A 72,089-nucleotide genomic window follows, 5' to 3' on the forward strand; every position below is an offset into this window, starting at 1 on the left:
TATGTCGGTAGTATTAAAGCCTTTACAAAGGTGGTATTTTGTCGAATGAAACAAACACTGCGTTTTGTTTCACGTTGTGTATTGTAGCGGCGCGCGCGAGCACACGAGAACAGTGATTGATCGACAGTCGACAACGTCCACCATTGAAATGCAATATCCCATTGTTGTAATATTTGAATAAGTACGTTCTGATTTTATTATTTCATTTGTTTGGGCAGATGTGGTTGTATTGCTGCGTGACAGTATCCACTGCGTTCAATCGCGTTGTAACTAAAAAAGAAAGCTTACAGGAATCTTTATTTTAAGGAATATTATAAAAAAGTAGATTGATTGAGATTAATTTTGAATTCGTTCTTGAGAGAAGAAACCGTTTAATGTGCGGCAGGAAGCTATACTTAAAAATGAGACTGCGTTTGATACACTAAAGTATTCATTAAACATTCATTGTCTCGCGACCGGTTAAATACGTCTTCAGGGAGAATTATATCTAACGTTGGCCTGTTTTTACTGAGGACAAGTTATTGAAAATATAGTTTTGAGTAATTTCTTGTGTTACTTATCACGCATTGCAATATACATTATGAAAAGCATTTAAGTAAATCAGAACAATATGTAGAGACGGTGAAGAGTGTGGCGTCGCGTCGCGGTGTCTCGCTGAGTGGAATATATTTTCAATCTCAGTGAAAACCTTCAGTGTTCTTACTTACTACTTGTGGTTACATTCTGATATCATGTTACAGTCATCTTGTATATACAGTTTATATAAATTTATTGACGCGCCACCAGATTTAGCAATATTGGATTTGAAAAGAATTACCTGAATATTTTTGTTAAAAAACTTGATCTCTAAAAGTTTCAGTGAAATGGTACAAAACTGAGTTAGAACTTACAAACGTATTATTTTCTCGGAGGGTTAGATACGTATCAATGGCTAGGCTCTAAAATCTATTTTTAAGTTATTGATTTAACTAAGTCTGTCATTACAAAACTGGTCTATAACTACATTATATTTCCTACGAACCGGCAGCTTCTTAAGTAGCATACCAACATCTTACATGATTGCCGCTGCGAGGAATTCAAAATCGATAAGCAATTACTTTTTTATCATATCCACACCTCTTAAACAAGTATTATTATAATGGTTCTCTTTGTGTAACACGAAGATTACGATTGGGTGAGTCAGTTTTTATATAATTTAATTTTCAAAAACGTTTTACTTACTTACAACAGACTCTGTACAGTGCGCAGTGGTGACCGCGACTAGTGCACTAATATTGCTCAAGCTCAATACTAGAACTACGCTAGTAACAACGCGAACACTCTAAGAGTTCACTTGACTGGTTTATTTCCAAAGCTTATCTATTAATAGATGCACTTTGGCTTTGAACCTTCGCCCTAGACTCAAGGAAACGAACTTAAAAATAGACGGCAATACCTGGCTTTAAATCCCACGCAAGTCATTACTATTCTTTTATTATTTTCTAAAGTCGTCGTTAGAACTACGATATTTTCCTCAGTCAAGCTGGTTCTAGTTACATAGACCAACGTCGCTTGCGTTAGTAATGGTTTTGCTTCTGTAGTACAATAGGTATTTGAAGTGAGAATCCTTCCACCACGGGTTACTTGTCTCATGATATTAGTGAAAGTTAGTGCACAGGACATGTTTATGCGTCAGTGTGATGCACATACATGCAGTAATACGTGAGACTCACGAGGTCGGGTTCAACGCTTTACAACATACAAACAGATGTTCAGGTGCTTTTGCCTTTTGTCTTCGTAATTTTCACGGCGACGTCTTTGTCGCTACATGAGCTAGCGCATTGTATGGAAAAAGTCGTTTTACTATTATTTTTGTTAGCCGTGCGACAACGCCGGCGCTCAAAGGGTTAATAATATTGTGCGTTGTATGAAAAAATATATTAAGTGTACAAATGACCGCAGCTGCTTTTTGGTTGAACCGTTTTACAAAGAGGTAATATTGTATGTACCGGTGCAGCGGTGATTTATACAACAGTCTTTTTACTTTGTGACTGTACCTTTATTAACTAGCGTTCTTCAAAATAAAATATAAATTTCCGTCGTCTATCTGTCTACCACTTTACAAAGTGATATGTTAAATATTTGTATTACTAATATGTACGTCGCAACGTTTCAAACTCAAAGCTCAAATCATGGGCGGTTTAAAAACGTTGTATTTTATTTGGTGCAGTTTATACTCGCCGGCAGCAGACTTGCCTATAGGTATCGACGAAATATTTTTGTGAGAGAGGATTTGTTTGATTCGAGCTGGCATCGGTATATGATACAAACACGATACAGACGCTAAACAAATAGAATACAACATCAGGACACAGCGAACTATGTAAATGTAAACCTGCTATGAATCTACACACTAATATAATAGAGCTGACATATTTTCTTTGTGAGGTCTGGACTTTGGTGTAAAAAGTCTTTTGTGTGTAGAAGCCACAAATTTTGTGTAAGGCTGTAGGTTGCCGATATTTGACTTTTGGAATATTTATTTCAAACGCGAATGATACAGAGGCATACAAAAAGCATTTATTGATACTGCAAACCTTGATAAATCTAAAATCGTATGTTGCGATACCTCTTTGGAAATAGTAGTTCATTGACTAGCCGTGTTTTACCTGAACACGGAAACTCTGCGCATTGAAACGTTCTGATATAGATATTAATAATCAGCCATCAATATTCTCATTCAATGAACTCCACTGCCACCCCTCCCCCCTCTCATCTTACAACTTAGACTGTCTCCAATTAATCTATATTTTGTAAACTGAGTTAATAAATTAAACTGAATAAGCCAGCTTATTGGTCCGTCTAGTTCTCTAGACAACTAGTAAATACATCGCGACAGGGCAAATCTTCTGACGCTGAACGTAATCAAACAAAGCCTTAAATCAAAGGGTAGTAGAAAGTGCTTAGACTTAGGCTTTACACACACTGTATCGTGCGTTTTTGAGTATAGGAAAATCAGAGGATTACAACTACTAATATGAATTTCGTTCATGTTGCCAGTCACATGCCGCTAGTCCTGACGCCTATAAATACGAGTGCCGAGCAAAAGTTTTTTAGTAGATGTCCTCAAAATTAAAGAGTTGACTTGTAATGTTTCATTTAATTGAACCGTCTCTCACCCACTAGCGACCGTGCCGGTTGTTGCCTTCACTCGATAAGACGATCAGTGAGTTCATCAAATGCGTTTTTATCAAAGAGTGCACTGAACTGTGAATCCTATGAAGGCAAAATCATAAGATGCATAAATGTAGAATCTAATTTAATGAGCTCTACTTGTAACCGAGCAATATAATTTTTCATTTCGTTGAATAATATGTCAATCGCTACTTGATCGACTTTAAGTTTTTCAAATATATTTTATACTACTACTCCGTATTCCTGAGATATTAACGAGAAACTTTAAGTTGAATGAATGAACTGCAAGTTAAGTCATATTTTATTATTACTTCATTATTTCTTAAAAATGTATGCTTATTTCGTGTAATTTCAATTTTCTTATAGAACTGAATTAAATTATAAAAGTTTCGATACACCAGGAGCAGAGGAGACTCTTGCGCAGTTGTTGGTCAGCGACAAAAGACAGACTTATGTTTCTAGAATACTAGAAGAGCTCTATTAAGATTATGATTACTATACAAGTACTTGAGCTACACATAAACGTTCCGCTGATAGGCATAGTTATTTCTCAATAAACGAGGCACATCCAGTCTACCTACTAACTTGGAAGCGCAACCAAAGTAATTCATAAAGACAACATTTCTCAAGCGACATAAGATAAAAGTAACAATGAAAGTAGTTTAGTCGAGCGCAAGTAGACAGTAAGCGGTCGGCGCGCAGTCTGTTGATCGGCTACAAGGTTCACTGCGGCGGCGAGTGACGGCGAGTGACGACGGAGCCACTACACTGAGTTAACAGCTGTTTCACTTTCCTCCCTGGTGTCAACGGAGGGGGAGGCTCTCTCGACCCCATTCAGTTTCACTCCGACCGACGAACACGCCGCACGTTCCTCGGTTCACTCACACTTTCACGATCGCAGGCAAAACTTGGATGTTCTCTGCAAAAAAATATGAAAAAGCGTTAATTATTGATTTGGCGTTTTTTTCTGATCACATTCTTGCCATTTTTTGCTCTATTCGTCAAATTTATCATTGTTGAACTAGTTATAATGCTGTTCAGAGCAATTTTGTATGTAAGAATGCTATGATCCTTTTTAGCGTCCAATTGGACGTAAATTTTTTGTATAATTCGTATTCCTCTTTTGATATCCAAAAATGCTTAGTCTTGTTGAAGTCTCAACACATGATGGAAAGCAAAATATCGAGAATAGCGTTTTAATTGCATATACGAGTATATCAATATATTATTATTGGCAGGTGGCAGGACTATCACACATTTTTTAAATATAAAAAGTGATGTGATGATCATACTCTCCGACCGATTTCGGTAGGAATTTCCAGTCTTGGCAGTCGGTCCATGTAAAATATTGGTATTCAACTGCATCCGGTAAGACTGGAAGCCGACTCAAACATAGCTGGAGCGCAGGTTAGGCTAGAAGGTAGAAATCTTGAAAGTCTATTCTCCCTATTTCCTTTGCTCTTCTACTCTCAAAACTCAAGTCCCTAAAGTATCTATTAAATATTGGTCTGGTTTTGTTTTTTGTAATATTTTAACGGCTGTACGGCTAACCCGATGTTCTAGAAATTTCGCATGGGGATAATAATTGAAGACCTGGAGTCACAAAGACGACTGAGTGGCTGAAGCTTTCCGGCTGGTTAATAAAACTGCCCGTACTTATAGAGGCTAAGCTCAGTTTAACGACGCATCTGCGTTAAATTGTGTACAACTCTTGTACATCATACAAACCATACACAACATATGACTCTTAAAAGTGATAAAAATTAATAGATGTAATTTTACCAGACTTGCTTAACTCCTTAAAGCACTTCCCCTATGAGCCCAGTTATTAGATTTACCTGCACTTTTAAAAACTTGAAAGCAGAATACAGTAAAATGTCAATATTAGACAATTTAATATTAAAATAAACTTGATTTAAGCACAAAAGAGAAAGATAATGTCTAAGCGAGGCTTGTCGTTCTTAAACTCAGTTTGAGATAATATTGTAAGCTGTAAGTTATGCACTAAGCGCTCCCTGGAACTAGACTGGAAATAGATATAACTGGAAAATCAGCTTGATCCTGATATTAATGCACCGCGTTAAGTTGACTGCACATTACCGACTTTACTTAACTCGTTGCTAGGCTTCTTGTTCAATACTCCGCGGAGACTTCAGTTATATTCCCGTGAGATTGCTGGAATAACACTTATCCTACGTTCTTTTTCGGGTCTCACACTATCTTAGTACAAAATTTAATTTACATCCGTTCTTTTAAGGCATAAGTCTAGTCAGACATACGGAGCTCTACTTTCGGATTTATACTATTAGTAGGAATTTGTCAAACACAAAAACTAATATAATTTTAAAACGTATATGTTTGATAAATATCGTCGGAAATGTTCCCAGCACATTCAGAGTTGTTTGTTGCGTTATTTTCGGCCGGTTTGATGAAATTTTACACAAACAACACACTGTTGTACACGATAAGGGCGTTGAAGCCCTCGCTTGACACCGGCTAAAAATAACTTTGTTTTTGTGCGAAAAGGTTCAAACAACACTAAAAAACATGTTTTTTTTAAATGCACAGGTCAAAATCACAGTCGATGTTTTCCACGACTGTGTTCACTGAGGGCTGTGTCGTGTAACTGCAATGAGATAGCTCTCTTACAGTTGCCGGTTCTCGATCGCGGCTCGTTAGCGCCGCGTGGGCGACGATCCGCGCTGTAATCTGTAGTTCGGGGAAATCGACACAAATCTAAGGTTCTAAATATGGACTCATTATGAGTGCAGGCGCCTCTCCTGACGCTGTACACCATTTTATAATAAAATACAACTTCTTGGAAGCTTGCACTTGCCCCGTGCTGAATAAAAAATAGACGTTTGACTGCAATAAATTCTGGTGAAATATCGTAGGGTCTATTTTAATGAGTTCGACGACTTGTAATGCTGACTACTAATTTCTGCATCGTTTATACTACTGATAAATTAAAGTAATTTATTATAGCATTGTCCTAAATTAACATGATATTAGCGACAAAATTAGCACATATTTTTGTTTTCTCTGCGACGTCTTGTATGCACACTGGATTATTTATAGCCGGTGTTATTCTAATGCCAGAGCGACTTCGCTGTTAAGTGCCACCCTAAACTGTGGCAAGTGTTTGCGTTACAAAGTAACAACCATTCGCGTACACTATCAAATAAAAGAGACTGTCTTACATCGTTGTATTCGTTGTCCAGCATTTGTGAGCTTGTAGCAACATAAAGTAGCATAAGTTCATAGTCAAATTATGATTTTTCTACATTATGACTATGAGAAAACTACAATATGTACCATTTACTGACATATGACTGAAACACTGACTTTGATACATTCTTTTTGTAAAGATATTTTCTACAAATTTGCTAAAATCTTGTTTGGTGATTTTATTATTGAAACACTAAGTGTGACCGTATACTAGCGGCGATATGCACCTCTGCTTAAATTTCCATTTGTTGTAGAAATTACGACAACTGGCATTTAACATTTGTCAAAATACTTACACCTAAATGGAAAATACCCAAAAGTCAAATGTAAAACGGTATCTTACTCCATTTTATCGCTGAAGTACTGTGACACACTTATTTCTTATTCACAGCTCAAAATGGAGCGCTTAAGTGAACGAACACTCTTCGTAAAAATATAAATAACTTATCTGTCATACTGTACACATTTGGAGAACGAAAATCATTAGCGTCTGTCAAATTTATATCTTTGAAAAAGTTTTTCCCTGTTACACGCTGTTATGACAATCACACATTTTAAAAATATTTAAAGTATTTTATGCACAAATCGGCATTAAATACACGTATAATATTCTGTACATGTTAAATTCGACAATCGGTATCGTACTGCACGCTAGTTTACAATTTTCTAAGAATTATGTAGTACAAGGGTCAAATTGCTTTCTAGCTACCATTTGTAGGCCTATATGTATGTATTATGTGTGGGGATCGAAGGTACTTAAAATATAATCATTTATAATATAAATCTTACTAAAGACATTAAACTAACCTCTTCTTATTTGTACCAATCACCATTTAATGTGCTCGGTTGTTTAAGAAACAAATTGCCTTGCTCTTGACGCGAATACTACTATCTTAACTTACTATGAACCCATTCCTCGAATCGCATAATACGTTCGTAGTTTAGTATTATGTACAGCCACGGTGTTAAACCTATACCGACATAAGTAATTTGTAATTGCTCCATAACTTATTTACTGGTAAGAAATTATTACACGCATTCTTACAAATATTATAAAAGCGAAGCTGCACGATAAAACTAGCAATAACGCTGTCATATTGAACTCTGATCATTTAGGCCTATTCCCAGTAGTGAAACTGATAATAAAACAGCTCTAAACACTTCGCTATAACCGTGTAACATTCAGCTTCTCGGAACAATCTGTTTTTTTCAGAGAATTCATCAAAGCTCGTATTAACACTAGCGAGAACTATTACGCGACTGAGGCTGCGTTAAGCGGAATTAATTGTGTTAGATCAAATGACGCGAGCCCTCACTATAATATATTATTAGTTTCTGATGAGTTGATAGATAACAATGAAAGCCTGTATATCGCCGTGGTTAAGGCCACGATTGCGCGTGGAAGAAATATTTTTGTTTCTAAGACTAAACATAAATGTGTGCGGCGTAGACTGCACGGTTTTAGTCCATTGTTGTAATAAGGCCTGACCGATAGAAGAGCACTGTGCGTGTGTTATCTTGTCTCAGAAGAGCGGAAAATGTCTTTATAATATTGGAAACCAAAAAACAATTGATTGTCTCGTTCTCACACAAGTTTTAGGCCTAGATATACTTCGCGTGATTCATATCTATGCAAAACTGTAGTAAACAGTAGATTTTAATTTTTTTTCCTTATAGTGTGTAAAAAATTAGCGTCGCTACTTTCAATTCAAGATTATCTATGAATGTAATATAAAGGTTTGTTATGTATTAGATATTCAGTGAGAGTAGTGGATGTGTTCGCTCAGTGGTAGCACGTGAACGTGTCGGGCACATTTGTAAGGAGGCCGCGATCGAGGACACGGGGTCACACTTAAGTCACATGAGAATTACAGCCTCCGACTACAAGCGAATCTGACCACTGAGCACAAAGTCACGGGCAGTACTTCTAACACGATAAAAATCTAATTGGATTTATACGTTTACCGTCGTAACTTTAAGTACGGTAGTGACAACTGTTTTTCTTTGCTATAATGTGCTCAAATATATAAAAGAAATTTTGATTTTATAATTAAATAGAATAAACATAAAATCACTGCAAAATATATAAGAAATTTAAGAAACCTTAATATGAACCAACAAGACTGCAGCGCGTCACGACGTAGACGACTACGCCGTAGCGCCGTAGCATATTGCTACGAATACCAAGTTTTGGTGGAAACGGAGCTGTTTAACGAACGCAGTTGAAAACTAACACAGGTTTCTAAGAAATACATACATGAATAGTAAGACATAAGTGGATTCCCAAGATCGATGTTAAGAAAACTATATTCTGAACTTAACCGACGAATTATATAAGCCATTTTATTAAACTGGGAACCGGCAACTTTTAGTGCATCGTAGGACGAATAAAGTTAAAGAGAAGCAGTTATTATAATGCTTGTAAAACGAAATTTTCACAGCACAAGTGATGAGAGGTCATTGCAAATATTACCACTGAAGTTTAGTATGACAAAGGGGTATGATGTTGGGGTAAGATATGATTAGGGATAATTAGGTGCTAATTAGGGGATAAGCAGGGATCATCATTTGAACTTGTTGGAGTTGGGGGGTGTGAAGGCGTGGGCGTGGTGGGCGGGGCCGGGGCGGGGAGTGCACGCGGTGCAAGCCCTGCCTGCGCGGGACGATATAAAGCTCGCGCCGCCGCCGCCGCCGCCAGTCGTCCCCCGAGCTCCGCCGCATTCAGTCGTCGCGATGTATCCGCAGCGCGAACCGAACCTCACCTCTCAGGAACCAGACTCTGACTCTGAGTTCGCCGCGAATGTTACGCTCGGGGAAGTGCTCACCGAACAAGTCGTTCCGTTGTTGCACTTGTACTATACGCCGCTGCTCGTCGTGCTCGGCTCGCTCGGGAACTTATTGTCGGTTTTCATATTTTATACGAGTAAATTGCGGCTGCAGTCGACGAGTTTGTACTTATCCGCGCTCGCACTTTCGGACACTTTATTCTTGACTCAGCTACTTCCGCCGTGGTTCAAAGGGATCCAGTTCACGAGTCTATTCAATCGGCCGGGTTTCTGTCAGGTCTTCGTATATATTTCGTACGTAACGAGCTGCCTGAGCACGTGGATCGTGGTCGCGTTCACGGTGGAGCGGTTCGTCGCGGTCCTGTACCCGCTGCGGCGGAGCGCGGTCTGCACCATCACCCGGGCGAAGCACATCCTCAGCGCGCTCATCGTGGGAGCTCTCATACTGAACGTCCCGGTCATCAAATTCGCGACGCCGACGACGGACGACTGCAACATTGACTTCGAGTACTACGAGCACGCGGAGAGGTTCAACCTGGTGGACACGATGGTCTCGTTCACGGTGCCGCTGACGGTCATCATCGTGCTGAACGCGTGGATAGTGATCGGCGTGTGTCGGCTGGAGCGCGCGCGCCACCAGCTCATGAAGGGCGAGGAGGAGCTGCGCTCGAGCCGCCAGGCGCCGCCGCCGTGCCCGCGCTCGCAGCACCGCATCACGCGCATGCTGCTCATCGTGTCCACGGTGTTCGTGGTGCTCAACCTGCCCGCCTACACCATGCGCATCCTCGCCTACGCTTACGGGATGGTGGGTATCTAATGCAGCTCTTTGTTTCAGGACACGGCCTCTTGTAAATTAACGGAGTTTTATCGGGTCGCGCGGTATCTTCGTACTTTATAATAATATTACATCGACGGGAGGCTGCGCTGGTCGGGACTAAGCTCAATAATTAAATGCGAGGGCACATCATTCTGCGCTCTGATAGAATATTAAATTATAGCTTCGCGGCTTCACATTTAGGAACAAAGACAAAGATGACGCTCTCTTTTTTAAACACAATTGATGGAACGTTCCGGTATTCGTTGAACATAAGGGATGATTTTATAATGAGCTCGGCCGCCATCTAATACATCTACAGTTATTTATTTTAAAGTAATAAAATATTTGAGGTATAGTAATTATTTGGATCTCCAAATAATGGCATCTGAGAAAAATAAGGACGAATAAAACGAACAAAACGGTTGCAGACAGAAATAATAAAGAATAAAATCAATATTTTGCTGATAAAACAAAGAATAATCTGACAGAAATAGCCGATATGTTTTCTATTATAGCAAATTTAATTTAGTAATTGAATTGTTAAAATAAACGAATTATACTCGTTATCGGCTCCTAAACATATCGATATAAACAAATTGACGATTTACTTGAAACGGAAAATATTAAATGGGAATTATTCCGTCGTCGGGAAATACTACAAATATATTTAATGAAAATAATTTAATTTAGAATCAATTTAATACTAAACTGCGATAATTCGAGAGCATCGTTTTAGTGGAGGATTTCAAATAGAATTCTCAATAGAAACTCATTATGAACGATTGAAAAATAGATTGAACAAAGGATAGAATAAAATAATTCCATAAAAATGCTGAATTAATAATTTTCTTTGTCAGAGTTACCATATAATTCACAATTTGCGTTGATAATACAAAATAGGAAAAAAAGTCTTGAAAAATGGTACAAAAAGTATAATACAAAATACAACAAATATATTTTTGTGAACGAGATTTGCACACAAAGGCTACGTGCGCCGTTACTGCATAATAAAAGATTTAAAAATAAAAATAAACATCCAACTTCCCTTATAATCGACACAGAAGTATAAGGGGGTTGAACAAACAAGGTAATGGATTTTTCTGATAGGAAATTTATATTTTACACTCGGGAAATAGCAAAAGACTATATTTTTACTTATTTTTAGCTCAGAATTTAGATTTCCAGTCGCACACAAAATACTTACAACAAGGTAAATTAAAATAGTAGTTTTAAAATTGATTAAAATAAAAATGTGATCTACTAGTACAATATACTTATAATAGTCGTGAATCCATCAAACAAAGAAATCGAACACAAAATCTATCTAACCGAGCTAAAACACACAGTTCGTCTCAGTTAGCTAGGTGAAATAGCTTTATACAAAGTGGTTCGCCTCTCACGGAGTGGAGAGAGTCGTGATACAATTAATAGTTGGAGGACAGCGGCTCCGGCTCGCAGCGGAAGCGGCCGGCAGCGGCGAGCGGCGGCGCTTCACGTCAGACACCGCGACGCCTACAGCCCTCAGCTCACTGTGCCTCCACTAACACTCTCTTAACGAGAGTGTCCTCGGCTTGATCGCAAGGTTCCGGGTTCAATTTCCTGGCTACGTTAGGTTTCCCTGCCTCGGTATAATTCTCCGTTAGCCTCGGTGTGCCTCTAAACTGATAGACTTGTACTCGATTACTACGCTTTGATCGGGTACAGCCTTCAGGTGCTTTTAACGCTCCTGAAATGAACTAAACGGGTTATTAGAAGGTTTTATGATAATAAAGATTATAATTCTACAAGATCGGAACTTTACCTCTTTAAATGATGTTATTTTACGTAAGCCTCCGTGCGCGAGTGCCGACGGCAAACGATCACTTCACTATAACTTAATTGTAACACTCTACTTGAGCGGAGAATTTTATGACATGAACGTTGCGATAACGTTGTTAACTGGCGTTTGATTCCTGAGTTAGTATCAGTTTCATATTAAAATATTGACTTGGACAGTTTTCTCGTCACACTCTAGAAGAAAGCTACAAGGATAGCTTTCTTAGATGTCTTTTAGCAGTGTTAAAATACAGATTCAATCTTCTTTGATGATTTTATAAGTAGTTTACACAAATCGGATTCCTTGCTATAAAAATAACTATAAATTGTGCGAGGCGGTGCGTTGAGCAGTTAGTTCGTTACACAGAATAAGAATGAGTCTTTGTAAATACTTTATACTTTCGGAACATTACATTTGTAAGGATCGAAGCCTCTGTTACAACTTCACAGAATTTATTTCACTTTTTACAAACAACTAATGAAATAGTTCAAAAACATTTTTTTTCGGGCTTCGGTTATCGATAACTTAACAATATTTTAAAAACTTCGAAATATTATTTAAATTTGTTAGTTTTTTGAAGCGCCTTTATGATTTTTGCTCCGGGCATTAAGTTTGCCTACATTTAATTGGCATATTAGTATCAAAGAAATAGTGAGGTGAAATTAGGTGAATTATCTAGTAAACTCACAGTACGAAGAAAGAAGGAATATAATTAGAGCTCTTAAGACTGTAAATAAAAGATTTTTACTTATCGTATTTTTCGGATCAAACTGTAAGTAGATTTAGTAAGTTATACCAGCAGTGGAGTAAATATTTGGATGTTAATGTGCTGACTTCGCCATCAAGTCAGACATGGCTTCAAAATGCAAGTCTCACATTTCATAGAAAACGATATTGGCATGTTGCGTGAAGGAATTCGCAGCAGCACACGTCTAGGCTCGCTGCTACTCACCTTTGCCTGGATTTACCTAGAAATGGAAATACCTTACATGTAGTACCAGCATGTAGTGTATTTCAGCGAACTGCTCTCGACTTTCTTAAAAGATTTCTGTAGTTATGAGAACAGCTCCACTGAAAGGATATAGTGTTACAAAGATGAACTGCTACAAACGTAATCACGTATTATTTAGATGTTAGTAAATGGAGCGGAAAAGTACTGCGCTAGTAATAATCTATTGTTTTATGCACTTTGATAAATTCGTACTCGATATTTAGTTGTAATTACTAAAAGTCTTTCAAATACCGAGTTTGGAGCATTTATAAGAACTTAACTTCGTAATCAAATGTCGATGGTTTTTCGTAAAGGCGTTTTCATACAATTATTTTCGGTGCGTTTTCGCTCGTAAGTTTCACTACAGATAATACAATCACGCCACACAAGTACTTGCGCCACGCGACTATGATGCAATGGCCAGAATATTTGCGCCGTAAGCCGGACCTTGATAGTGAACCAAACATAACGCACGGCTATTAATAGCTTATCATCAGACAGACACATAGGAAATCGGTTCAATATCTAATGGTTTAATAAGTTAATGCGCTGACTTTGCCTCTTATCGCTAGTAAATAGCAAACGAGAGAAAATACTTTGTTTTCCAGTTTTACTATTAGGAAGCAAAGCTTTCAGTTTTCGGGTATAAGTGCCTTTTGAGCACTCAATTTGAACTGGTCAGTTTTTCTTACCACATAATTTTTTCTGAGCATACAATTATTTCGGAATTTCATTATACTCAAGCAGATTCTACAAGAAAGCAAAGTTCTCAGACAAGGCTCTTAGTGACTTAGGTAACTTAATTGTTTATCTGTTCTTACACAACGAGTCACTTGCGCCACAGAGTGACGAACAACGAGACAAAGGGACTAGCTCTTTCATGTTTTGTTAAATAGAAAATTGTACAAAAGTTACAATCACAGACATTCAGCGCGTTACGTATAACAATACGGAGAGAAGAACAAAGTAAAGAAGGAAGACATTCTAGTGCCAGCTGTTAAGTCACCAGGACGACATGACAACAACATGATATTCTAAAGTAGTTGATGAATATTAACCCTATATATAAGCCGATGTAAATACTCATAACTGGGCTCAAGAAAAGCGACGCAATAATCGGAACAAAGGACCTAGAGATAGAAAATTAAAGCTACGTTGCAAACACAAACCCAATTTCTCACATGAAAATAAGTCTCGCGGTGTCATTACTAACAGAAATACATCCCACAGTTCAAGCCATTAAAGTACAATCAGATCTGAAAATACAACCCTCTCTCTCGTGTCAATAATGAACGGTTGAGATAATTTTGGGTCGACCTATTGATTTGCTTATAAAAGTATTGTAATCGCGTCTGTTGTTGCGGCACCTGTTGCCACTCCTTCGTCTTGGGAGGAATGTCCCCAAACTATAAGTTGAACAGTTCCACCCCCTCCCCCCGCCTCCCCCCGCCTCCCCCCGCTACCCTCTCGGCAAGTTTTGGGCGTCTTTGTAGTTATTTTGTTGCGAAGTTACGAGTAGCGGCTTACATAGCAGTAACAATATCAACACGTATTAATATTTCACATATCGGCTCATAATATAGCGGCTACGAGAATGTTACACGCCGAGTAAACGGTAGGCTTACGAGTAAGAAGTTTTGATAGGCACAGGATTTCTGAGAAACAAAACAGAGATTGCGTACGAAGTCAGTCGTACTACGTTTGAGTAGGCACAGGTTACAAGCTTTAATTTACATAAAATAAATAAATAAAATAAATTTAACCCATTACTGTCCCACTGCTGGGCAAGGGTCTCCTCCCGTAATGAGGGAGGGGTTAGGCCTTGAGTCCACCACGCTGGCCAAGTGCGGGTTGGGGACTTTGCACGCCCTCAATAAATGTATTAAGCAAATTTTTAGGCATGCAAGGTTTCCTCACGATGTTTTCCTTCACCGTTGGAGCATGTGATAATTATTTCTAATACACACATAAATTCGAAAAGTCATTGGTGTGTTGCCTCGGGTTCGAACCTGCGACCACATGCGTGGGAGGTGTCAACTTATACCACTCGGCTATCACTGCTCCAGTTTACATAGAGTATAAAAATTGAAAACGTTTAAATTAAAAAGAACGGAACTGTTTCACATGTTCAAACAAAACATGTAACGGAAAAGACGCCTTACCTTACCAGTGACAAGTTAGAATACGATCACACAATTCTAAAATAACACTTAAACACATAGGTACTCATCAAATTAAATTACCACACACAATTTTATCAGCCTTCCAAAATCCTCACACTCCGAAACTCAGTATCACGAGTAAACGTGTGTAGTTGATGTATATTTCCGCGGCGCCACAGTGAGTGCGCGGTGGCGAACAGTCTGGATCGTAGGTGAATTGCCACAAGTGCGCTAATGTGCTGCATATCCGGCGGGGAGCCGCCACATTCGTCTTACATCGCCACGACACTCTCACTACACACGCCGCGATAAACTCTACTTCACACTGCTTACATTAGGAAAACAGGTTAAACAAAAAAACAATAAGCCATAAATACAGCCCGGATCTTAAACTAATTCACACATATGTATAACCAACAAATAGACTTTATTATTTACAATACTGATTATGATAGAACAAAAAAATGATAAAAGTCATTTGCCAAGATTTAGCAGTTAATATATTTCTTAAAAGAGCAACATTATCCGACGCGTACGGCTGTACTACTTGCTCAGTATATATACATTCAAGCTGGTCAGTCGAATACTACTCGCTAGCTTGTCTTTGTTCAGTCACTCGATCAAAGTTACAAAACGGTCACACACTTTACAAAATAGCGACTCGTTCCTATTTCCAAGTCCGCTAGAATAATAAAATAAAAAATATTTTTAATTCTCACAAAAACCTGCGAGAACGCAAATATGTATATAAAAATCTAAATGGAACAACGCAATATCCATTATACGAACTGGCCAGACAAATCCCCGATCGATACATAGCAGCGATCGCCATAACATTACACGAGCCCCCACCTGTAATCTCTCTCGTACATTTTAGCTTCTCAAATCAGCACTCGACGCAATAACAATCATAATCCGAATCCATCAAAATCGTGTAAGCCTCTTGTGCACATCGACCCTTTGTACTTTTCACTATTCCATTGCACGTTTGAAGTTGCCCGCTCACTCGACTGCGCACTGCGCACTGATACAGTGTGCACAAAGCTTTAGGCGGAGTCACGTCCACGACGTGCCCGTATCAAATCACATCGCGAGCTATTTATAAACGTCTTGACCTCTTAGCTATACAACAATGGATTTATCACTTTTTTGAAGCGTCTTTTTGATGAGGTGATTGAGACTCTTAAACCTTCAGTTTTCTACCGCGAAAAGGAATTTTATTTGCAAGTAGTCTGGCGAAAAATTCGACTCGAATGGCTTATTCTACAAAGAAACTAAGCCTCTACTATCTAATGGGTCTAATAGTTTACCAATTGATGTGAAAGTGAAAGGATCCTAAGCCGCTTCACAATAGTACCGATATTAGTTAATCTTACTAATGAATGTTTAGACGATAATGGGTCACAGGATACACAGGGGTGACGGTTGATCGGTGGAGGTCCGCACCTCGGATCAACTCGCGCCGCACTCATTACTGCTCCACCGCAACAAACAATTCTCTCATCTGTGCTATTCTAACACTTGAAAGGCGATGGCGAGGAAATCTGATCAGCGCCAATTAAATCTTTAATCAAATTTTTCAAAAGCGCTCATTGGTTGGAAAAATCGGCCTTATGAACTCTTTCATTCGATAAAAAATAGAGCTCAAATGGAATTTCAAGGAAAATATTATTATGACAAATTATTTCGTAACGACTTCGAAGGATTCTTAAAAGTATCTTATTCGAAGTACCTTGAAAATTAGATATTTTTTCAGTTGACATCAAATATTGACTTAGGTACTTCATGTTTCAATTTTCTAAATACACTCAGCGGCAGAAAAAGTGGCCCAAAGCAAAACTACGATAAAACTTTTTAGAATATCAATATATGGTTATTATTTTGGCTATAACTATTAGTTAAACAGTTTATACACAAGTTTAGTTACAATTTACACTAAATAGTCGTAATTTTTAATCAAAAATGGGAAAAATTAAAAAATACAGCTTTTGTCGAAATCGCTTATTGAAAGTTTTTGCAAAAAACTAATTCTGCACCAAAGAAAAAATCTGGTTTATACCGCGTGTTAACTCCTCTAGCATTTATGGTGACCTGCATGCGTTCTGGCATGCTTTGGAGGATGTTTTAATTACTTCTTGAAGAACTTTATCCCACACTCTGACTAGAGCGGTTTTTCGCTCACCAAGTGATTCTGGTGGGTTGGGCAGTGCACATACACTGTTTTTTAGCATGTGCCAGACATGTTCTATGGGGTTGATGTCTGGACTGCGAGCAGGCTAAGCCAGTTTTTGAATCCTGATATCAGCAAGGTGCGATTCCACAACGCGGGCGCTATGAGCGCGGGCGTTAAACTGCATTAGAGTTAATCCTCCCGACCAATGAAATCCATAAGTGGTACAACATGGTCTTGGAAGACTTCTTCAATGTACCCGGCTGCTGTTAGGCGGTGATCTACGATGACAAGCTCCGTACGTGTCTCCAAACATACACCTCTCCATACCATAACAGACCTACCTTTGTAACTGACCGTCTGACGTGTTGTGTTGGGAAAAAACCGTCCTTAATGGCGTCTTTACACTCTCTCACGACCATTTGGTGCTCTTAATGCTACTCAGCACTCATCGGTAAACAAGAACTTGCTCCATTGGTCGATAGCCAATTTACATGTTTACGAGCAAATCGTAATCGCGCAACACGATGGTGTCTCTCGAGTTCTGGTACTCGGGCTGGTCTTCCTGCCCGTAAATTACGTTCTTTTATCCTTCGCCTCATGTTCCGTTCACTAAGAATGACTCCGCGTGCCGCTTGAAGCCTCTAGTGAATCTCAAACGCTGTCAGAAAGCGGTTTCTCAGCACCTCGAGGTTAACAAATCGGTCATCTCTTGCGGATGTACATCGTGTTCGTCCAATTCCTGGTCGCCGCGTGTAGAGACCAGTCTCACGATACCTCCTAATCGCAGACCTTAAAGTGGTACGCGATACATTGAAAAATGCAGCCACCTCTCAATGGTAATGGCCCTGATCGGACAACAAGACCACCTAAGCCACTTGTTCAGCAGTAAGTGGCATCTTCAAATCTTTTCTAAAATCTAAATAGACCAATAATCAATGAAAATCATAAAGAAAATCGTTTCCGTGCAGCAATATTTCAAAATACAGAATTCAACTGACCTCTCGAATCAACACTGAATTCAGTTCTAACACACATTGTTAGAAAAAGTCATCCGTCACTTAAATTAATCTGAAATTCAACACTTCATAACACTAAACAGATCACTTCGCAACTACTTACAACAATATATCTTTCATATATTACTTAATTTGTTTACAAATTCACGATAAGCGCTTGGGCCACTTTTTCTGCCGCTGAGTGTATATTGGGGTCCCTACCAAAATCCCTTACAATCATTTATATTTGATAAATCTTGCGAAATCCGCATTTTAACATATTATATCATTTGTTTGTGACGGATATGAAAAAATAAGCAAACATATTTTACAAAATTGCATCAAACAAATAAAATTCAAACGCGTAACAGAAAAAAATATTTTTTACAAAATTTACAGGAAATTTAATGGAAGATTTTTATCAAATCTCTTTGCGTGCTGAACAGAGTGTAATTTTTTTAAGGAAATCCTATTTTCTGCAAGATTAGATGTTGCAGATCCGTGCGAGTCGGTGCGACACATCCGACAACAAAATCAAGTATTTTTAAGAAATACATGTCGCATCGACTTCATTCCTTTCATCAGAATCTTTTTACGACGAAATTAAGTTTAATTAGTACTGAACATGATTCGTAAGAAGAAAATACGAAGCTGAAATACATTCGAAACAAAGTTCGAAACACCTGACCGACAAGACTCGTGTATATAAGGCTAGGTGCACACATAACTCGTAGAAACGAATGGTAGAATCAAATATGACAAAAATATGTGGATTCATGTTCGGAAATAACAAATAGTCGGGCTGACGCATATGATCACTGGCAACTAACAATTTATGCCAAATCAGGGTTTGCCATTCGTACTATGTGTCAAAACGATCGATAGTAAACGAAGTCGAACAAGAGTAATTATCGCTTTGGGTTTGCTATAAACACTGATGAGCTCACAGCGTCGGTTCAATCATGTGTGCAACAACCCTAACGCAGATCCTTCTTCGAGATATTCAAAAAGTTGTCCAATCATTTATATGTAACATTACATCAAAGGATAAAACTAATATTATTACTGCTGAATAAATTAACTTTCTACCAAATGGGTTTTTACTTGAAGGAAAATTAAATAAACATCGGCAGGCAAAGATACTGGACTTTAGGTGGAAAGGTCGAATTGTAGTATTAAACTGATTATGGAAAGGGAGTCACCACTCTCTTCTGAAGTGCAACTAACTTCATTCGGTATTAACGACTAGCAAGTTTTTTACATCTAATATTACTTGCAAGAATACATTTAAATACATTACTTGCGAAATTTAATATGTTAGGAACGCTCATCAATTTCATACATTTTGATGGAGATATAGGAAGGAAATGAGATCGAGTGATTTCTGGAACCTTAAGAGCCTAAATAATTTTAAACGCGTATAGTTATGGGTAGCAGACTGAACGTATTACAATTATCACTGCACAATAAAGTAAATAAAAAACTGAATAGCGCAATTTGATAAGTAATTATTATGATCAATCCAAGTCAAAGGCTAGTACTATAACATCTAATAGAGAACAAACCACATGAAACAAAGACGTCAAGTCAATATCAACTAGAACTGATATTGTTTACTTATTATTGTATCTGCGCTTTATTAACTCTCACAGATTTTAATTACACATTCTAGAATGATTTAATTGACTTCATATCAAAACGAAGTAATCAAATTGTGTAGTATCGAGCAGGTACGAGGGTTTAGAGGTAAAACCCTTTTAATTCGGATCACTTCTAATTATTCGGATTACTATATATAGATTCAACTAGTCTTAGTACTGTGTGTGTGTGACGGTTCATCACAAGTTTGGTAATCGGTTCCCGAGACTAGTAATGACTTTGAGTTTTACAAAATTCTGAGTAACCCGAAGTTGAATAATGTCGTGTAGACGTACTAGTACTATAGTGTTTTCTATGTAATATTGCTTTAACTATTACTTATGGTGAGATTTGTGGCGAATTCTAAAACGTTATTCATTTTAAACCACATTTTTTATCACGCTTTCCTAAATAAGATTTGACATAGAGTAAGGGTTTATACATAATACATATTATTATGTCTTTCAATAGATAGTCACAGCAATAAATGTTAATATTATGTCCACACTACACGCTTCATTCAAGTACCGTTCATAAAATAGCCGACGTAATAAAATAGTAACAACTACAAACTGGCGGCATTCTTCAACAAACCACCGATCCTATTAATTTGCGATGGAATTACATAAAATGATGTTTGGAATATTTTCAAGTACCTACACACAGTGGCCGGCACTAGCCGGATCGTGCAATTTATTTCAAGTATTTGGTCAAAATATTGTTATTAAATGTATGGTATTTCGTAATTATGATAGTCTGCAACGGCTGCAAACTAGGCTTGCAATGTAATGTTTATTTAAAAACACATGTGAAATTGTGTTGTAACGTTTAAGAACTGGGAATCTATATCTACCTACCCCTATGGGAAAAAGGCGTGATTTTATGTATGAACTGAGAGGTGACCCGTATATTACAAAGTTAGTAGTGGCGTCGTGCGGTCTCTCGCCCCTCCGACTCACTTTTTTTTTTTAATCTGTGTTTAATTTGGGGTTTTTTATCAATTTGGATACGTCAACCCCATCATGCCTTATGCTAACTACATACAATACCAGGAGAACAGTCTTAATTATCTTAAAAGGAAATCTTAATCAAGGAAGTAAACTAACTGACATAATCTCTTCGCTACGTTTGAATTTGGTTGTGCTAAAATTGTTTGTACTAACCCCACCTCTAATACATTTAATTTAAATTCGTTAACTAAAACTTCCCTTTGATTTTGATTCCTAACACAATCCATTAGCAAATGCTGTACATCTTATATCACATTGCAAGTATTACAATTAGGTGAGTTTACTTTTTTCATTAAGAAAGCAAATTTTGCTGATGGATAGTGTCCGGAACGCATTCTTAATAATAACTTAACAAAGTTTCTACTTAATTTACTATTGTCAAACCAGGGTATACGAGGAAGTTCACTTTGAATGGTTTTATACCATATTCCTTTTTCTTTAGACGTTATGTTGAAACTCTCTTGCCAATTATTAAAGCACTTCTTTTTAAATTTAGATACATATTCTACATAGTCTGGCAAAAAACTAAGCTCAACTCCTTCCTTCGCAGCCAATTTCGACAGACGGTCCGCTTCCTCATTCCCTTTTAAACCTATATGCGCTGGAACCCATTGTAGCTTTATCTCTGTTCTATTTTTGATAAATGTAAAATAATATTTAAGATGTCGTAAGCTATCGATGCACCTCTGTAACCAGAGGCGCATCGAGCCACGTGTTGTAATGCACTCTTGCTATCAGTAAATATTACTATCTTTTTATAATTATTCTCCATTGTATAGGATAGGGCCTGCAAAATCGCAATGAGTTCCAGCGTCATAACACATACATTTGAACTTATTTTAAAACATGCTCTGTAATTACAGCTTTGATCATAAAATCCTGCCCCTAGTCCATGCGCACCTTTGGATCCATCAGAATACAATTTATGCCACCCCCCTTATGTCACTATCTATTGTCGGCTCACGCTCTGGCATTGGGTCGTGACTTCGTAGTTTTTATACGGAAAACCTAAATTCATGCAAAAAAAATCGTGGAAGTGATATTAGGAATAAGGTCACATCTGTGACATACATCGGACTATACGGCATAAATGAATATAAACTTTATAATAAATCACGAAAAACTAGTGTTAAAATAGCAGCGGAGCGGCGGCGACGCGGCCGGACTGAATAGACCGCAATCACAATAACATACGTGACGATCATTCATGAGTGCTCTCTTACATTCCACTGTAACAGAAATCAGGCTCGCATTGTCTCTTCAACATCACACGCATAAACAATGAAATTTCCCAAAATATACACCATAGAATTTAGTAATAAAATTCAAACCCACGCTTCATTTAGTATTCAGGTTGCAACTGTGACACTGATAGGGGCTATTTCGTACGTCATCCGTGCCCTTACATTCGGACGCAAATATAAAGCGAGACTTAGCAAAGCAGTGCTGCGTATTCGATGAATAGGTTTCCTAATCTAGCGTTTCATTGCCGGACTTATACTTGTAAATCCTCTTAAGCGCGGTGAGCTTTGATAAACATTTTCACATGCGCCCCTCCTCCTGTCTCCTTCTGTTAACCGTCGTCGTGGACCGGCGGCTCAGGCGAGCGTCCGGATTACATGTGTTCTTCACACTCGTACCTCGACAATTCTGAGCTTTCACAGACTTTAGATCAAGAGATTATACAATGTTTATTACAAAATGTTGAAACATTAGTGATAGCAGTAGTGAGCGCCCGCTTATATCATAGAGGTATAAATATACGAATCTGTGAAAAATACATTTCCTTAAATCCTAAATAAAATCCGTTGAACTGTAGGTCGTAGTATCCGACAGTGACGAACATTAGATTATCCGAGGTCCCTCTCCTCCGATACCTCTGTATCCAATTATTCACTCCAGTTCTAAATAAAAATCATTATCCTCGCCGGTGGCCGGTGCTCGGGGCAGTATGGATTAGAACGTCAACCAGGGAACAGATATTCGTGACACTGCACTACTACACTATCAAACGAGTGTGAAAATACTACTTCTACATAAGAGTACTAAAGCCTTAGAAATATTCTTAAAAATAGCTTTATAATGACTTGCTACTCCTACGTCTTAGGGAAATATTGTATTATGAAGAAGAAGCACAGTAAGTAGGCACGACGAGTATGTCGCAATAAGAATCATCTCGTAATCTCTTCATATCTCCATAATAACGAAGAACGACGTATACATTATATATGTATCACGTAGTCATATACGTTTTCTGTAACGTAACAACGACTGTACAGATATTAGTTTATGAGAAATATATTCCAAATTCTCCGTGATTTTCCGTCTAAGATTATTCAGTGACATATACATATGTATACGGGTATAAAGTATTATTATGTGCAGGGTATATTATCGCAACGTTATAAGTTTCCACACAAAATTTGCAACATTACAGAAAATATTAAGAAAATTTATAATATATATTTTATTAACACAATACTCTCGGGCTCGTGGTTTCCACGGTTGGTCGTTTCAAAAATACGCGGAATTATCGTTTGTCACGATTTTACTATTGAAATATGTCGTCGGAGTCAGAGTAGTCGGAGGGATGATCCGGGAAACAATGATGTCGAATCACAATGACTGAATGACCGGTCACCCATCATTGTGTGTGATATTCATCGTCTGATCGTACACCCGCGTATTTGGCATACATCTATAAAAACGACCAGTCGGTTTTATTACGGAAGTATTATTTTACATTGGAAATATAAATATCCGAGGTATAAATGTTTTTACCGGAATAGAACAATGCGATGGCAATGAAAGGTATCATGCTACGGATTTATTTCGGTGGTGCGCGGTACAATAGTTTTTATAAATCACGATTTTGTTTTAATACTATAACGTAATGGTATGATACAGACCAAACCATTTGGTAGAAGCCCGGTCTGCAGAATGCGTGGTGGAAGTAACTTATGTAGCGGACGGTAGCCTCTTTGCTACAGCTACTTTATTTCGGACAAACGCGTAATTATTGACTACTTTATATATGGTCGAACTATATAAAAGCTATTCAGTTTTTGAACATGTTATCAAGCTTAGCAATTCAAGAGATTGAAAGTTCTAACGTTTCGGGCACATTACGCAGCTTTGAAACTATTTTGCCTGTTTTCAAACCATCCGTCTCGAATGATACTATAAGTAACACCACTGTCGGGATGTGTTTGTAGGCAGCCGTAGGAAAAATGTGCACCAAATTGATATTGTCACGTTTCCTGAAGGTAAATTGATTTAGTTATATTTTTTAGCCTCTTTCTGTCTGTGAGGCCGCTCTCCTAGAGACGAGAGCACGCAATGTTTAAACAAGTCATTCGCTTTGAAGGCTTTTTACTGAATACGGTTAACTAATATGCAGAAAATGGAAGGTACGTTAAAATACACGAAGAGAGTAACAAATACACATATATTAATACTTTTACAAAATGCGAATGAATGCTGATATAGGATTATTAAAGATGCTTATTGTAAATATTATTAAGTAAGCAATACATGCAGGTATAAGAAAATGGATGGCCATAAAATAATATGGACTTTAAATCCTTAAAAAGCTTTTCGGTGATATCCTTTAGTCCATATTCTATTATTTTTATCTGCTTTGCCTTTAGTCATGACATGTTCTTCAAAAGAGCATACATTGATAGCTAGTACTAATTGGTGGCGAGGTACTTCATATTTGGTGAAGCGAGTACCTCGTGTGCGGTACCTTCGACCTTTAATTACTCCATCGCATTCACAAAGAGCCTTTGAAGTCCGAATTCTTTGGAACCGATTTTTCCCCAAATTCGGTTTATTGCCTTTGTGGTATAGCTAGTTTTTATATTCGTTGATCACGAAGTCTCGGGTTGGATCCCCGTGTTCGGCAAAGTGCTAAATTTGAAACCACTTTGTAACGTCCTAGGTATTATTATTGTTAATGGCAAAACGAAGGTGTATTTCATGCAACCTTTTCTACAGCGGATCGGTAAAAGCGATGCTGAGCCTGTCTTGCGAGATGTGGATAATGTGCTATGCGTTTGTACCTATATATACACTTAATATTGAAAATGCGAAAGTAGCTCTATCTGCTTGGTAACTTTATGTGAGTAAGCAGATTCATATAAAAAATATTTACTCTCTATTGCATGATTTTGGGCAATTTATAGAGTATTCTTTTTGTAACACTTTGGATTTATTGACTTTAGTACTTAACAATCTTCTAGAATAATGTTTTCCAAAATCAAATGCAAGTATTTGTCTGTGCTGTGCGCAACTACGTACAAGATAAAAGCTGATTTTGCCGAAACACTTTATGAGGTTTTCTGTAAATAAATTCTAATAGTGTTATTGATTTTGCCATACAACTTTATAATAAGAGAACATTTTTGAAATGCGCTTGCCTATACTCTAAACTATGAGTAGGTTACACAAATATTTATTACGGAACGGAGCCAATTTTTTCAAAGTTTATAGAGAAGAACCGAACAAAAACAAAACAAAAATATATTTCGGCTGAGCGTCTATTTCTAGCAGTTAGAGAGGAAACAGTAGCAATAACTGCCTACATAGTACTGTAGAGCTAGGGACCGCCGCGCCACTGCTCTCGCTGCCTCGGCCTTGCTTGCTTGCGTAATTTCAATACGCGGTCTGTCTACCGATTATGATATTTCGGGTTCAATTCCCACGTTGCGTGCGTATAAAATAATATTTTTTAAAATTTACACTTTGATGAAGCCTTCTATGCCCACGCACTATGCCTGCGTGGTGGAATCAAAACCCCCTCCCTCATTCCCGTTTCCTTGGGAGGAGACCTTTGCCCGGCAGTGGAATAGATACGGCTAAAAAAAACACTATGTTTCGCAATGGTTTAGTCATTCGTGAATTGATTTTATGATCAAGCCTTGTCACCGACAATAATAAAAACGAAAGTGTAAATTTTTTAAAACCATTTTCATACTTAACATTACACACGATTTTAGATCAATATTTTATTCTTACATCTATATTACTCTTAAATACGCTGAGCGTTATCAAGTCAAACCGTTTGGATATCTTAGTCGAACCGTAGACTTTCGAGCTAACGAATGATTTGTCTAACGTACCGTCTTTCGACTAACATTTTGGGGGCATTTCCAGATTTTACTTACTAAAGTACATTATACGGAGGTAACAAACCGTATTATTTAAAAAAATACGTATAAGGTTGTAGCATTGATCGTTAATAGTTTTGGCTATGATAAAATTAGACTTAGACTACGAAGTATGAGCAACAATATCCTATTAATGATATAAGTAAGATAAGTTTTCTCGTTGTGGCAGAACATGGACGAGTCGAACGGGCGCTGGACGGCGCTGCAGCAGCTGGCGGGGCTGTTCTTCAACACCAACTACGGCATCAACTTCATCCTGTACTGCCTGAGCGGGCAGAACTTCCGGCGCGCGCTGTGCCAGGCGCTGCCCGGGCTGCGGGCGCGCGCGCGCCGCGCCGCCGCCGTGCGCCGCGCCTCCTGCCGCCCCGCACGAGTTAGTAGCATTTCCAGTAAGTGTAAGTGTCGTTTTTATGTATTTATTTTAAAGGTGAAGTTCTCAGTAATAACAGGGTTTGGTAATCTGTCTGCTCTCAAAACGTTCTCAGCCATCTTAGTAACGAACTAAAATTCGGATTGCTCGAAAAGTGAAGAATAGACTGCTGAATGGATGATGTATGAAATAGTTTCTGGCTTACTGTTTGGTTTTAAAAATTTTGAGGACTGTTCCGTGAACTTAAGGGTCAAATATACAAATATTTTTGAACGTCTATAGGTTTGAGTGTTACGCTGTAAAAAACCAATGAAAGAAAATAATTTAATGAGGATACTAAATACTACTATTATTACTATAGGATACTAAGAGATTACGGGAATTGTACTACTGATATTTGCTGAGTATGGCACTCTCATGGTTGAACGGTGTGATGGCTTTGTTATGGGAACAGAAGAAGATCACGTCACAACAGGAGTGATGGGTACGAATGTGAACAGTTATGTGAGTAGGGGAAGACGAATAGAAGTTATGTGGATAGCGTGACAGAGGAAATGGACATAGAAGTGTATAACATTCAGTTGACGAATGATAGAAATGAGTAGAAGACTCTAGTTAATGTGGATAAAGCCATAACAATAATGATGAGTCACGAGATTATATTAGTCTTTGCCAGTTTTAATTGTCTAGCAGTTAAAAAACTTTTCTTTCTGATATTTTGATTCCAAAGAATATCTTAAGGGTCTTTCTTCTCATTGAAGTTCATACAATAACAACATTAAAACGTTGAAGTATTTATATTTGGTTTCTGAGTTAAAACATGACTAATCCTCTGAGAATTCATTAAGTAGTTACTAATTTATGAAATACTTTATTTCTAAATATCTGAAAACAGCCGGTTCTAAGTAAAATTTAGTACAACATTGATGAAAGAAAACCGATATTGAATTTATATTTGTAAAAGCTCCGGCTGTGGAACGTATAAAGGCTCCTAATTTATTAATTCCTCGATGAACTTAAGTAGATCTTGTTTATATTACGCACTTAGCAAGTTTAGGCTTTTGAGGAAAAGTCTCATAGCAAGTAATAATGTTATATAATAATAAACATGTAAAACGGATGCATGTTTCAACATCGACTTGCCTTTACATTGATAGTATGCGTTAAATGTATTTTATGCGCAACCAATTTATGAACGACACAATGTTCGAGTGATCTTAAAGACAGCATTTCAGGTGATTCAAACTGAATATTTCTTATCTTTTCTTGGCCAACGCGACCCTTGGGTGCAGTCTCTCATGCTCTGACCCGTAGCCAATTTGTAAAGGAATTTGATACCGTCTTTGTACCGGTAGACTACTACCCAACTAGCACACAAGCGCTATAACAAGCTGCACAATGGCCGGTTAAAGGATTTTTATAACGCCTTAGGCTCCTTAGTAAGAAGTATAGTGGTTCTATAAGCGGCTACAGATCTCTTGTAGCGTCAAATAGGCCCATACTGTCCAGCTTATAGCTCGACATTGGATCTACAGTGGTCGTAAATAGTAATTATAATAGTACGTAGTATAGTAGTAATACAGGAGCGCTAAAATAAGATGAAGGTGGTATAATCGCGCTACAAGAGCTTTTTCGCAACTTCGTGGCGCTTACCAGCTGTTGTACAGAGAGCTGTTGTACAGCTGTTGTAGCATTTATAACCGTTACACTACTGTGTAACGGTTATAAATGCTAACGCTCTAAATTAGTAATATGGTCGGTTTATTATGGTGTAAACTAAATATATTGTATTAAAATGAATCATCAGTGACAAATGAGGAGACATTTTATTTTTACGGATTGGATTATGAAAATAACAAGTAGTCTATCGCTTTTATTTCTTTGTGTACGTGATATGAAGGTGCGAGTTCCAGTTTGCTGTCAATATATATGTATATTATCGTCAATATTTTCATGCGCCCTCAAAATATTCAGTTTTAAATGCAAAAATTATATAGATATGTGGATTTGGAAATTGTATTTTGAACATAAATAAGACTTTGAGGGTTACAGATAGTTTAATTAGGGTTATAGGTAATAAAAAATGATTTTAATTATGTTAACGTTACCAGGCTATAGATTTATATGATCTTCAAAAGATCGTAATAACCTCAAAAAATATGTTTCCCAAATGCTGTAATGGCGTCTCGATCAAGCACCTCTCAGAGTTAGTTACATCTGCTCTAGCGGCTTAAGCTGTACAAAGGCTCTAGTGTTTGCTGTTGTAGACCAGCATTTTACTCGTACTTTTAGGGGTCAGTCGTTTAATATTTTTATTTTATTTTATTTTATTTTATTTTATTTTATTTTATTTTATTTTATTTTATTTTATTTTATTTTATTTTATTTTATTTTATTTTATTTTATTTTATTTTATTTTATTTTATTTTATTTTATTTTATTTTATTTTATTTTATTTTATTTTATTTTATTTTATTTTATTTTATTTTATTTTATTTTATTTTATTTTATTTTATTTTATTTTATTTTATTTTATTTTATTTTATTTTATTTTATTTTATTTTATTTTATTTTATTTTATTTTATTTTATTTTATTTTATTTTATTTTATTTTATTTTATTTTATTTTATTTTATTTTATTTTATTTTATTTTATTTTATTTTATTTTATTTTATTTTATTTTATTTTATTTTATTTTATTTTATTTTATTTTATTTTATTTTTTTTTATTTTTTTTTATTTTATTTTATTTTATTTTATTTTATTTTATTTTATTTTATTTATTCTTTAAAAAAGGTTGTCAGACTGAACCACCACTGCACCTATGTAAATATATTATGATAATAATTTTAAGCTTTAGTATAAAGGTATATTACTCGGTTATAGCGCTTTAGGTGCTTAACATAATTCTGTAATCCCCATGGCTGCAAAAATGTTTCGAATGATACCTTATACATCTATTTGCCGTACAGAAGCCATATAAATATCTGATATAACGCTCAAGGCGCTATTAAAGACCTACGCAACTCTTTTATAGATGAGTAATACACTAGCCCTAAAAAAATCTGTTATAGAACCTAAGGCATTACAAAAAGCTTATTTACGCTCTTGAGCGCTATAAGCGCAACGCATAACTCCGTTTAAACTCCTTTATCTCCTAAAGTCCCCTTATACAGTTAACGGTGTTATAGAAGATTCCATTAACTCAGTTATACTTCCCTAGGCTGTCTAGCGATGCAATTACATGCTCATATATCACTATAAGTCATTAGTTTCCTACTAAACGGCTACTGTCCCGCCTAGCTGTTAAAGGGTTTTTTAAATAGCTAGTATACAACTTATAGAGAATTGTACAGCATTTGAACGACTCTTATGCAACTAACAGGCTGTATAACGACTGTATAAGCAGCTTGTGTGCTAGTTGGGTAGTACTAGCGGAAATGTACTAACACAAGTTCTGAGAACTTGTTAATTTAGCATCTATAATATGATTAGTGGGATAATCTGAGTATGCTTAGTACAATAAGTAGGTACAATCGCAGGCGGTACTCGCTTATTATAAGATACCTGATAACGTTTCCCTGGAAGCTGTTAGCGGCCGGCAGTAATTTCAATCAAACTTTGTGTGATTATCGCGTAATCGCTTTGTGGATTGACCGCGGTTTACTGCTCATACATGTATTACATTAGTATCGAGAATACGCACTGTATAAGTATGTCTTGAGCAATATACATAAACACTAGGTAGGATGCAATATACGAAGGAAAATCATATACTGTGTATTCCGATTTTAACAAGACTTCATTAATGTAACTGAAAAATGTTATCCTAAATATGAAGCGAAAGGCGAAACGAAATAGCAATTTTTGTCTGTAAGCAGCTCTTTGTCAGTACGCACCTTTGTCGTCAACTTTTCCTACATGATGCATAATCATTGTCGAAAAAGTAAAATGAAAATTAATCACGACGACTGTCACACAAGATTTGCTCAGAAAAAATGGTGAGTTTAAAACCGTGTCCAGAAACTGGGTGCCTGCATCCTCACAAAAAATGTCACAGAGAAAAAGTGCTCCTCGCCTGTGCCTTCGGGGGGAAACAAACGTATGAAGCAAAAATAAAAAAATGTGTTCACTGTTCACTCCGGTGTAACTGCGAGCGAGCGTGAGAATACCGTGTACGAGGACAGCTCTCCCGAATGTATCTTCTCGCAATTTTATTTTAGTCTGAGACTACCTTAATCCGCACGGTTCCACTCGCGTACTTATTTACTGAAAGTGGATATTTGCAAAATAGTAACTGGCCTTGGCTTCTAATTTTGGACTCTCTATGAGTAAAATTTTGATCAAAATCGCGCAAGCTAGAGTTTCACAATAATGTTTTTAAGAATAGATCTTATAACAAGTCAAAAGTGTCTACTTACATAAAAATGACACCATTTAAATTGAAGGCAAGGAATAATATAAGTAATATCTTACGTTTTACTTGGCTCTAAGCTCTATTCCTTTTGATCTACTTCTTCATTAGTTTTACAAATCAGCGGTAGAGTTGTTCAGTATAAAGTATTAAGTTAGAAATAGCCCGGATTGTTGTACCGCTCTATTGCTGGCAGCTATTATTAGACGTACTTACGAAGGTTCACGCCGTTTATAATAATTATAGTATCGCCTACTTCGCGGTGACTGAAGAAAAACAAGAGAACAACAATTTTAATACTCTTCCAATTGTATCAAGTATGACGTAATACTTTCAACACTTGGACCTTTCCGTTATTAAACTACTTCTATTTGTTTTATAAAATTACGTAACTGATTTAAAAAAATATTATATTATTTAAAATACCGTAAAAATATTGGCAGTTCATAGAATTGAAAACATTCATAACCAAGGGTAGTCAATTAACTTATCCGTTTCGACTTCCCCGAATCCGAAATAGAGAACATTCTGTTGTAGCAACATTAATTATTCGGTATCGAATAGCCGTGGAATAGACGCGGTGTTCAATATTCTGTTAAAAATCGCGAAGCCGGTCGAGGCTGGCTGCAATTAATCCGCGAGCGCTACACTCGAAACTCTCGAAATAAATCGAGGAACGTACCTGTACTGCCTAACTACCTGTATTGCCGAAGTACCTGTGATACCGAAGTACCTGTGTTACGATATGTTCCCGAAATAAAAGCTCGACTGTATATGTGACAGGAGTGTATAAACGCAGCGTATAATTTGCTTGGAGGGCGGGACTCGACTCGCTCACACCTAACGCATTGATGATATTTCCCTGTACGGATTTGAAATTATTCCAAACTATCGTATGTACGAAATAATCAAACTAAACATAGCTTGTAATTAATACACTACATGTTTCTATAATTATCATTCAACGGACGCATTATTAAACCTTGAGATACTGCTGAGAACTTTTCTTCACTTTACATTACTTTTGTTTCACTTTACTTAACCTGAATGGAGACTTCAAGACTTAATGAAACAGACCACCACTCATTTATATCAATTTTATATTTTTGTGTATTTAGCTATCAAGAAAAAATCTACGGCTTCGAGAGAATGTCTTCAGACAGACTGAGAATAAAAAAAAAGATTAATTAGCAATCTATCTAGTATCAAAATTGTTCAAGCTACTTATGAATGCTCAGCTCAAATACTTAATAAATAAACCAACCCCACACCGAAGTATGAAAATCTCCAGTTTTAACGCGACACGTCGACCACCCATCTATTGACTGACCGCTCGAAGGATTACTTACCTCACCGAACATTTAGTGCGCCGCGGCGTGTGTTAAGCCCAGATTTGGCCGCGCACCTTGTTAGCACTCGCAGGCTTAAATGTACGGGGCCACGGCATAAGGCTCTTAGATGTTTCCACTCTGAAACTTTAAATAGAGAAAGCTCCTGAATTTTCAATAACCTGGTTTTGGTGGAATATTGCACGGACGTGTTTCCTTTGTTTACAGCAACAGCGCCGTACTTAAGATACTAACTTTGATCCGATGGATTGGTTTCGGTTTTCAATAGAAACTGAAAATATTTACGACATTATAGGACACTATAGATCTATTTTAGGTACTACTCGTAGTCGTTGGTTTGCTTAAAGTTCTTAAATTTCGTTCGAGTTCGTTATTTCTATTTAATTGTAGTCTATAAAATAAAAGTCGCAATAAGATGAACTATCGGAACTTAAAAAAAATGCTAATTTACTGACATAGGTATATCTTTTGGCTTTTACTTTGCTACTGTCGGTATATGCTAAAATTGTCGTAGCGACATAAATAAGGCCAAAGACCTTTTATATTCGTACTTGACGACATTCATAATAACTTGATTATCTAAAGAGATAAGTCGTGCGTCGGCCGATAACCAGCGCGTGCTACGAGCGCTACGAAGGCTACGAGCGTAGACTATCGTAGCCGTTGTCTACACGCCTACCGATTTTTGACTACATTATAAAATCAATGAGTGTTGTTCAGCTTAAACATATACAAATCAGTTTAACAGGGATAGTAAACTTTAATATAATATGCAAATTCGCAATAAATAGATGTTCTCATCTACAAAGCAATAAAATCTCTTCAGTGGAAAATTACGAAATTTTAATCAACTTTGGAATACACTGCAGTAGTTGGGATCACCTAAATGAAATAAGGGAACAACCCTTTCATGCACTTACAAACGCACCCCTCGCAGGCGCAGTGGTCAAAGCCAGATTTTAATGAAAAAGCTACAAACAGATACTCAAGTACGCATATGACATGACGGCATGACGGCGTGGAGTCAAACAGATCGACGTCACTCGTCACAAACGCGTTATTAGTTCCAGTCGACACCCCCTCCCCGGGCCCCCTGACCTCACCCCTCGCGGGCCCGCGACCAGCCAATTAAGTGGCATCTACACTCATATCTGGGGGCACGGAAGTGCCCCCGCAAGTCGAGCAAAAAAAAAGCGGCACGGCCGTAACATCCTTTTCTCGAAGCAATTCGGGCTATTTTTGACACCCCTATAATTTCGTTGCGGATAAAACAAGAAGCCTGGATTTTCAGCAACTAATCAGTCATTGTATAAACACGGTATATTTAAAATTTCAGTCAATTTGAACCAGTAGTTTAAGAATGACAACTTGTTAAAATTTTGAATTTTGTCACTCACTGATTCACTGACTCACTGACTCACCGATCATCAAAAGTCTAAGGTACTTCTAGCAGACGTAGAAGCTTAAAATTTAGAATACAAATAGAGTTTAGTGTCTTAATCATGGGAAAAATTTAATATTTTCTAATTTCGGTCCAGTTTTCTAAATACACCAACTGCAACAATAACTTTGTCATTCCATATAAATGTATAAGATTACAAGGTTACATTTGCAGTTAATGAATTATTATTACTGTAGAAAATAAAATAAATAGGTGTAAATAGGTACCTACTATATGAGGCATAACGGGAGGGGGTAAAGGGTGGGTAAGGGTGTTTAGCCCATGAAACTGAACAACATTCCCATAAGAAAATATGTTGAATTATGAAAAAAAAAACGTCTTTCCATACAAATTTGACTTATGTTCGCTCTACAAAAAGAAGTGAGATGCCATCAAAAACATTCTGTAAAAACCTCAAGTCTCGCCGTAAAAAGTTGTGAGATCTATATAATACCAAGTCGATTAATCTATTTAGTCTCTACTTAAAGGACCTTCTGTCTTAAGTTATTACGTATGTTATTATCATGCCAATTAAAAAAAAATACCTTTAAAACAAATAGATCGACTTGGTCATCGCAAGAAAACACAATTCGCCATTATTAACATTTCAGGAGCATTAACTTCTTGTCGTGCTGTGTAGTGTGATACATACTAATAATCAAATCATGCGATGGCCAGGTCGGTCTATTTGTTTTAGAGGTATTTTTTTGAAATTGGCATGATAATAACATACGTAATAACTTAAGACAGAAGGTCCTTTAAGTAGAGACTAAATAGATTAATCGACTTGGTATTATATAGATCTCACAACTTTTTACGGCGAGACTTGAGGTTTTTACAGAATGTTTTTGATGGCATCTGTTTAAAACTACATTATAGCCGTCCACTCGTTCAGTCAACAGTCGAGGCACAGACGACACTATTGTACCGCCGGTCACTCACATTCGTGATTACAATTTGGACTTGCAAGTATAGAGCGCATGTAATACTAAAATATTCCAATGTTTGTAAGATTCGAGTAATACCAGACAAACCAAACGAAAAGAAAGGTTTGCTGCCGTTCAGCGTCTAAAAAGCACATCGATGCTTAATTTGTTTCATGTTTAGAATTCAGCGCGTTTGTACGTAGTTACCACAAACTAGTAGGAACTATCACTGAACAGACTTCCTCGTTCACGCTCAACTATTTCGTTTTTGTTTGCCATCAGTTGGCCACATGTTTGCCTACACTGGCGGGTATCAAAGGATACCACGAAATTAAATAAAACGAGAAAATAAATATTCTCTATCGAAAAATATCCTTACTCAAAACCCTCTGACGGACAAATAGGGCGTATCCTCAAATACAGGTTTTGGAGAAACAAAAATTTAAAATACTGTAAAATTCATGTTTTGAAAAAGCTTTCGCGGAACCGATATTTCATTTTCGTCGAAAGCGAATATTCTTATCATTATTTAATTTTTTTCGCGCAAACTCTCGGGTTACAACATTTTTGATGTCCTGAAATAAAATACTTGGAATATCATAGCCGGAGGTGAGCGGCGTTTGTGAATTGATCGAATGCCGACGAATATTATATCGAACACGATTATATCACGGAATATAACTGCGATACGTCGTATCACTTACAAATTGTATCATATTACACTAGCATTCTTTATCATATGAAGTTATAATACTAAATGAAATATACGAACATCATCCGTGACACCCTCTGGAAAAAATCATATATGTACGTTGTTGCTTATTAAAACTACTTTAAGCTGTCTGTCAGTCGGCGGGGTCCGTCATTATTGTGTGTACTCGTACTTGGGGCTAATTAATTTGGTAATGGTATGCAGTGCTTTGCGCGGGGCTGGCGGGGCCACTAAACGCGACGCGGCGCGGCAAAACGCTCACTTTTACTATAAATCACCGCAATCGGGCAGTCAGTGGCTAACACCATCTATTGGCTCGCGATGGATCACGATACAGTCATACAGTACATCGGCACGCAACCCCGTGCTCTGTGCGACAAACGGTTCGTTTGAAGCCTCGTCAGCGGTGGTCACACGTGCAGGAAGCGGGCTTTGATGCGGTCTGTCAATAGATGGCTAGAGGTGGAGTCGTGTTTACAACAACTGGCAAAAAAAATACCACCATTAGATTATTGAGCACATAATTGTTTCATTCACTTATCAAAATATATAAAAAGTCAGAATAATAAAACCTAGTTAAGTTAATCAAAGGATAGCCAAATATAATACGTTGTTAAATATCTTATAATCTGTTTCAAAGAAACAAAATAACAACTAAGAACATTGTCGGTGGAAGTTTTTCCGCAAGATTCGTTAAAAGCCTAACTTTGAACCAGTTAATTAAACATAACAAAATAATGAACATCATCAACAGTTACCTTTTTAATACTTTCTTCGTTTAAACCTATATCTAATGAGATATTGTTAACTATAACTTTGAACTCGACTTTATTGTAAAAAAAGACCAAAAAGCCGTCTTATTAATGTCTCTTACTGTTACAACCACTACAATTGCAAGATCACAGGGCACATTTGGAATAATAGACATCAATATATCAAAATTCGAAGGCAAATTAAACAAATTAGAAAAATATCGACTCGAACGTTAGTAAAACTTAATATTAATTGAGTTAGGTGCCTCTAGTAGAAAAGCTCAGAGACAATGAAACTGACGACGACTCTGTGGACTGTCTACCAAACTGAGTGCAAGAAAGTAGTAGGAGCTGAGTGAAGTGTTTCATTTCTATCAGATTGTTTAGTCAACACCGACAGCGCAGGTGTAAGACCGAAGTAAGCCTTAATTGGAGTCGAGCCGCCTTTTGTCTCCCGGCACAGGATTACTCCGGCGAGCCAATCCCTGCATTGTTTCAGAGACTTGGTTATTGCCTCTACACGAGCTCTGATACAGTTTGACGTTGTCACTGATCTTAATATACGGCGTAAGCTGAAACTAACTAAGTCGTATTGTCGAATTTCAAAACGTCCAAAACAATTTAACAAGAGTATTGGTGATTTTATACTTACTGAAGTTGGGAAATAATAAACAGTGGCGTAATTAATATAATTGCGTTGCCTAGTCGACGTTCAAATATTGCACGATCGCTCGTACCTACAATATGTGCAAGAGCACTCAGAACATGACAATAAGCTCATTCGAAATGCAATCAACTCGCTACCATTTGAAACAGTAACTGTTCCTTTGACCGACTCACGCTTTACAAAGGTAATGAGATTGGTTAAACATGTGCGATGATTTCCAGCCATCGTTCATAACTGAACACAAAGCGTTCGCCATCTCATTATATTAAAATTATACGTTCCCGAATAACGGCAAATCGCTTTGATCCCTATAATTGAAGTTCCGGCCAGGAGGGACCAATCAGGTGACAGCACAAAGCTAATTGGAATAACAACTAACCGTCGACACAATACAGTTCGATGTTCAACAGGCAAATGCTCATACGCGGGATAGATTGCCTGGATTGACGCAATATCACGCTACGACAAGCGGCTCGCTTTGAAATAGGCTTTACAAAGGCTTAGCGCGCGTAGTTTTAGCGTGTCATTCACACGCTCGCGAGCGTATGGACGCCAGCGCGGACGGATTAATTTATTAGTCGTTTAGCCGACAGAGGTTAAATTCAGTTTTTGATAAAATCTCGCTGCTTCGCGCATTTCACTCGCGCCTCACTCGCGCCTCACTCGCGCCGCACTCGCGCCGCACTCGCGCCGCACTCGCACCGCATTCGCGCCGCCTTCGCACCGCACTTGCGACGCGCGCTTTTCGAGGACACATACCGTGACACCACACTGCTCGTATATTAATTTCCCTACAGCAGACATTGCAGTGATGAACAAACGCCAGGTATTTCAATAAGAGTATCATACTCGTAATAAACTCATTTCGCTCGCAACTGTGGGCGGTATGCACCGCTGTATTCGGCTCATGTTACACTGGAATGTACTCATTTAATTCCTGCATTTTAACATGAAAGGGTTCCACAGAATATGAATGAATATTAATGATATTCATTTATTGTTTCCATAAACAATGAAACTATATTAATTTTCAGAAATATCGGATTTACATACATTTTTCAATAAATCATTTGAAACGAAATATTTATTAATTATGAGACATAAATTAAAAATAATTATATGCGAGCTCATAATAATATTTATTGTGAAAGTAATAATATGTAAATTATGACAAATATTTACATAAAATTATTATTGTTCGGACTATCGATACCGAGTTACAATTAAAAATCAAAAATTAAATTTGAACGATGACACGTTCGGAAAAATCTTAACGTGCGGAACCTTGTGAGAGTCGTCGTTGTGGTGACATTATAACTTCAAGAACAACCACTAGTAACCGACTCTTGAGCAAACTAACATTTTCTTGTGAAAGAATCACCGCTGTTTTCTAAGAAGCATGTGTTACCAGTTCATCAATTAATTACTATGACTGATAAATAAGTCTGGCAATAAACAAATTCACTAAAGATCTCCATGATATTATAAGAAATGTTATAGTATATACCGATATAACTATTAAATAAATTTGTTGGTTAGAAAGAAAACAAATTTTAATGTCGGTAAAACTTGGGAACTTAGTAATTTATTTTCAGTAAACAGTTATTGATACTTCTACCTAAATATTGTAAATGCGAGATCCATTTAGAAATCACATTGAACATAGAAACATGAGATAAGGAACATTGGTTATTGAAAATTCTCCTATCGAAATGTTACCGGCCTCCGGCACGTGTAAGGAATTCGAATTTCAAATGACACGTAGTGCCTCATTAGTTAGTTTCACTTAGTCAAAGGCGCTCTCCATCGTTGCAATACCTTATTGCTCTTCAGAATATTGTGACAAAAGCTCAAAGAGCAGCTTAAATGTATCGCTACCTTTATACTTTGCCACTGATCAACTGTTCTGAGAATACAAGCTTCTTTGAATGCTTTCAGTATTTATTTTACAAGCAAAAACACGTTGTTTCAGGAATTCAGTTTACCGGCGGATATTTTTTTTAAAAGACGGTCCTTAGAAGTCAGTACTCTATAGGATTTTTTTTTTACTTTCGAACACAAATAAAACTTGCGTCGAGACGCGCAACGATTTGATTCTTTGTCTCCACAAGTGCCGCGTCGTTACCGATAACTGACGCGTGGATCGACTAACAAAACTCAGTCAAACTGTCGTAAAGTTTCCCCAACACTTGTCGTCGGAGGAAAAATATTACAGACTAGCTATGGTTTTCAGCAGGTTGCAAAATCCGGAATGTGACTTCGACCAAAATCGCTGCCCTTTGACTAAAATAGATAAGCGATTCGATTTCGATTTACTACAAAGGAAATGTCAGTGCTTTAGTGCCTTTGACAGTACCAATAACAGCGTCATTAAATTCCAGTCGAATTTCAGATATTGATATGATCCACAGTCCATGATTAATTACACGAGACTATTCCGTGTATTTCTATCACAGACGCTGCTCTGACAGCGCTTTACCAAATTGTGGAACTGAATCCAAATTAGTTTGAATTCAAATAGTGAATCAAAGTGAGGTGACATTCGCACAGTAGTGCAGTAGCTTGTAAAGACACAGGCGTGGACCGCTTTGTCCGCACGTATACGGAGGCCTCGAGATGTGACGCTCGGAGTTCAAAGCCTTTCACTATTGTTCGTCAGACCAACGTCAACTATATTTAGCGTCAAGCTAGTGTTTCGTTAGGGTCAAACTAATGTTGGATCCACCTCCGAGAGAGTATTACACAATGCCAAGTAATGTCTGCTCCTACATCGTGTCTCTGTGAGTTTCCGGTTAAGAACGAGTCACACAGCTACATGTTGGGAATAACAGCCTGTACACTCATACAATAATTTAAAAAATCTCTACGTGTAACAAGACCTGGTGAATAAATCCTGACTCTATCAGTCGCATAAACTCCCACTTGAGGTACAAACAATTTCATTAGGGGCGCGAGGACCGCCACCTTAGTGTTCAACGTGAGCCTCGCAATAAAAACGCAATGAATGCAGCAAAGCAAAAATGTGTATTAACTGCTTGAAGCTGTTTGCTTCACGCCGTAATAAACTGTTGTTCAGCAGAGTGTCTGCGACGAGACGATCCCGACGATCTTGAACCGAGACACGGCTGTTGCGTTTATAATGTTAGGTGCAATGCAAGTTTTACACCAGACCCAATCATATGTGGTGTTTAACCGACAATTTGTTGACAACATTTGAAAAACCAGAACACTGAAAAACGATATTTTAAAAGTCTACCTTCAATAAACTACTACTAAAATATTTTTCAACTAGTATTTCTTCAAATTTTTAATTGACTATATTTTTCATGTAATGTAATTCATATTCATTTGTGCTACAAGAAAAATGAGAAATGTATACTCAGAATCTCAACAAATGTATGCAAATGAGAAGTTTTTATTTGGCAGCACAGTTCTGAGAAAATCTAGTTCGCTGCAACAAAATTAATAAGTTGCTAATTGCATTTATACGAATTTCAAACGAACGTTCAGTGCCTGATTCTTTTATCGTTCTTTGTTTGCGAGAAACAGGGCTCACGTCGAAGGAGAGAATAGTTGTTAGCTGAGCACAAAGCGATGTGATAACTCTGCACTACGAAACTGACAGTGAGATGAGCTACCCTCGATATTTACAAAATGCATTCAGTTTTCCAAATGGCTATTGTTAGTAGTCTTGAACAATTTTGTTACTATGAAACAAGAAACAAGTACGGGAATTAATGGAGTATATTTGGAAGTAAGTAATCTTATTCATAAAGCGATTAAAAATCCATCAGGAATGAAAAGCAATATAAAAAGCAACACCGGCTATTAATATCTGGTCGGCATATTCGTAGACAATCACATTAGTGAGGTAGTTTCAGCCGACGGCGGCGACAGCGCGGCCCTCTTCCAATCGCTAATACTTGCCGCCGGCGCGCCGCTTACGGAATATTCGACAAATTTTCATCCGCTGCCCGCGCGGCGAGGCGGTGACGCGATGACGCGGTGACGCGGGTGACACCGCGCGGACTACAATCAAATGCGATTAGCCAACCGCCGTACACTCTTCCTTATAACTTTACACGAAGTGGTCGCGACAGAAATAAAATAAAGCCAAGCAAATTGCTTTAGTACTGAGGAAATGTACAAAGATGCCATTGCCGTCCCGGTGATTAATTGTTTTTATCCGTGATTGATGTACGCAAATCAAATAACTTTTCTTTCACTGCGTTTCTATCATCATTTTGTTTTGGTTATACAACACTGTTTGACGCGAGGCACGGTGTTACGTCATAAACTTAGTTACATATATCTCAGACACACTGTTTTGATAACTGACAAAACTGATCGTAAACTGCTGATGACACCAAGAGAGAAAAATATATTACTGTAACTGATATAACACTTGTACGTATATGTCAAACGATCCAACTGGATAAATGAGGGATAATCCCCCGGATTGATACCGAATAAATTATTCCTCACTAATAAAATGTAAGTTCATTAATTTGTCCGTAAAAGCGAGTTGAGCCGCGACCCGTCCGCGTGTCCCGGGATTACTGGCTTTACTTCATTATTTAATAGTAATGTACCAAGTAGTGACGTCACGTGATCCTCGGCCCTTCATCGAGCTAGTTTAACTCAGCGACTGAGCTTCAACACTGTGTAAAGTGGAACTGTAAACTAAAAATAGCTTGTTGGTTTAGTGAAGGAGGCGTTGTTTCGTTGCGCGCTTTGAACAGATTGTGATGCGTTGTTTTTCATTTGAATGGCGCTAGTTCATTCTGCACAGAGGTATATCGGCTTTCAGGCCGCTCGCAAATATTTGCATGTGCGAGCCTTTTGACCTGTAAGCGTGTAAACGTATTTTTAAAATAAATGAAACTAAATATAGATTGTTTTGGTTGAAACAGTAGAACTGACTGTTGGAAATAAAAGTCACTAACAGCTTCTGTGACTTTTGCATACGCGTTCGGTCACCTATCCAAAAATATTCAAATGTAAATCAGATTTGCGCAAAATTGAAAAGTTATCAACTAGGGTGTAAGGTCCTATTACCAACTAGAATATCAAAATAAAAGCACAAGTACACATCGTAAGATTATACGACAGTATATATTGATTGTGAATGCGAGTGTATCACATGATTAGTGGCGCGGTATGGCCTCTCTCAAAGGCAATCGAACAGGAGGCTCTGTACATTGTTGTACTAAGTTATACATTCGGCTTTAATCTCCGCTCGTATCTACAGGCGCGGTGTGTTTGAGAGGGTTGATTTCCGGCCACTAGCCACTATCGACCACTGACTACTAGTACCTATACACAAATTGTGTTTGATAACCTGAGGGGTGATTTCCTACCACTATTGACTGTAGACAACCGGCAGGCATCGACAAATTAAACGAAAGTCATCAACGTCTCTATTAGGTGCCGTAGGAACTTTACTAGGAAACTTAAAAAGATGAAACTCCCGATTTCTATTTGATAGAACACTAGTGAAAAATTCGTCACTGATCAATGATAAAAATGACAATCTTGTACAACAGCTCACAAGTGAAACAGCCGCGTATGAAAACGTGTCTGTGCAGACATCGGCTGTCTGCAATATATTGAACTGACCCTTACAAATATCCTAAATACGAAAGTTTATAAGGAAAGATATAAAAGAGTAATTAATTCAGTAAACGATATTTTTTTTTTAACTTTGGTGAAAATGTACACACAAATAGTTAGCAACATGGGTTAACACATGGAAAACGTGTTTCGCCGGATTTATTCAACCCGGACGAAGCCGTGGGCAAGTTGTTTGAATATGTTGTCTGCCGCAGTGTTTGTAACTCGCGATGTAATTATTGGTTGCAAAAACCACAGCTAGTTTTCCATTAACTCCGCTGACGTGTGAGCGTTTCCTTGTCATATTTCACTCTGTTTTTTATTTTAATTTCGGACGTCGGTGTTGCACTTCCAACTGTGTTTGTAGAGCTTAATGAATTGGTAACCGGAATACCTTCTATAGTGCGGTGATTAAGCGGGTTGTGTTCGATTACCAGTATATGGGGAGATCATGGATTTGATTCACATGTCGAATGATTAAAAATGGCGAGGCTGTTTTTTGTAAAAAGAGAAACATATACATATGTACTACCACGCCCAATACATTATGTGGACAGTACTATATGAAATACAACCGCGTTTCTTTATTTATTATGCTAATTCTATGTAGTAGGAGCGAGCCTACTGCCATGGTATTGAACATGTTACCAAATAATACTTGTCCTTACTTAGGAATCAAGCTGAAATAACGAAAATCAATGATAGGATATTCGACATAGCCTGTCTTAGATAGTCAAGATCTTTGAAGTGGTTGTTCAGAAAGTTTGTGCATTACTTCCAAGATGTTCTGACTTGATTCAGAGTAATATTGGTTTTACTATTTCACAATTGGAATGAATAGATTCGGACGGGATCAAGTATTCAAACTTTAATTAATGAGTTCTTGAGATAATTCTCGGAGACGGATTTTGAACTGCAGGAACATAGTGCGTTTTGTTTCTACGATATTTTGTGCTCTACACTTTTCTGATTTATTTCTTTCTATATTCAGAGTTCTTCCCACCCTTTGTTGGTCAATCAATAGAGCTACGGTGCTCATTAAAAATTTGAAAAATCTTTAACAAGTATTTTTTCTTGAAGTTATTGAAATGTGTAAAGGTTCAATATAAAAGGCCGTCTATATTTTCCGCTTCTTGCTTCAAGTAATTACATAATTAACGTTAAAAAGTTTTATAAAGTTTATATTTTTTACAATAGGCATGAGCTTAACGGTCCATGGTTGGAGTCAAGGGTTACAAATACGTATTATTTCGGTGTACAGTTTTGTAAGTGCACGATAATTGGCTCAGCTTTTATTACGAGGGGTACATTGTTAGCTTTTTAGGGATTAAGCCACATGTTTAAAAACAATGTACCTACCTAGTTTATACAACAACTACATACACCAATTTCATAGTAGACATACAAATACATACATATCTCGGGAATATTCCGACACGGTCGTCTGATTACAAAGTTAATAGAGCTGGCCCTGTAACCAGACGGTTGATCAACATACCTACATATGTACAATGTACATACATCTTGATGCATTTGTGTACACAAAGACAAATTAATATCCAATCTCAGAACCGATTAATACTGACCGAATATTAATAGTGGGCGGGATTCGAAGCCGGCACACGTGGCGAGCGGGTTATTAAGCCGACAATGGTAACCACTGCCCCCAAGCATGCGCCGGTAATGCGCCAAAGCGTCACGCTCCCCCGACACTTCAATTATAACACAAACGTGTTAATTATCGCAAATAAATTAAACTGTTGCTGCAACTGATGCAACTACATTACACATATCTTAATTACAATTTCAATTATTTTTCAATTCATTTTGGCAGAGCCGGACACGAATATAAAGACGTAGTAATTTCCCGGTTGTAATTAACAAATGATACTTTACATAAAGATAATTTCCGGTTGATGAAGCTTCAATAATTACAATCCATTTTAAACACACTTTCTTTTGATTTTTGTCGGTAAGCACATTTGAGAAACAAAGGCTTAAAAATTTGATAAAATTTGATCATCGTTGAGTCACTCTTTTCGACAACTCGCTTTTTACTTGACTTACTCTATAAAGACTACGCGTATGGGTCGTTGAAACTTAATATCGTTGCAAAAAATATTCGGCATTCTTGATGATAGGTAGAACAAATTCTACATCAGTTTTGGTGACTTTGACCTCGACAATTTTGTAAACGCTTGAACAATTTGATTCTAGTTAGACTACAACACTACACAAGAGTGAACAAAAAGAAGGATTACTATATCTCATCACTTTAAGATCATTTTCAGTTCAGAGCGTCTTCAGGTACCTAGCTTTTATAAATAATAATTCAAACCACTGCTACAATTACACTATTACATAGTTTCGTTACATCAAAGGCCTGATGGCAGAATAACTTGTTACATTAACATGTAAATGGTATATAATCGATACGTATGAGTGACATGGCATGTCATTGTCTGCCGCTAGCGAATTAGCCCGGCATTGTCTCTCAACAACAGGCCGCCTCATCTTGATTGGCTTGTATCGTGTAATTGTAACTATACGTCGGCGTAGAGACCAGGTCCTTGGTACTCGAATTTATAATCAATTATGTGATAGTGGCCTATTGTTTACGTAACAAATCGAATTTATGTAGTCCAGATTGTGGTTTGAAAATGACAGTGTGGTGGGTCGTTATAAGACCATACAGAAGTCTGATATACTTACAAGGCTCAATTGCTGAAAGCCATTGTTAGGAGGGAGACAGATTTGAGGATCTGAGATCGAACATAGGTTACTTGTGTTCCGAAATGTAAGTTCAGTGAATAGTACTCTTGCTTATACGTTATTTGGATAAAAATCTACAATATTCAAGAAATATTTTTTTACAGGCCTCGTTATTTAAGTTTTGGACATAAAACAGTTTATACAAAACAAACTAGAAACAAAAAAAAATGGTCTCAAACATAATATTCTTGTAATTAGCAACACTTATAAACCGAAAATTTACGCTATCAGCATCTTGAAGACAATTAAAATATTTTACTATCAATACTGGTCTTTCGAAATACTACAATGCCTCAAGTCAGTATGTAGTACCTTTTACCTATGTAAGGTACATGTAGTTCCTGTCTGCTGTGGTGTCAGTTTACAAAGCTCTGCTTATTAATAGCCTTGCAAATTAATTGTAGTAATAGGGTTCCATCATGTTTGCTACTGACATGTGAGCTTAGAATAACTGACCAACTTCGTTAGTACATCATAACAAACAGGAACAGAAATGACGCCCAAAATAATTGCAGTTATTAAATTTGGCGAACCTTGCTTTTATCTAAGATATGTAGAGATTATCAAACGGAAGGGTATTAAATTCCATGTGCATGTGCATGAACGACGCACAAACACGTGCTAGCTATTCAAAAGAATTAATTAAGTTCTCCCCACCGGGCATGGGATACCTTTCGCAGCGAGGAAGGGCTTACGCCTAGCGTCCAACGATGCAGAGCGCGAGGAGAGACTCTGCTTAAACTTTTTTTAGAAAACTTTAGGGTATAAAATAATTTGGATGTTTTCATGCTTTTATTATGCCTTTATTTAAAAATTATTCACGGAGCTATATATTGAAAATCATTTTTGGGATTTATTATAAATTCATTTACTCAGTTCATATTTGTAATTAAACAAAATGTCACTTGCCAGTGATCCGTATTTGTAACATATTCGTAATATTAATTTCAATAAAATAAACAGTCTGTTTGACCGATCAACTGTAAAGTAAATATGAAGTGGTGCCGGTGACTGAGTGGCGCAAACTGGTCGCGTTACAACGACGATCAAAAAGAAAAAGAAAAAATCAATATAAAAAAAATATATTGCTCATAAACATCAAACGACTTTTTTAAATTGTTTATAAGAAGCAATTGATTGTGTACAATACAATTGTCACACGAGCAAACTAAATGTCTTTTAAAATGTGTCCAACTTACTTTTTGAACTCTCTTGTAAAGTGGTTCGTCTACAAATAGTATTTTTTTTAGGCCATTGCGGCTACATAGTCAAGATCTGAATATATAAGATATTTTGTAATCGCAAGTACACTAAGCCAGGATAACCAATCAGGATAAACAGTAGCACAACAATATGGGATTGCGGAGTGCAGGATTAACATAACACTGGCAGGCATTAGCTCGCGGGCATATCTCGCGTCGGAGTCGTGCGCCAGACGTCCCGTCACCGCCCCGCGCTCGCCCCGTCCCCGCCACGTCCCTGCCACGTCCGCTACACGCGCCGCTCGCGGCCGCCCTCCACTCACATATTATAATTTGATAAATTGAGTACGTTACAAGCGTTTACGTTAAAATCACTCTGTTAACTTGCCAAACGATGATAATTCACGATATTAATGTTCATATGAATATTCTGCGTATTCATTTCGTGTCGCTTTGAGTAGTTTGATGTATGGATGAACTATCATTCGTTTATTTAAGCCATGTTTCATGATACGGGAAATATTTTCTAAATATATTTTCCACGTAAATCATTAAGGATTATGGAAAGGATTCCATTAAATGCCCAAAAGCCAAATCGCATTATTGTATACATTTTATAAAATTATGCGATTAGGATTTTTGGCATTTTAGGGAAAATGATTTTCATAGATTCACTAAATATTTAACGTTATACGGCACTGAACGCAGAACTCACCAAAAAGCTTGACAATTCGTAGCCATCGACAATCGATTTACGAGACATTCATATAGTATTGTAAATGGAACAAAAATTTTGGTTAGAACAATGACGGCGTGTAAAAGCAAATCTTTTAGCAAAGATTAGATAATATTACTGAGAGTGATTGAAACCTAACGCACTACTCGCCAAAATACTATCATTACGTGCAAATTCTCCTTAAAAAAACAACGGCTCATGGATTCCTTCAAACCTAAGCAAGCAACCTAGCAAACAATAAACTTTAATACTGAGTAAAAACTTCAACAGACTGAAATAAAAAACAAAAATCAGAGTAGTATCCAGGAAAGCTTTCATATTTTACCTCATTTTACGTAATACATACAAGAAATAACCCTTACCTTTTTCGAACAGTATATACGAAGTCATACAAACAAGAAGCAGTTACAAGTACAAACAAGTAGACATAATTGTCTACCAAACAGTTTAGTGTAGTGCTAGTATCGTCGATAACGAACTAATAAGTCAAACATAACACAACCAGTTATAGTTATTCGCTATTTGTTGTACGTCGTGTTTGTACAAGTCTCGCGGCGGCCTCCAACTTTGTGCCCGTGTTGTTTTAGGTCCAATGTCCATCAAGTTCCTACGAATGAGATGGCCGCTCGGATCGGGTGACGAATACATTTTTAATTACGTCCATGAAGTGGCTACTGTATTTTTGTTTTCGTATGACGAGTTTTCGAAACGACTGTTATTTTAAGAAATGGTTTCGAGTATTACAAAGTGTTAGGTGCGAGTTGGAGGAAGAAACTCTATAACTCTTTGCAATTAGAAAGTTATATCGGGATTAAGGTTTTTGAAGATAGATTTTTTAAGTTAACATAAATAAAATACCTAAGAAAATTTCCGTTCTAACTAAAAATATTTCAAAAACAGGACGCCATACAAAGATATACTCAGATCATATCGGTAATGTCTTGCAAAAAGGTCATGTATGCAGACGTACTCCTGGACGTACCTGGTAGTGGTTTCTTTGGTCTTTGGCAGCGCATTTAGGAAAAACGCGTGATTTTATATATGAACATAAGTATTCAAAGCCATGTTGGGTAACAGGAATAGCACCTTTTTTATAGTTATAGGGTATATCCACGTATCAAAAGCCTTTGTCTGGAGCATACGAATTCGAACGAATTCACGAACCTCTACACGTAATACAATCTGTGTTCTTAAGATAACACACACCTAAAACAGTTAACCGAATTGCAGCTTATTGATTTTCAATCGAAAACTTGACTGTTTTGACATTCTTACGATAAAATTTAATAAATTATTGAACAAAACCTGTTCCTCGATTCTGTAAATTCGATACTCGTCTCGCTACCGAGTACCATACATTGCTATCGAGCTACTCGTTAGAAAACCGGCAGCGATCCGGCAGAGAATCGCGAGCTTACACTGAAACTTGACATTTAAAGTGAGAAAAAGATTCCTTCTGAAAATTTGTTCTTTAAATAAAATTTTATGGGTAATAATTGTGTATAAACTAATTTTAAATATATTATATAGTGGATAAAAAATAATCATGAAAGGTATTATTCTCATAAATAATAATTATAGTCTACTTTAAACGGTATTAGAAAAAATAAATCAATGATATAAAAATATCATGATTAATGTTGTTCAACAAAACATCAACACAAAAAAAGAATCAGTGTCTTTTTTTTTTTCTACGTTGAAGCAGGCAAAGGAGACAATACCTTTTCAGCCTCGTTGGCCTCGTCTTCCTAAAATTGTCTAATATAGAATATTTAAATAATTTATTAAAATTAAAAATGGAAAGAGTATTTTATTTCGAAATTCGAATTTCGAATTGCCCCTAAGCGGACTCCAGCAAAAAAAAATATACTTTATTTTAATGTTTGGTGCAAAATGGCGCCATTGAATAATATAGTTGTTGCGAAAATCCGCTAGGGGCGCTGATCAATTTTTTTATACAAAATTTTTCGATACCTAGTCGGTAGTCGATACTCGATAGTTGTACAGAATCGCGGTACTGGTGTATTTCCTAAGTCTGATTCGAGACAATTAACAAGCGTCTAATTAACTTGCTAATTGGTTTTAATGTAAAAGAACCAACTAAATTGTCACCGAGACAAGAGCTATTTGAGATAAAAAGTACCGCGTCGTTTATATTTCTCACATTTACATAAATGTGTCAGTTTTTATTGTATATCTAATAAGTTTGAGCAACAGTCACACATTGTATTGTTAAATATAAAAAATCTATGTTATGAACCCGCAGTCTTCTAAAAAATATATAATGTAAATATAATATTTCGCATAAAATATTCCCCCGGGTAGAGCAAAAGGGATTATTAGGCCAATTTATGACAAAAATTCGCTAAGTTTAAAGTCCAGCCGGTCGTAAAGGACTACTAATTATGTTTATGCTCAAAGTAACGGATAATAATTTACGCCATAAATCAATGTTTAACAAACACATTTATTTTGTAACTTTGGCAAGGAAAAGCGTCATTGTTTGATAAATAATGAATAATGAGGATATGTCCGATCAAAATCCGAGCTTCACTCAAAGTTTGAATAATACAAGATGCGTATAAACTTAAATATATCACGTTACAAACATGATTGAAATGCCGTGAATATTAGTTTTCCTCTATCCTTGATCTATATGTGGCCACAGCTTTTGAAGCGTTTTTCACTGACATTCCAGTCTCGACTACCAAATCTTTGAACTCGTCACCTACTGTTGCTGAATCAATATTAAAAGAAAATGTTAATCCCTGTAACGCTATTTTTAGGTTTGACTATGTCTCGCATGTAGACATTATAAAAGTTTTTAATGCTATAAATGTAAAAAATACTGCAGATCTTTGGGGAAATTCCGTAGTTATTACAAAATCGATTATTGACATAGTTGCACCCCAATTAGCTGTAGTATTTAACGCGTGTATAGATAGCGGTGTGTTTCCTGATCTAATGAAGAATAGTAAAGTGATACCATTATTCAAGTCAGGCAGTACATCAGATCCCACTAACTTTAGACCTATTTCTGTGCTGCCAACATTCAGTAAAATTTTTGAAAAATTAATGTTTGATCAGTTGCTTTATTTCTTCAGTAAACACAAGTTATTACACAGCAAACAATTTGGTTTTACTAGGGGTCGCTCCACTATCGATGCCGGTGTTGAGCTTGTAAACCATATCTTCAACGCCTGGGAAAACTCACATGATGCTCTAGGCATATTCTGTGATTTATCCAAGGCGTTTGATTGTGTCCCGCATGAAACTCTAATCAGGAAACTACGTCACTATGGTGTCAAAAATACGGCTCTGAATCTTCTTATCTCCTATTTAGATAATAGGATTCAGAAAGTCGAAGTGAATGGCAAACGATCGGCGGGGTCGGTAGTCAAAATGGGTGTGCCACAAGGTTCAATACTTGGTCCTTTTTTATTTTTAATTTACATTAATGATCTGCCTCATCTAGATAAAAATAGCCACGAGATAGTACTATTCGCAGATGATACTTCACTCTTATTCAAACTAAAACGCCAACAAATCAATCTTGACGATGTGAATAGTGCTATCTCTAAAGTGGTACATTGGTTTGACGTTAACAATCTGCTTTTAAACGAGCAAAAAACTAAATGTATTAAAGTTGTAACACCTAATGTCAAACCAGTGAAAACTTTGATAAAGATTAAGGAAGATGAGCTGGACCTTGTGGACACAGCCAAATTTCTAGGTATAACAATAGACTCGAAATTACAGTGGGGACCACATATATCACAATTGTCGAATAGACTTAGTTCTGCAGCCTTTGCGGTTAGAAAAATTCGCCAACTCACTGACATTGAAACAGCTAGGTTAGTTTACTTCAGTTACTTCCATAGTGTCATGTCCTATGGAATTTTGCTCTGGGGTAACGCTGCCGACATCCAAACCATCTTTGTGCTGCAGAAGAGGGCTATTCGTGCAATTTATGAATTAGGCAGTAGACATTCACTAAGGGAAAAATTTAAGGAAATTAATATATTGACGGTGGCAGGTCAATATATTTATGAAAACCTAATTTATGTACACAAAAATATCGCACTTTTCAAGAAACATAGCGATATACATGACATTAATACACGAAACAAAAATAAACTCGTTATTCCAACCACTAGGCTTCAAAAAATAAACAAATCCTTTAGAGGTCAATGTGTGCGTTTCTACAATAAAATCCCAAGCGAAATTCAAAATTTAAGTTTCAATAAATTTAAATTAGTGATTAAACGAAATTTATGCCTAAAAGGCTATTATACTGTTAAAGATTATTTGGACGATAATAAAGCTTGGGACTGTGCTGCTTCTACCAAGCTTGTTTCAAAACTGTTATAATACTCTAATGTACGATGTTTTACTGTGTCCTACCTATAAATATCCTCTTTACTTTTTTTATTATTACAACTAGTTTTGTTTTAGGATATGTGACTGTTTTATTAACTGCACACAGTAAATCATCAATAGAAAATCTGTAATAATTATATTGACATTTTAAAAGAGCAAGCCGTGAGTTCCTTGCCGTTTCTTCTCACGAGCAACCAGCTTTCTCGAAACGGACAAAAAAAACTACTGACTGTTTCAAATACTTTGTGAAAAGTTTACGAAATAAAGAATATTTTGAATTTGAATATAAGACTTGTTTATTATCAAATTACCTAACAAGAGTTTTGTACCTTTTGGCAAAACTTAGCACTTCGGGAATACCTAAAAAAGGCTGCCGGTGATTACAACAACAACTGTCTCGATAGTACTCAATAATTGCTAAAATCCTTAATTATAGCTTTTAAAACTAAAAAATATTTCAATTTAAAAAGTAAATCCCGTATAAACGTTTGTAAATAAACGTAATGATAACATTTAGACAAGGCGGCGCAAACATCCGCGCGAGTAAATATTAGTCGCTTGAGATATCGCAGCCTCCACAATTAACCGCCGCTCTCTTCAAACACGACCACGTCGAGCGTGGCTAACAAATATATTTTATACATTTTTGGTTAAACACCTGCGTAGAAGTTATCATATTTTACAAAGACATTCGTGTGGGAAAATATCTCCTCGAGTTAAAGTCGAGGGGCTCCTTTTCCAACACAATGTGAGTTCCTAGTACAAGAGGGATGTTTAATTAATATTATGTGCGTTATTTAAATTCTTACTACACGGAAACAAACAGGCACTTTACACTGTAACTGACTGCAATAAATTTTAATTAAATTTAATTAAAAATATACTTACACGATATTTCTCAAAATAAGCTGTATTGAAATACCTGTTCGTGCCTCTTCAGAGAAGGCAGCCATGATAAAGTCTAATTAACAGGTGAAGTCACCCTACAAATTAAATATGGTATACAAATTACCTCCGCGCAAATTAGTCGTAGACGCTGCTACGAGTTTCGTAGAATCGGTGTAGCGCACCCGTAGCCGTCGGAGCATTATCGATAATGAGGTACTATAATGTTTTTGGGTAATAGGTAATGAGTAAGTGTAGTACGCTGAATTGTTGACTATAATGTTAGCCAAAAAACGGAATGAACACAATACGATCCCAAATTAATGAACATTTTAGTTATATTAAGTTCAAAGGAAATACGGAAAATACTACTTCACAAGCCTGCAAATTTGCATGCGGTTAGTGAAATTAAGCATGCTTAAATTAGGTTTTGTTTGTAGAAATACATAAATTTCTAAAGATAGTTTAAATGCCAGGAACATCCTCTCAAATATGGAGGCAATATGTTTCAGTATTACGTTTGATGGTAACGGAGATGGGAAACAAATCGTTTCAAGTCACTTGTAATATATTGCTTCAACGTTCAAAGGAAATGTTTGTGTTGCATGTCACAGTAATCATGGGCACATTTCCTGTCTGGGTTTGAAGGTTGCGGTGCACTTATTGGCTATAAAATGTACTGCCAGTCTGTTACTCAGGCGTACCTCATTTCCTTTGCAATAAACAGGGTCGCATTTGATTTGTGAATTGAATTGCAATTTTATTCGATAACACAAAACTGATCGAAATGAAAAGAATATTTTGCAAAGCTTTCAAGAAACTTAATCTCGTGTGATTTATCAAACCAGTTTTAAAATTTTAGGATGTGATCGACGCATGTACAAATCTTAACATTGTTAAGTAAAATAAAAAATATTCGGTGCTCTACTACAAAGTACCATCCGGCAATGTCGGCAGTGCTTATGTTTACAATTGAATTTATTTACCAGACAGTTTGTACGCAACCCATCTGCTAATTAGTCAAAACAGAACCTGGTGAATTAGCTTTCACTATAACAAAGGGTATTGTGACTCTTGTAACGTACATCCAAAATAAGTTTGTTTAACATACGAACATTATATATATTTCAGTGACCGCCGTTTATTTTCTCAGTTACGTTACATTAATTAACAAAAAGCACTCAGAGACACACACAACAAGGCAGGTTGAAAGTGAAGAGGCTTAGTGCCTCAAGTGTACTACTACTATAATAAAGCGGTGGAACCTTGCCGAGTGTCGGCACTCTCTGTACCTGTTGATACAACTCACAATATAGAAAGTAATAGCTGTTACTTAGTTCAAATAAAACCGGGTCTAAATGACTTTTGTGGTTGCGTTGTACAAGGTTTTAAATTCGAGAGCTGCAGAATGAATGTTTAATTTTGAAATAGGTTTGTGTTTGAATGCCGTGTACGAGATATTTATGCAAGTCAAACAAGAAATTAATTAACATTTATCAAATATTACATTTACAAAACGTTATTTGAAAAAATAGTTTTTGTTAGTTCCATGTGGTTACGTTCCTAAAATACTTTTTGTAGAGATTTGAAAGAATGAAAACGAAGTTGTTTTACTAAATATTCAGTGTGAATTATTGATGATCGCCTTTATTCTTGTAACGTTTCGAGTCGTAGTCAAGCAGCATATGTATATTATTTAAACGCAGAAGAGAGTTTATGCAAATAGTTTCCGATCTATTCCATTTAGTTCGGCTCAAATTTCAACTAGTGGTCACCTTCTAATCTCGGAGGTAACTTTCAGCCTTTGCGTATCTCGGAGTTAGTTAGTTTCCGACCTCGACCTACTTGTGAGTAAGTAGAGAACAAGTTATAATTCGTGGCTTTGATTCAATCGTTCAGCTTCTCCTTGGAAGTTTTTCTATCTGTTTAATAAAACTGTTGCGTATGTGAGTGACAGGTTACGTTCGTATTATGTAAAAAAATTACAATTTTATGTTCGTGAAAAGATTTCTTGATAAAAATATGATTCAAGTCACATCACAACTTTCTCGAGCGAACTAAGTTCAGTTCATGGACTTTTGTATTAGAAGTATGATAGATAGTACCTAAACGTATAATATCTAGTACGTCTTTTAGGTACTTGCTCGGCGTGGGAAACCAAACAAAAGATCACATCATAATCACTGTGTTATGGATACCATGTGAATAATTAACCATCAAATTTGGATAAAGGGCATCATCGTTAAATCAGATTGACGTAAACTAGCCAAAAGTCCGAAGTTTACCAAACTATAGTACCGCGGAGGACGTTTAATTAAGGTCTAACAGCCGCGCGATTGTGTGCGATCATAGTGAGATATCGTAGACGATGCCAAATGAGGAACAGTTGTTGAACAAAGAGGATCATGACAATGTGATATATGACGTGGATGGACAGGAGTACGATACGTTGTTCTTACAAGTTTGCTTATTGGACTAACTAGTCTGTATTATGAGGAAATGAATGCGTTTTAGGTTTCACTCTTTTTACTCGGCTGTAGTAGCAAGCTGACCTCTATTGCAACCGAGTCTTAGAGAGTGGATCAGTTTCGTTAGTATTTTTCTGAAGAGGGCTTGAATTTGTTTATATTTAAACAGTCCCTAGCTTAGGAACTTTTAGAAAATGGATAGTGAAGTAGAAGAATAGTGTTTGCAAACCTGTACTAAGCTTATGTCATTCAACATATAAAAATAAGCTGTGAGATCACTGATATCGCAAGGATACTAAGTAAGTTTTAATAAGTAGTATCCTCCCTCGTCTATAAGGATCGATATCTGTACTTTCTTAACTTAATCAGGTCTTGTAACAAATATAGTAGATTTGTTCACAAACTTGACAGACGAACTGGCTCTTGTACTCACTTTGAGAAGTTTTTCGTCATAATATCATCATATATATTAAACACGTATCTTTATAAGTATGTGTTTAGAGACAAGGGTAGAGGCCTTTAGGTCACATATTTACGCATCGACTTTCATAATTATTCATATGATTAGGAATTCGTTTTCCGACACGCATCTTAAATTTTATTATAATATTGCCCAACTTTTATCTACAGTTAAATGTCTCAATGCATAGAAGTACTTCTTATGACGCAACATACTAACAGTGTTTGTTTGTCGGCAGCGTCGTACGCGAGCAATGGCACGGAGGCGACGAGCAACAACATGACGTCAGTGAGCGGCGACAGCAGCCGGCGCCACCGCTCCGAGCCCGTCATCAAGCGCTGGACCTTCGACAACAGCCGCCACCGGCACTCGCACGGCTCGCACCACGCCGAGCCGCGCGCCACCATCGAGCTGCAGCTGTTCCACGAGCCCGCGCCCGCCGCGCGCACCATCGGCTGTCTACACTGTTAGTCACACCATTTATTCTGTTAGGATATCTCTCTTCACTACTGAATTGAACCGCGATCGGACGACTCGAGTGAATCCCAGCTCATCAGAGCTGAACTAGCCGTACCAAGCTCCTCAGCCGTACCAGCAGTGATACTAGAGACTAGAGACTCTAAGAGCAACACAAAGACACCCGAGTGCTCTCGACACCTACACCTACATGATACTCAACACAATACAAATTAATCGGTGTTAGGAATAAGTCGTCAAATAATCGCGAGATTATTTGTATTTAATCGATGTTTACGAATATCTAGTCTAATGAGCTAGCAATACACCCGCGCGGTCTAACTGTCGGTTATTTAATATCTTCCAAAAACATTATCATCGTTAATATTGATATATTTTACGCTATTTAGTCTTCCTAGGTAAATATTATTTGTGTTATGGATCAGTGTTGACCGTCTAGTCGAGTATTTATTATAATTGGCCTAATGTTAAGGTGAATTAGTATTATTTTGGTACAACATTCGTCGCGTCGTGAAGATACCTGCGTCTAAGCACGTGCAGTTTAGTAAGTGGTTAGACTCAGGGCTCTTCGGAACAGTTCTTTCATAACTCATTGGCAAATGTTGTGAAGAACAAGAGTAAAATTATTTTTCATAGGGAAACCATTTGGACATTTTTCTAAATTATTATTGTATTCAATCAAAATTGTAGAAATACAAAATTAAAACAACAATTGGCATTTAAATTGAAACCTCTAAATTGTAAATATACGTGATCGCGCAGGTAAGGTAACGTAAGATCACTGCACTGATCTTCACGCACTGATCCAACTATACTCATACTCACACTTGTTTCATCACTATACGTTTATTTCAGCACTTTTACTTATTATGTTAATCTGTTCTAAATATTTCTTCTTTCAATCAACTATTTCGTTTCTCAATCGTTAATTTACCGACCATTATAGTTCCATTCAATTGATGAGTTGACGTCACTAGACCATCAGTTATAGACATCATTTATTTTCTGTTTCTTTATAGCAGTAGTTATGTAATCAATCTAGGGTTTCTCTCTGCTTGAGAGAGAGAACTTACGACGAGGCAGCGCTACAGACTAGGTAGGTAGCCTTCGGACATAAAAGACATGAAAATTTTCAAAAGAATTTGATAATCCTAGATGTTATTCCATCATCTTTCGATTTTAGCAGTGAATTTTCTTTCCTGAACATATAAGTAGGATGAAACTGAAGGCGTTTGAACAGCCTTTCTTTCTACGTCACATTTGCGTCGTGAAGTCCGATACCAAATTAATTTCGTTAATGTTATGTATCGACGTCAGCTGCTTGTTTTCTTACACATTTTAATACATTACCTATTGTTCTATGTTATCATTCGTTTTCTTATTCTACATAGCTCGGAATATTCCATAGTCGATACTTATTGTACCATAGGAAGATTTGAGTTAAGTATAGGCTTTTAAAATAAAATAGATCATGTTTAACCGTATATAACCAATCATATAACCGAAGTAGCTTTTTTAAAAAACAAAAGAAAATACAAAAAAGAAATAGTTTAGAATTTTATTAGGACTATAGAACAGTCATAATATCTTAGGTAGAATAGGACTTAAACACTAGTTAAAACATGGAAAGACAGAAAAAGTATAAGGTAGTGAGCATTTCAAGTGTTTAGTGAGTAGTAGATTAGAATAGGAAAGTAGTAATTGTAAGTGGTAGTAATATAGAAGTTAGAAAAATAAAATAACAACTAAATAAACTTTTAACATCACACCTTATTCAAGGGCATAAAAAAAGAGATAGTTCTCTATGTTGTGACATCTAATTAAACCCATGTTATATGGGCCGAGTGAATTCACGAGGCAACTATTAAGAACTTTGAAAGATAGTTGTAAAATGCTGTAACAGGCATAGAAAGTTGGCAATCAGCCACCGTTCAGACTTGTGTGTAAACATCACCGAAGCTGAACTTAGATACAGTATGTAACTGTTGATGATAGTTTCGGGCAGTCCTCACAACACCTTGAAGACCCCGGCTATAAAATAACATCAAATAAATGATACGTTCGTCAAAGCCGCTTTGTAGCTGAGCTGTGATACAGTGGGTATCAGGTGGACCGTACAACATCAAAGGTCACCGACTACTCACACATTTAGAAGTAGTAATTAGTAAGTAATATATCGTTCATCAAAGCTACGGAGCTGAACTGTGATGCAGTATGTAGTAGTGATAGTCCCGGATAGTCCACGTGACATCAAAGGACACCGGCTTTTCACACTTTTAGAACTAGTCGATAGTTTAACGTTTATCAAAGCTACGAAGCTGAACTGTGATACATCATGTAGTAGTGATAGTTAAAGACCCCGGCAGTCCACGCGACATCTAAGGATACCGGATACTCACATTTTTAGTATTAGCTGTAGTACATCGTTCATCAAAGCTGCGAAGCTGAACTGTGATAAAGTATGTAATAGTGATAGTCAGTGATAGACCCGGGAAGTCCACATGACATCAAAGGACACCGGCTTCTCATACTTTTAGAATTCGTTGCTAAAAATAGTGTATCGTTCATCAAAGCTGCGAAGCTGAACTGTGATACAGTATGTAGTAGCGATAGTCAGTGATAGTTCCGGGTAGTCTACGCGACATCTAAGGACACCGGCTTCCCACACTTTTAGAATTAGTCGTTAGTATAACGTTTATCAAAGCTACGGAGCTGAACTGTGATACAGTAGGTAGTTGTGATAGTCCCGGACAGTCCGCACGACATCTAAGGACACCGGCTTCTCACACATTTAGAATTAGTCAAGTTCGAGACAACGAAGCTGTAAAGCTGAGCTGACATGGTGCGTAGCAGGATAGTTCCGCGCAGTCCTCAAGGCATACAGGGGACACCGGCTATCTATGCTATTTTAATTACTCATGATATACTAACATCAAAATTGAATGCTCATCAAAGCTGCTATTGAGCTGAGCTGTGATACAGTGAGTAGGAGGTGAACCGTACAACATCAAAGGACACCGACTACTCACACTTTTGGAATAGAATAGTATTAGTCATCACGTTAGTATATATCGTTTATCAAAGCTACCGAACTGAACAGTCCTTACACCATCGCGAAGACACCAGCTACCAAAGCTAGAACCACCAGTAATGTTAATATCATTGATATTCGGATCACTGATCATCATTGATCTCGTACGTTTTATACAAGGCTGTGAAGCTGAGCTGCGATGGTGCTAAGCCGTAGTCTCGGGCAGTCCTCCTACCATCTGGAGGATACCGGCTAGTTGATTTCTTAGACACTAGTGTGAGGATATCTAATACTATGTATATTTAAGTCAAGATAGCCGCTAAATTGAACAGTGATACAGTGGACAGTTTTGATAATTTCGGGCAGACCTCACAACATCTAGAACGCACCGCCTCTGTTAGTTTCTAGAATTAATAGGTATCTATTTTAGTTTATCCGATACTTTGTGTACTAATGATGTAGACCCGAATAAAAGGCTTGAATCACCCTACAAACTTAATTTACCTATCATTACTACATTTAATTCTATTATGATAAAAATTAAATAAGAATAAAAATATTTTGATTTCATGATATCATTCAGTAAATTTTGTAATATTTGTTAAATACTTTTTAAAAAGAAATACATCTGAAATTAATCATTATTCCAGGCTCTAGAATATGAAATACCTCATACAGCCTCAGTTTTATACAATCAGTAATTTTACCTACAGTTTAGTAGTGACATCTATTGTCATAATTTCGAAACAGAAAACGAATGTTTACGTTCTTTTTTAATCTTTGTGATTCAATATTTCAATGTGATTGAAGTCCTTAACATCTTGCCTTTTAACATGTGGTCTTTGATCTAGATAAATAAGTTAATAAAGTTGTAGTTAGGTATATAGGATAATTTAATCAAATCAAATTGTGATAACAGATAAAGTAATATTAATTAGAATACCCAATGTAATGTTCGTCAATATTTCGTAGTCCAAATTCAATAGCATTTCAAAATTTAGAAGTTTTATTTCAAAATGATTTAGCACTACCACGAATATTATTTTACTGACCTTTCTAGTTCAAAATTCTATAGCAGTTTAAAATTAAGATTTTGCTTTTAATCTGAAAGTTTGGGAAAATCCCAAATTTGTTAAGTTACTAACCCTACCATTTAAGATACCACATAGTAACGGAATAGATTAATATAAGATAATCATACTCAATGTACAGATATTTAAAGGACTGTAGCTTTTGATACAAAAATACAAAAAATACCGAAAAAATCTTCTTTTCTCTTTCCTTCTATAATTTTGTCCATATACTTACTTCTTGATTTATTTAAGGCCGGTTTTCTTACTAAACCTATCAACTATCGAGAATTTAAATCAGCGCCTCCAGCGTATTCCGAAGGAACTAATTTTTTTAGGGATTTTTAATGAGAGTAGGAAATCGCGCTGCTCTATCTTTTATTTAGATATTAGTTAATTCGTGCCTTCTTTAACCCTAATCTTCCTACCTATACTTACCAACTATGTTGATAATATATATTAGCTGTTTTTTATTAGATAGGCCTATACATAGGTATTCTGTGAAAATATATAGATGGCGCTGTTGGCACATTTAGTAGGTTAAAGTATTATCGTATTTTTAGGGCATATACTTACTATTCAAAATTTTCAGCAGAGGTTTCTATATAAGTCTATTTTCAAAATTAGGTTTAAAGCTTCAGATACTAGTCTATACAAATTATCTAAAGTAATTTTCTGATACTAACAAAAATTAACACTTTATTATTACTAAATTCTATCAAAATTTATAAACTAGTTTAGGTCTTAAATAAGACAATTGTCCATCTAGTTAACCAACCTAACAAAATTTAACATTTGTGATACTAATTTTTGATTGGAGTAAAATGACTTGGTACATTAAATCTTGTCTGTGATTCTATTAGACTATTACCTACGTGTTGCATATATTTTTGCTATCTACTCCTAAGACTTGATATTTAGTGAGACTTTCCTATTCTAGAACTAATTTCAAATAATTAGTTATCTAAAAGTATCAAGATAGTTTGAGACAGTCATGGGTGTATCAATAATGAGAAAAAGACAAAAAGTATCATTTTATTCAGTTCGTCCTACTCTTATACGTCCTACATTATATTACAGGCTGCGTTCTTTTGGTTTAGCCGTCTAGGTGTATTTTCTCTTCTTTTCTTCTCTGCTAAACTCGTACTCCATCTTCTGTGGTCGTCTGCATCATCTCCGATCCGTTTCTGTCTTTCCTCTCTCTGTGTAGTCTGGTATTCTTCCTGTAAATATATAAAACATATGTTAGAGTATATGCAGTAAAGTCCTGAACTGCAACTATTGCTGGTTCAAAATGATTGAGATTTTCAGTCAAAGTAAAGTAACCTTCAAAGTCATTGAAAGTATCATAATTCAGGGAAGCGTATCTGCCTTAACTGATACATATCAAACATAATAAATTTATCAGAAAGACGTATGCGAGTAAAATTATTTTCAAATTAAGGTGATAGTGATATTAATAATTGAAAAAAATACGGAGTAATGGATAATAAAATTGATTCTTACCCTTGATGAAATCGCAGCGAAGGTAGGCACTTTCATCAAACTCCTTGTCTTGCGCTGCAACAATAAAAAGAACAGTCATTTTATTTTATTCAGTAATACAGTTACTAATATGATAAGATTTTCAAATTTTGATAAAAGGACCCAGCAAGAAAAAGGAACTTAATAGTCCAGTAGGTACATAATATTAATTTTTAGCTTAGATCAGTACTCAAAGTTAGCGGTTTACATGTGATTTTATCATCATTATGATATTTTTCCCGGTATATACAAGTGGGATATTTAGAGGACACGTAGGATATATTTTATTGGTAGTTATATCCCAGTATATGAAAGGGATGCGTAGGACTCTTGTACTCTTGTAGTATTTGTATTAGTAACTTTTCAACGTTGATCAGTGTGTAAGTAGTATTAATGTTTCATTGTTATAAATAGTAGTTAATTCGTATTACGTGACCGCGGGAAGAGATAACACATATTTTCTACTTACGCAAGGTCTAGAATAATTCTAAGTCTTTGTGCTTTCTCAAAAGACCAGAACTAACATATCATATTGACTGAACAACTAGTAAGGCCTTTCTTAGTACTTTTACTATCGTTACTATTTGTATATACCTAAATATACATATACGACCTAAAAACACATTAGAATATTTTTCTACAAATTTGTATTAAGTAAGCTATTTTCACTAACAGTCGATAGGACATGACTATATCTTTCCTTGGGTTCACAATACATTGAAATTTCTAAAAATAACGAGTTATACTCTACGTATTATTTCCATTTGCATTAGTTAAGCTGTCTTCACTAACAGTCGATAGGAATATGACTGACTGACTGACCATAGTAGGGCTATATCTTTCTTTGTTTTTTTAACAACAAGTTATTCTATAAGTTATACCAATTTATTTCTATTTGTTATATTAAGGTATTTTCACTAACAGTCGATAGGACATGACTAACTGACTGACTGACTATAGTAGGGCTATATCTTTCCTTGGTTTCACAATAATTTGAAATATGCAAAACGAAGCAGTTATTCTCTCCGTAGTTTTATTTCTATTTGTTTTTATTAGGCTGTATTTACTAACGGTCGATAGACATGACTGACTGACTGACTGACTGACTGACTATAGTAGGGCTATATCTTTCTTTGATTTTACAATAATTTGGAATATGCGAAAACAAGAAGTTATTCTCTACGTAGTTTTGTTTCTATTCGTTTTTATTAAGCTGTATTTACTAACAGTCGATAGAAACTGACTGACTGACTGACTGACTGACCATAGTAGGGCTATATCTTTCTTTAATTTTATAATATATTTTACGTGTTAGAGCCATTAGGCCCTTGTTATACTTCTTTCCGCGCGATTGTAAATAGTAATAAAATCCAATAGCATAAAGAAAAGAACTGTGATCAAGCATGTCACCAAGTATTCAGTACCTAGGTGACTTTTGTCCTATATCAGAAGAATATCAATATAAAGAAAGTCTCACACCATTTTTAGAGAAAAAAACAACACTTTTTTAGCCCACATGACAATTCAACTAGGGAATTAAAACATCTTGAAGTATAGTTAAATAACTGATATTAACAGTCACTTAGTGCTGATACGTCACAGTTCTCCTAGGTTTAATCTATTTATAGTAAGTACTGTACATACACGTCAATTCGCTGTGATACTAAGTGGCCGTTGAAACGCAAGCCGTCGATGTGCTGGATAGGTATTGTTAGGAAAAGATACATAAAAGAAATTTACATATTATAGGATATTAGGTATAACATAGGTATAATGTGTGGGATTCGTGAACAAACGCCTAGTTTCTGAAATATTGAACTAACGATACTGGTAGTAATTCAACACCGCTGTCAAATCAATTCAATATTAAAATGTTCAAAGAAAAATTAATATGAGATCTTGTTTGTATTTTATCTATATGTCTTTTTAACCTAGAAAGTATACAAAAGGTATACAAATCATAACTGACGCCGCCTAAATCGTCTTTTAACTGTAACTTTATTTAATTAACAGCTTGGAGTGGTATAATAATTAAAATATTAAATGACATGAAGATTAATAGTAAAAAAAAAGTTAGGTGCGTAGTACTCACCACCTACGGTCCTAAAACCCGAGGAAATTTGTAAGAATCCTCTGTGCCTAATTCCATGAGAACAAGACTTAGTTTGATTGTATTTATAATTTTTTTTATGAAATGAATATCAAACTAAATTCAACTCCATTGCTACTTTTGAACGATTTGCCAGCTAGTCAACTATTTCTGACATTGGCCTTTCAGAAACCGGGTGACCCACACTTAGGTCTTAAGTTAGTATAAAAACCTACTGTGCTAGTTCTTTTATTTTACCTAACAAAATTGTTGCAAAAATGTTACCAATACTTTAATATGAACATTTGAAAACTAGAACTTTAAAACAAAACGAGATAATACAGTCCGCTAACCACGTGGTCGTTGCAAGCGTGCAACAAGTTCATGTGCCTCCCTCCGTTGCCGTGGCAACAACACGCCGAGACGCCGATTCACGCCGCGCCACGAGACGAACATTGTAGAACATCGATCCCACGACTGATACGGTGACATACAAACGTGACGAACAAAGTATATCTCCGTCTCTCTTTATCAATCAGTACAGGGGTCGTTGAACGATAGAATTTTTGGAGGGTGGCACCACGCGCTTAAGAATTTGGATCAATATTCGGATTAGAAAACAAGGATTCGCGAAGGCGTGGCTGTTATATAATACGTAGACGATCTACGAATTCTCGTAGCATGTGCTACGAAACTCTTTAAGTAATTTTGTTACTGTAATTATAGTGATATAATTTTAAATCAAATGACTGACTGACAGACATAGTAGGGCCAGATCTTTTCTATCTCTTCTACAAAGTTTCCTGTCACTTTTCGTTTTTTACATAAATGAGTTGGATATTAGAATACAACACAGCCACTTCAACTCACTAGCAATCTATATTACATTTATTATGTGACACTAGCCACTAAGCAATTACAATAAGAAAGATTGACCGCACCAATGATGACATTACTTTACTGATTGTTTACACATCGATGAGTTGAAGTGGCTATTATAATGCGACTAAGTATATTATGGATATAACAGCAAATCTCAATACCTTCTGACCAACGCCTTTGCTGCTTCGTATTAGAGCAGAAGACACGCAAAGCCGCTTAACATAACCAAGCCGCACCCACCCGCGTTTGAATAATATTCTACCAAATTTCCCAAATTACGTGTTACGTCATAACTCGACTTAATAATCGGATAAAATCTCTTTATTCCATAACTTCACTTGAAACGGTGTCTTAGAAACGTCCAAATCCCGGTTTCACAAACGAACACGTAATTATTACACAAAAAGGGAGTGTTTCTCATCGCCATTTTATTACGTATAGCGCTGAGCACAGAGTGAGCGAGTGTCGGCGTCCCCACAACGGCGCGCGGCGCTGCCAACTGGCTTCAGTCGGCGTCACTGATATAAGCCCCCCTTCCTTCGTCCTTCAGACGCAAACTTCGGAGATCAATATCAAAGTATATTTTTGGCAGTAGGAGGGGTACTTGAACCATTTTTTGCCTAAGAATATGGTTTTATCCACTGCGCGTGGTAAACCTATAAATTACGTGGATATATTCTGTAATTTTCGTAAAAAATTACGTATTTTTGAGATATTTTTGCCGTGTAAAAAAATACCTAGCTCAGACCTAATTATTATTAAGAAATAATATTATCAAAAATTGTCATGTGATATTAGACGTACAAATAAGAGTCCCTCAAAAATCAATTTTATTTTTTCAATATAATCTTCATGTCAAAAAAAGAAAATAAGCAAAATAATTTAAAGCTCTCTAAAACAGCAGCCATACATTTTTTCTTAATGTTATCGCAAGATGGCGCTGAGTAAAAACGGCTCCCCATTGAGCCCAAGATTCGTCACGTAAAAGTCTTACTCGTAACTGTGATGAGAGAGCGACTGGGGGCACGTGCGTGCAGGCACGCGCGCCGCAGCCGACTGACCTACACGTGCGACTGCTCTAGGTCACATTGTGTCTAGCTCACCTCTTTACCTAATAAACCTCTCCGCGTCATAATATTTGCATAAAATCCAATACACTTTACAGAACAGTTTACACACTTCACAGTAGGTTATAGATATACACTAGACTAAGTTAGGTAATCGTAGTATTAAGGTAATGTAGGGTTAAGACCCCCCCAGCTGTGATAGCACGTAGATAGCCGTGGTTTCTGACACTTTTATGTACATTCGTCAGAACTGGCTAGATTTAATGTAAATAGCAATGATGTGATATTACTCGTATAACCAAGAGTGATATATTATGTGATGTCATGTGTTTAGCTGAAATGTACTCCGTCTTAGTAGGAAATTTAGCGTCTTTTACTCCGATCCCATGTAGTAGTTTTGATATTTCTATTGTAAATATTCTATTTCGATGTTTGTTGTATGAATTTCTTGCCAGTAACACTTTTTAGGAATATTTACATGTTCTGGCAATTGATTCGTCGTTTGTATGTGATGTTAGTACTACGGCCAGTTTCACCAGCTCACAAAATTAACATATCAAGTAAAATTTTAAGAAGTATTTTTCTGACAATTTATAAAAGCGGTGAAGGCCTTAAACATTGTTAATCGTATTTAAAGACCAAAGTCTGACGTTAAATTGAAAAAAACAGCTGTACCAAGAACATGAAGTAAATACCATCACATGATTATATTTCAAATAGACAATCATGCAGACAATAGATCGTAACTCCTTCGAAAACGTCATAGGAGAAAATGTGTCTTCGAGCAACCTGCGCGGGCGCAGTGTACAAGACATAACGTCAAAAAGGCCATAATAAATAATAATACTCGTTCATATGCTAGCTTGTTGTAGGGTGTTGGTATATAAATGTTGCTTTTAAGCTTTAATATTTAAAGGATTCACTTTGAAAGTAGATATTTTTGCACCACACTTTTAACTGTTGTTGAGTAGTTGTGATATTTCGATGTAGGCACGTTTTTACTCATAGTACACGTCAAGTATTTATCTCTAGGTGGTAAGGTTTTTGGTGTCTATTTCCCAACTATATGGGAGTATTTATATTAGGGACTAAGATATGATAGGTAGCAGTTTTTCTCCAAGTATTTTTATAGAGTCCCGCATATTAATGGGATTGTTGTGAATTTTTAACTATATTGGAAAGGTTTCTTGTGTCGTGAGAACCAAACCACCACAAACTGTATTCAGAAAACCATGACAAAAGATATAGATTATAAATTCTACAACTGACTTTACTGTCAAAGCGCAAACAGATATAATCAAAATAACGACAAGTTTCTGTTACGTTAGAAAAATATAAAAACATAAACTATTTCCAGAAAATACTAGAACTTTAAAAACCAAAAGAAATGTAAGGAAGTTTCCACAGTATGTGATTGGCTATGATCTATACATCAGTATGTTTGCCAAGTCTCTTACGACACGAGAACGTTTCCAAGTGTACAATATGAATATGTATGCGTTCACGAGTGCAGTGGCAATCTCACAAAGTAATTGATGGCAACACCTCCGGCTCTTACAATCTCACAGTATTCAATCGATCTTATATAGAGCACTTACGTCCACTGGAAAATTTACCGGCAATTGTTATTGTATAAACTTCAAACGGCAACTGTAATATTATGGGTCACTTTACAACATCATAACCTCTATACACAGGTGCAAACCAGTCAGTAAAAGCGAAAAGGGTATAATTGTATGAAATACACCCTAATTTAGCTATTTAAAATGTTAGTCCTGAGACACGGGACTTTATAGCCATATACCGAGGGTTACAAATGAGAACACTTTAACAAATGTAAGAAGAGATCAATTGTACAATTCTATTTTTTAAATGAAGTAATGTCATATATATAATCCTAATGAGGCAGTTTTCAATGGCCGACTGCGGAGATCAAGAATCTGTAAATAATGTCTAGTAATGTCTTTTGACCGTCCACCGAAAGAAACGTACTCTTTTATCAAAGTATCCTAAAAAGCTGCTGCACTTATGAACGTTTACTATAAACTTTTGACATCCATATTTAGAGTAAGGCTTTACATATCTAACCAATTCTTGTGATATTACAGCAGTGTTGTGTGTGATGACTGACTGACTGACTAATGAAGTCCAAAAAAATACTTTTGCCAACTTTTGATAATGACAGATAACAAAAATTGTGATATGACTGACTAAATAATGAGAACAAAGGTGATTTAACTTGTGTTCAGTAAATAACACGGTGGTCATACATGACAGATATCAGCAACTACTCTAGATTATGCAAACTTAATTGAACTCTGCTGTACTGGTTTACCAAACATAGATCGTAAACCATTATGCAAAAATCAAGGATTACAAAACACTATAAGGGAAAAATCGAGCGTATTCTAAAATATGATTGACTAATCTTGGAAAAAAATACTTAAATGTAAATTTTACATCAAGTTCAAAATGAAACGATTAGTTACAAACAATAATTGCTAGCGATACAAGTACTGAATCTATTGTTGTGGGAATATTGTAGATAGAGCTTTATAAAAAGCTTGTTAAGAAACTCAAAAAAATCTTTTCAATCGCAGATTAATTTACATTCTAATTGAAACTGTGGTATTCAAATCGATACAAAGATACAAAAGTACTAACTTAAAGTAGAAAGTCATATATTACATACATAAACTTGATCATGTATGACCACTGTAAAGTGTTCAATATTTAGAGTGAACAGTGAATAGTTAAGCTCCGTTCATATCTTAGAACTCGTGGTAGTTTGTCCAGCACGTAACAGCAGTTAAATCGTCTTGTGCCGCGAATTCTACCACTATCGACTACTACCAACCGGCTATCGAGAAATTTTGTATGTATGACAGTCTTGTCAGCGCCTCTAGTGGGCGACGGCATATTGCAGTGCATTTTAAATGTCAAACTTTTGATACTATCCTGTAGTAACGAATGTAAAGTATCGTTCTACTGTTCACAGCATTAAGTTAAAAACTATCACACATGAAAATAATGTATCCGCAATGATGCACGCTATATAAAGCTTATGGAATTTAAGTAGTTATTGAGTTATATAAAGGGAGTAATTAAGGGGTAGGGTAAAATTTTATGAAAAACATAAATAATAATGTACAAATGCAACAAGGAGAGTATGTCTGTGCTGTTACGTGTGTACCACGTGGTCTGTAAATATGAGCGGAGTCAGCAAGCGGGATCGGTAAAGTGCAAAGTAACGGTATCGCGTCCTCGCCTCGTTCGCGCTTCCATTGAGAACTATCAACTTACTATACCATAGTCTATTCAAAATGATTTGAGACAAAATATTGCCTGATTAAAAGCGGTTTATCTGGTCGCTGCCTACCCCTATGGGAAGAAGGCGTGAACTTTGTATGTATGTATGAACTACTACCCGCAAATATTACAATATAAAAGATTCGCTCGTATTAAAAACATGGACGAGAAAAACGAATCAAATCTTTTAAAAACACTTGCATTTGAACCTAAATGTTTTTCAGATTAACTATTTATTATCAATTTTATGCATTTTAACACCGTATATCGACAGCGTAAAATTCATTATTGTTTTTATATAAGGAAACAATATCAAAGAATTAAATACAAAAAATAAGGTCTGGACCATGCTGTCACAAAAAGTCTGTTATCAAGTGGATAAGCAAAAGCATTCTGTTTTGTGACCAGCAAATTAAATTTAAAATAAAAGCAGTAACATGAAAGTACGAAAAGTACGCAAAAGAGAACCAATAGTAGGAGAAATTGGCTCATATTTTGTCTTATACCGTTTTGAATAGACTATAGTAGCTAAGAACAGAAACAATAATAATATTGTTAATACAGATTGCTACAATATGCAATTGCAATTGCTCAACTGCAGACAAAACTCGTTAGTAGTGAGGTATTATTGCGGAAAGATGTTCACCAACGTCTTACTGCAAACCCTCTTGTTTTTTATGATTGTTAATTAGCAAAAGGTAATATAATTTGCCATCAAATATTCCATTGCGATTTGTTTTCTGTTAATAAGATCATTCTGGAAAAACTTCTTTACCAGTAATTTTCTGAAACTGAACATTCACACTGATTGACTTCTATTTATCGAAGCTCATACGTCTGCTTGACAAAGTTTTCAAGTCCTCTTTTTTAAAGACGAGTTGTAATCTCAGATGGCTAAATAAAACGATGGCCTTATAATAATGGAATCTTGTATAGATTCTAAATAATTTTCAAACACACAGTCATTCAAATAATTTTAACTACCATCCATCTTTCAATAAATGTTAATGGTTCTCAATGTGACTGCGCTCTGTCGCGCAACAGTCGCGTCGCTGTTGCGTTGACATCGCGTCTCGGTCGTACGCGCGTCGCGCAGCTATCGCGTCGGTGCTGCGCCGATGCCGCGTTTCTGTCGCACTCGTGCCGCGCAGCAAACGCGACGGTGCTGCGCTATAATCCCGCTAGTGTGTGTGCGTGTGTTCGTTCCTGTGCTGCTTCCCGTTGCTGTCTGTCGCCAGTCGTGCTGTTCCGGAGCGTCGGTAAGGTAAGGCATCAGATCGAGGCAGCACTTCAAACCGGTGAGTCCTTCCATTTTTATATACAGTATGTAACAAAATCACTGTTGTTTTCGCAATCAATAAATTTTATGTCAATGTCTTATATACGGAGTGCGTCATAAGAAATGCATTTTTGAAAGCTCTAGAATAATAAGCTATGAACTTTAAAGTAAAGTTTTGGTAAGATCAAACTGACGATTGATTGACTGTCTTTAGTACTGAACCTTGAACTCCGAACCTACATCACAACGTGTTACCATGTTGCCGCACTTACGACTTAACAATGGAGACGTTTTTGGGATCCTCTTAACCAGTGTTCTTGGGAGGGACACAATGGCAATTAGACAAAATAACACTGAGCTTATTGTGAGGCTAATCTTAAGAACTAACAAAGAGTAACTTTGCGCATCATATGTGATCTAAAAGACACCGGACTCATAACTTCTAACAAATCACAAATAAATATAAATCGCAAGATCTCTAATGATGTAGGAAAACATTTGTTTGGAAATAACAAAATATATTATAACGAAGGCACCTTTTAAATACTAGCGAGTCCGATCGACAATAGACGGTTCTTCATAATATTTTCGATAATATTTTACTTATAACTTTTACAACAGTGTTATTGCTACATATTGTATGAAAAACCAAGTGTGTTCGTATATATTTATATGTAGGTGCAGTTTCTAACAGCGATGTATTCTTCAAAGAACGTATTTAAATATGGGTGTAATTAAACTAGGTGTATTATACAATGGTTGCATTACTATTAATAAGCACTAAATTAAATGTAGGTTGTTATCACTCTTCTAGGTGATGGGTTGTTACAATACGTTCACTCAACTATTCTCAGATATACTCGTACTCCGTACTCATCACTATTTTACTCGATCGAGTCGAGACTTTCATTCGAGTTTGATTTAGTTAAAAGATTCTCTAATCGTTAGTTATTTTGATATGGCATCATATCAATGTAAATTTGTTTTCGTGCAATACTTCAATTTTTTTGTTTGCTATTAGTTTAGGTACATAATAGTTTCACGATAAAGAATCTTATATACTTACTCGATGCTGATAAGACTTCGCATTGAAATTAATATGGTTATTCATCACACCGGTTTACTATAGCAAAACAATACAGTATAATTGCATGTATAAGTCAAATTCGATGTATATCGAGCGGGTGCATGCAGGCACAGTTGAACACGAGTACGGAGTGTTACAGAAACATTTTGGAATCTTATCTTCGTTAAGGTTTCTTTAAATTTTCCAGGTATTTGTTATATAATCTGTGTCTTTTAAAAAATATAATTTACATAAACTGTTTCAATTTTAAGTCAGACTCAAAACACTATTTTTGACTAGTTTTTAATGAAAGATTTTTGACTATCGCGGTTTGTACACATAATGCTAAATTACTAAGCAGGTGTTAAATGCGATAAGAATTATTGTACAGTTTACGATACCTTGTTTACTGGCCGTCATTTCGATCGAATTGCATCGTCGTGGTTCATCATCCTTTAAGACCCGTTTAGAAATTTAGTTTTATAGTACTTTATTATAATAGTATTATGTATCTTTATAGTAACTCTTATTTTTGTCGAATTTTATATAAGTGTTAAATTGTAAAACTGTGATTGTATTGAACAAACGTACAAGTTTTTGGTTGGCCAAGTACTACAATTAACTAATATTCATAATTCGAAAACAGCATATCTCACATGTAAAGTAGTTAGACATGTGCCTTTTCAAAAATGTCATATTAAAATACTGTTTATGTATATAAAAGTATCTAATGTCTACTTACATAAAGGCAAGCTCAGCAGTCTATTAGAACAACAGTGGCCCTTTGCTTGAGAAAGAGATATACAGCTACTAATTAAACCACCGGTACATTTCTGTATTTCCATTAATATTCTGTATTCCATAAGTATTTGATCCATTTTATACATTGGAATTTGAAAATCATCTAAAACGAACAGGGACGACATAATGTTTTTTTTAAATCGTTTGGAATATTTCTGTTTTTTAAACCCGTGCTATTGAGGTGAATCTACTGCAATGTAACCAATGATAATATGTATATAGCAAGTTCATTGCCCCGTGTCACGCGATTACGATTACGTACGCGTATTACTCGAAATAGGTATTACTAAATATTGTTATTTACCTACTTTTGTAACACCCCGTCGTGTGACTGTACGACTTGTTTTTAAAACCTATTATATTCTGCTTTTTGCAATAAATGTTT

The 72,089-nt window shown here is 36.4% G+C and overlaps 1 protein-coding gene and 1 long non-coding RNA gene across 2 annotated transcripts; one reads left to right on the top strand and one right to left on the bottom strand.

The window, feature by feature from the left end:
• Positions 1-8,905: 8,905 nt before the first annotated feature.
• LOC142986552 (nociceptin receptor-like) lies at positions 8,906-55,580 on the top strand. The gene is made up of 4 exons (XM_076135067.1): positions 8,906-8,913; positions 8,961-9,993; positions 26,131-26,350; positions 55,348-55,580. The coding sequence occupies exons 1-4, from the start codon at positions 8,906-8,908 to the stop codon at positions 55,578-55,580; spliced, it is 1,494 nt and encodes a 497-aa protein (XP_075991182.1).
• Positions 55,581-60,235: 4,655 nt separating this feature from the next.
• Positions 60,236-64,668, bottom strand: LOC142986682 (uncharacterized). The gene is made up of 3 exons (XR_012960418.1): positions 64,344-64,668; positions 61,194-61,247; positions 60,236-60,910 (listed from the first exon to the last, which is right to left on the bottom strand). It is a non-coding gene; the product is annotated as an uncharacterized LOC142986682 (long non-coding RNA).
• Positions 64,669-72,089: the final 7,421 nt, after the last annotated feature.

The sequence above is a fragment of the Anticarsia gemmatalis genome, chromosome Z (assembly GCF_050436995.1).
Source record: "Anticarsia gemmatalis isolate Benzon Research Colony breed Stoneville strain chromosome Z, ilAntGemm2 primary, whole genome shotgun sequence".
Lineage (NCBI taxonomy): Eukaryota > Metazoa > Arthropoda > Insecta > Lepidoptera > Erebidae > Anticarsia > Anticarsia gemmatalis.

Coding starts and splice junctions, on each gene's coding strand:
- LOC142986552 (XM_076135067.1), top strand. Junction 9,994..26,130: donor TCGCCTACGCTTACGGGATG/GTGGGTATCTAA, acceptor TCGTTGTGGCAG/AACATGGACGAGTCGAACGG. Junction 26,351..55,347: donor ACGAGTTAGTAGCATTTCCA/GTAAGTGTAAGT, acceptor GTTTGTCGGCAG/CGTCGTACGCGAGCAATGGC.